We start from the raw sequence: 72,089 nt of genomic DNA, 5'->3' as shown, positions 1-72,089 counted from the left end.
TAATTTCCCTCTCAAGAAAACAGTGCCTCTTTTGTATATAAAATACATCTCTGGGAGATATAGATTCATGGATACTCTAAATCAGGCTGGGAAATACTATTTTCAAAGGTGGTTCTTCCTGGAATGGCATCAAATCATTATAAGTCACCATCTAGTGTGGATGAATCACTGGATGTGATTAAATAGATGTGGGAACTGGATAAAAAGTAACTGTCACAGCCCTTAAATGATGTATCCGTTTTTATCATATTCTCTGAAGTCAACCGCTGGCTCCTGTGAACTTTATCTCTCCGTTCCCCTTTGCTTAATTCGAGTAATTCATTTGTGAGTTTAAACTATAAATAAAGCATTTTTAAAAATGCCTTAATATAAATTAATATTTTCTTGATTCTTGCATGAAGCAATTGGTTAGTAATATGGATTCAGGCACATATTTAGTCCCCAACTTCCACTATAGAGGCAGAAGTAGCTATCATTCTGAAAATGTCTGTACTTTTTTATTTATTTTAAGTAACACCTGATTAGTAAAAATAGGAAAAGTCAGAAGCTATTATAAATCATGTCTGCACTCTCAGCCAATCATTGCTTTCAATTCCCCAGCACTCTGAAGTCATCTATGCTGCTCAAGAATGTTCATAAATTGATTGTTTGGGTTCTATTGTAGCATAAAAATATTTTGAAAAAACTACTAGCAGAAAAAAAGAAAACTGAGTATGAGTGTGAATATCACATGTCAGTTTTAGAGATGTTCACTGGCTAGATTAATATAACAATAAGGTTTAAGAAGATAAAAATCTCAAGAGCATATTTTAGATTAACCCCTTCAATCCTGAATTCTTTGCTACCACACTTACTATCTAGCATCCTTCTATATTGATTTTAGAGGTATAATGTAGCTCATCACAGGCATTTTGTATATCATATAAGAGAAATTTCCACCACATTTGAAGGCAATGAAACTAAAATGCTGGTGACATGCATAAGATACTGTCATGATGGAAGGCCAGAGTTACAAAGTTCAGTTCATACTCAGCCTTACATTCACAGAGGTATTGGGACTTGGCGTTTTGGTTCAGCTTTATACAGAAAGCTGTAAAGTTCAGAATTTGATGGTGTGTCCCAGGTTTTTATTTGAGGAAGTGAAATTTATTCAGATGTAAACATAACACATTTGTCTCTGGCTTGAGAACCTACTTGACAACAAAGGAAGCCTGTCAACATCCCGGCTGTTATACATGAATGTGGTAAAGACTTTCCCCAAAGATATCTTCCTAACCCAAGCTGAATTTCTATACGTCAGAAAGGGAGAAGTCAGAAATTCCATGAAGTCCACCGAGGGTCCTCATTTCTCCATAACTGCTATCAGGTAGATTGGACGGCAGAACAAAATCCTAAAATGGAATGTTAAATGTATTGTGGGTCTCCTGAAGAAGACAAATAGGGGCCTGGGTATCTCACCAATTCTTCCTCTCTATGACGATTCCTTGGGGCTTTGCATCTTTAAAGGTCAATCTGGATACAGCCTGCTAGTCTGTGGAGCATAGATATTGTGATTAGTCAGTGACCATCCATTTAGATGTGTATGCTTTCAAGATGGAGGATAGTGCAGCCTGTATTTCATAAACTGTTCAGAGGAATCCTACTGGACCACAATTTTGGGGGAAAATAGAGAACAATCAGCCAGATGCCAAAGAGCATATGAAGATTCGGGATTGGATTCTGAGCTGGTAAACTGGAAAAGCTACTTTCTAGTCAGTAGAGCTTGCTGTCTACACCTGCTGAGAATCTAGCCCTTAGTGTACAGCCTATGATCTTCCTGCCTTGCAAACAATTGAGTGACATGATAGAGCTGAATTATTCAGGGTTTAAATACACAGATCCAAAAGTGTCCGAGATTCAGACAGACACTAACACTGATGCTGAATGTTTGACACTTCTCAATTGAATAAAAGTGTATCTGCTGCAAACCACATGAGTAACTAGAAGGATATGTGAGTTAAGTATGATTATTATGACTGGGTGAACGTTCACATTAACATTTTGGATCAAATTGTCTGCTGGTATAAATCGATGAGGCTTCATTGAAGTCAATGGACTTGTGCCAATTTATACCAGCAGACATTTTAGCCCTTCACATAACAAAACCAAACACAAATTTTATAAGTGCATAATAAAATGTTGATTAACGTACATTTCAACTTCCTGTATATAGAGTCATCCACAGAAAATGTTTTTTAATTCTTTATATTTAAAACTAATTGAAAATTTTCCAGTGGAACAGTTTTTCATTGGAAACTGCTCATCAAACAAAATCAAATAGTTTTGTGGGAACATATCGATTTTTGTCAGAATTTTAATGGGGAGTTATCAAAATGTTTATCTAAAATGAATTAGAATAACCAACGTGATAAAGTAAAAAAGAAATATTTCATACTTATCAAAAAAATATTTTGACTTTATCAAAATGGGTTGATAAGGTTCAAGTGAATTTTTAGTACACTTCTGAGATTTCAAATTTGCATTCCAATACATAGAATCATAGAATATCAGGGTTGGAAGGGACCTCAGGAGGTCATCTAGTCCAACCCCCTGCTTAAAGCAGGACCAATCCCCAACTATCCCAGCCAGGGCTTTGTCAAGTCTGACCTTAAAAACCTACAAGGAAGGAGATTCCACCACCTCTCTAGATAACCCACTCCAGTGCTTCACCCTTCTAGTGAAATAGTTTTTCCTAATATCCAACCTAAACCTCCCCCACTGCAACTTGAGACCATTACTCTTTGTTATGTCATCTGCTACCACTGAGAACAGTCTAGATACATCCTCTTTGGAACCCCCTTTCAGGTAGTTGAAAGCAGCTATCAACCCCTCCCCCCACCCTCATTCTTCTCTTCTGCAGACTTCAGGATGAAAACAAATTTTGAAATACCAAAATTTTCCTGGGGATGGAAATTTCACTTTTCATCCAGCACTACCTAGAAGATACTATCATTGTTATGTATATTTCCTTGCTTAACTGAACACTACTAAACCATTATGATATGAAGCTGCTAAATGAAAAACAAGAAATTACCTTCAGCAGATGAAATCTACCAAAAACTTAGCAGGTTTCAATGGTTATATTATAAAGCTGACTTGTATCAATATAAATCTCTTTAAACACATCTCTAGAATTTACCCCTCATTTCCCTGACATTACCTCCCAGGGTGATACAGAGTAATAAAATGTTGATATAGGCTAAAGGCCCAATTCAAAGTCTGCTGAATTAAATGGGAGTCTTTCCTTTTGGACTGTTTCAATCTTTTATCTGCTAGTCTGTTCCTTTGTAGATTTATCCCAAAACCATGTTCTCATTATTTTAACATGGCATTTTCTTGACAATGAAAGACTGTCTCATAAAAAATAAAAATAAGAATAATATTCCAGGACAAATCTCCATTTAACGTTATGACACCCTAAAGAGCTCTTACAATGCCGGGGACACAATTGTCAGTGTCAGTTGTTCTCTTATAATGCTTCCACAGCTCCTTCAGACTAGATGCATTACCATTGCAACCTATTGTTTCCTACTTCACATGATATGAAACACTTCTATTGATGCAATATTAGGTCCACAGCATTTTGAATTCAACGTGATTTCAGTTAAACAGTTAAGTGATTTTATTGACACTGTAGGCATGCGGCAAATCTACAAAAAGACCATATTTTTGGAGTTTAATGTACTCACCCTACACATCCACATCATACATCATTTGAGGATATATTTATGTACATTTAAATGAAGCATGATGTGGAGCTGTCAAGTGGTACCAAAAGCCTGTAAGCGAGGTGAAACAATGGTATCCAAAACAAGTTGTCATTTTTTTTTTGCAGTTCCAAAAACACTCCAACATGACTATGACTACAGTTTTTATTGTTTACATTAATTCCAACACCTTAATGCAATGTTTATTGGTCAGTGCTTCCAAACAACAATGTATTAACAGATTTGTATTGATTTTGTGTGGGCAAGGTTTTTTTTTGAGAGATTATTGAGCTGCTTAGTGTTGGCAAAAATGGCAAATCTCAACATTTTGCAACATACTAACATGAAATGATTCCACGTTGCATATTCTTAATTGTCAAAGTATCTCATAGTGATGACTATAAATTTCTATATTTTCATTTGAAATGTGCTAACCAGATCAGCCTCTCACAGAAGGTTGTGCACCAGTAGCAGTAGGTTGTATGCCCATAGTTTGACCTGGACAGTGGGTAGATATAAATGTATGTGAATTCCCAATCTAATGCTTCTCCATTTTTAAGCTTTTGTGCATATGATGTAGCATCTAGTCTGCTTGGTAGATGGTTTTAATTTGTAACTGACTATGCATGCGGTACCAGCCTTTTGAAATATTCTAGAAATTAGCTTTTTAATTCATTGACACTTACGTACAGGTCAGTACTGGTGTAAGCAAAGACAATGCACAGCTTCATATTGGGCTCCAGTCAAAGTGCCCATTAAACAAAAATGGCAATTTTGATAACATATAGATCTAAGTTATATCTACATTAGAAGAAGTGTGTCTAATTGAACAAAATGAAAAGCGGTGGTGGTAATGCTAACACAATACTCTTGAAATTTTATCTCTACAGGGAAGTTACAGTATAAGGAGAATACAAACCCCTTAGAGCTTACATCAACGAGAAAAAGACTCTCCACAAACTTTGAAAAAAAGATGCTTAAGAAAATCAGAAGAATGAAGAACTGCCAAAAGCTACCAGTGCTGGACAGAATTCTCTGATGCTAGCAGCAGAAGCCAGGAGAGATGAATTGTATTGGCACCTACTGGATGAATTTTCTGTGGTAGGTGATTTGCCACCCAATACTCTGTCACAGGGATTGGTTTCAGAAATACATAAGCAAGTCTTAATTTGGCACACGTCAGAGTTGCATTGAAGCCAAGAAATAAAACAGACTCTGAATCTTATCAGAAAGCATCATGTTCACCTGCTTCTATGGACACCAGAGCAAGCATGTCCTCCAGTGACTGGGCTGGTTGCAGGTTTTCTTAAGGAAAACACACAAGACACGAAACAAAAGAGAAATATTTGAGAGCTCAACCTGTCCAAGGGAGTCAGTACTTCAAAGAGGAGATGACATTCAGGATATGTGTGGATTGCTATGGATGCAGTCAATCACTCAACATGCCTTTTTTCCTAGTGGAGTAAAACAACCTTAAAACAAAACCATCCAGTTACACTGCAACAATACAGTCACCCTAACATGTTGCATTTTATCAGCTGACTGAAGACTTAGACAGTTATCTTATGTACAGCATGAAGACTCTTCTCCTGGCCAAGCTGCTACAAAGCTATAAAGCCCTACTTCCTGCAGATGTATAAGCTGCAAGCTATTCCAGTAACAAATTACAGACAAGATTAATAAAACACTGTGGTTCTACAAATTCATTCCATGCACAGAATGGACAAAGTTAGTGGACAATTGTTCTATGAAGCACAATAGCATTAGCTGATGATGTTCAAGCTAATAGTAATTTTCAGAAGGAACTTAAATCATCCAAATGTTTTTTGGATGTTCTTCTGTCCAGTGAGACTGACGAACAGCTTCCAAATGAACAAGTGGTTTTGTGTAATATGGCTTCAATCCTTTGGTCTGAAATAGCCCAAATGAAAGCTGCAGGATATTATCCAAAGCCAAGTGACAGTAGTTTACAGAGGTCAGCTACTTTTGTGCCCCAATTGGTGCAGGAATTTGTCCTGTAGTTGATAGATAAAGAGGCATATAATTCAGGCAGCAATGATTGTCATCCTTCAGAAGACTTTCAAAGGAGGTCCCTCTGAATTGTGAAATGCATAGTATTTATGAATTCCAAAATTGTGTCATCACTGCACATAAGCCTTGTTGTACAGCTATATCATGAATTTGGGTCTTGCAATTTAATTGACATGCATGGATTTTGTATCCATTATGATGATCTGAGGCTGTTCATCACTAGTGCTTCAAAAACTGAAGTAGAAAGACTCCAGGGAGGTGTGTTGATTCCAAATGGAATTGTACTACTTCATGCTGGTAGAAATCTCATCTGTGAAGATGATGGTATAGACATCTATGATGGGGTCTCTGGAGTGCAACCTGGACTGTGAGACCACTGAGTCCTCTGTCTGACCAACCTGGGGTATCCCTCTCACATTGTGATGCTGTGCCAAACCACAAACCTCTGGCAGTTACTGCACTTATACAGGCATCCACAGGCAGGGACACACCCAACTGAGTTGCAAGAATGATCTCTCATGAACCATCAATAGGGAGGCTCCAGCCAATTTCCCCCAGCTGCCCAGACTTGCACCAGAATTATACCATCTTGCACTGGTCAGAAGCCTGGTCAGTGTAAGTTCATTACCCAGTCCACCACTCCCCCGATGCAGAGAGGACACACACTAGTCTTTGTAAACGGAGCTGGGGTTTCCCAAGCATGCCAACCAAAACACACTGTTTAGGTAAAATATAAACAGATTTATTAATTACAGAAAGATAGATTTTAAGTGATTATAAGTAACAAGCATAGAAATCAAAGTTGGTTACCTAAGAAAGAAAAATAAATTTGCAGTCTGACTTCTACAAGCTAAACAGGATTTGAATCAAGCAGATGGTACAAACAGGTCACAGCTCCTCAATACACAGGCTGGGACTCTTTCCCATCCTGAAACCACTCTTCTCCAGTTCAAAGTCTTTGTCCTCCTGACATTCCTCCAGGTGTTGATTTGGGGGGATGGAAGGAGAGAAGCCATGTGATGATGTCACTTTCCCCTCTTTTATAGTTTCTTCCAGCTTGCTGGAGAGATCTTTTTCTGTGATATGGGGATCAGGCAGTCCCAACTGGTCAAGCAGTCTCCATTGTCTACATGTTCTCTCTGAAAAGTCTCCATTGTATACATTTTCTAGGCTAGTGGATTCTTTCCTTGATGGGTGTTGATGAGCCATTAACAGCTGTCTGGCTACTCCATTGTTGTACCTGAAAGGCTGGTTGTATGAGTTCCCAACCTCACAACATATTTCAGTAACACACACAGTCATAGCAAAACTTCGTAACTTCACAAACAATGATAGCACACACAATCCACCAGGATATTAATGTTGAACAGATCAAGACTTTTAAAATGATACCTCACAAGGCATACTTTGTATAAAACATATAATTATATGACAGTGGTGAATATGGGGGTTCCAGTGTTCTTCTTTGATGTACAGAGTGTAACAACATCAAATTAGAGACCATTGATGGAAAGAATACCTTCCATTCAAAGGCTGAGGGGTATTTCAAGAACAGTCTGCAGATAGTCCAGCATCACAAGAAATATCACTGAAGCACAGGAAAGAAAAGTCATTCATTCTCCCCAGGTAATCAAAATCTCTTATGCCACATCTGTAGTCAGAAGTATCTTCCCTGCTCAGAACTGTGTATGTGGCAATGCAATGAAGACTGGTAACCCAGGCACTCTAAACAGAGATGATAATGTTGAACAAATTGGTGGTTGTGATTTTGACTAGAAATGTCATCAATGATACCAGTACAAGTGAATTATTAGATTTTGTTTTACCCTTTAGATCGTTTTTGTAATGCTTTGAAGTTACAAAAAAAATCCAATTTTATGTCTTGAAATAATAGAGTGTCATTAAACTAACAGCAACTAATCTTTCAAAGTGGTCGTTTTAATGTGTTGATGGTATCATTGTTTATCCTTGCTTCTATGGTAATGATGCCATATGACAGCACCCCCTCATACCTCATGTTAAAGTAGGCATAATAATACATCATTTGAAGGTTTATGTGCATGTGTGTTGAGAGGGTACATTAAGTTTACCAAATCGCTGGTGTCTGTTGCTTTGCTATTGTAACACCTTTGAAAACCATATATTCAATTACTCCATCTACCTAATTCTAGGTCCTTTATTTTCCAAAAAAAATCACTGTGGTTACACAGGTGGGTGTTTTTGGCATTGAAAGGGGTGGGAGAAACAACCATGCAAACGTTCAGTTTTTAGAATGTTGTGGTTGTTTTTAAAACAAGTGCTAAAAATACTGAAATCACCAAAGACACTTTAAGCATAAAAAAATGTTAAACCATTTCACTCGAAGAAGAGGAAAAACAAAACTATAGCCAGGTTGTTAATACAAGACATTTAAAAATAAAAGAATAATTTAAATGTATGTAATAAAGCCAAAAACTGTACCTTAACATTGCTATATCTATGCCCTACAGTATCACAGTGCTTTCCATGTAAAATAGATTGGGCACTAGTCATAACACTCCTGTGCTATGCAGGAAGAGAGACTAGATGATCAAACTAGTCCCTTCTGGCTTTATAATCTATCATTTTATCATTTTATGTCTCTAGTGAATTTAATAGAATCTCTGGCTTTTCTCCACATGTGGGGTATAGCAACTCTACCTGAGGTTGGGTTATTTGACATATTTGATTTAAGTAAAATCGAACTACTCTCGTAGTGTAGACATACCCTAATGATCCCAGGTTGCCTTTAATTAGACTCAGGTGTACATAATTGACCTGAGGTAACTGTGATGTTGAACTCCATATGATTTTATGAAAATATGCTAATGAGTGTGAATATAATGATTTGATTATGATTTATTGGTTGTGGGTCTTTTTTCTTTATTTTTTGTAATTTGTGTCTTTATATATATATAAAAGGGGACAGTCACGTAGAGAGGGCTATCGGTGTAGTGAATATCATTCTTGTTAAAGCAATGTTAAGCAATGTTACTGAAAGAGGATAGTTTTAAAGATTTTTCTAAAGGTGGTCAGACTAGATTTTTCTAACAACCTCTAAGTACATTCCATAGCCAGAACCCCCTTCTAAAAATGTTTTGTCTCCTGCTGTCATCTTGGTAGCTCATAGACTGATATGTGATTTTTAATGTAGCCAGGGTTTGATCCATGAATTGGCATATCTTTAGGGCACTGCAATGATAAAATTAAGCCAAAAATGCATATCCATGAAGAGTAAACAAATGTCACAGCTGTATTAAGTTTGACATAGCAAATCCACACAAATCAAAGAATTCAGCTTATTTCTGCTGCAACTTTAAATGTACGCCCTTATGCATGTGCATTTTAGTAGGGTCTTCCAACATGGGTCAAATCCTGTTCACATGACTCACACAAGTAGTCCCATTGAAATGTGGTCAGTGACTTCTGGGGTGGCTCCAATTTGATCACATAACTCTGGGCAGTGTGCTCGATATGTCATTTTGAACAAGTATCTCTGTCAATTGCCTAAATAAATAAATAAATAGAATGTATTCGGTTATAGCAACTTCGAAATAGCCATGTCAAGTTTTGTCCAGAATTGATCATTCTTGTCAACTTTACAACTGGCTGAAAATAGCCAGGAGTTTCTTCCCCTCTTTCATACAAGTACCAGGAAATTTTGTAGATTGTAAGCTCCTTGGAGCAAGGATCGTCTTTTCAGTGTTTGTACAGAACCTAGGACAATAGGACCTTGGTCCACAATACTAATAATAAAAGGTAACACTGCCTATGATCAAAGAAGCAAGGAGGCTGGTCCCTCTGAATGCCACCAACAGAATAACACAGCTTAGAGCAGACTGAGCTATGGCTTTTCCCTCACTCAATCCCCAGCCCAGTCAAGGTGGCCAAGCATGGGAAGGGTGAACATGCAACAGGCATCCTAAGGGTGCTGCAGCAAGCATGCTCTTTTTACACACTAAGGTCTGGTCTACACTATACAATTGATGCAAGGCAGCTTATATCAACCTAGTTGTGTGTGTCTACACTTAAATTTTTCTCCCATCAATGTAACTGCTCTACTATGCTGACTTAAAAACACCACGTCCCTTGAGCAGTGTAGAGTCACGGTTGATGTGGTTATATCAATGCAATCTCAGGGCAGACAGTGTGTTACTTATGTCGATTCTTACTGGATTCTGAGTGCTGTCCCACAATGCCCCACACTGATGTCTGCATAGATAGAAGTGTTCCTGGCGAAAATGCCCACTGCTGATACAAGGAGCATAGCATACACACACACACAAGCAATGTAATAACTGCAGCAGCTGTATGCTGATATAACATAGGTCAACATAATTTTTCAATGTAGACATGGCCTAAGCGGCTCACTTTCTGAGATCTTCCAGGGAAGATGTGATTTTTGGACAGCCCCTAACTCAAGGCTCTGTCATCCTGGAACAATTGAGCCCATAAACTTAGGAGAGAAAAAACAATATTAAAGTGAAATTTATCCATCTTCACAAATTCCAAGTAATTGGCCTTTGTTCAGGGCACTGAGAAGGAGTTAGAATTAACTTCCCCTCCCTCAACTTGTGAGCAGATTATGGGGCTGCAGTGCAGCCCCTCTGCAGTAACTACTGTCTGCTACAATTCTGCATCACTCATGCAGGGCATTAGGCTCACATGTAGTGATCACAGATGCCTTGGTCTCTCTCTTGGCTAGCCTCCAACTGCCCTCAAATATCCCTTGATGTCAGTATGGAGTCCCCTTCAGTGAGACACAGGGACAGTGGAGACCTCCCTCTACAGCCAGATCATTCCCCATGGTCCCCATCCATTGGCATCTACAATATTTTATGTATTTTTCCTTACAACATCCATTGAGTTAAGAGTAGTGCTATTATCCCCATTTTACAGTTGGAAAATTGGGGCACAGAGCGACTAAGTGATTTGTCTAAGGCAGGGATCGGCAACGTTTGGCACGCGGCTCGCCAGGGTAAGCCCCCTGGCCATCCGGGCCGGTTTGTTTACCTGCCGCATCCACATGTTCGGCTGATCGCGGCTCTCACTGGTCACGGTTCGCCGCTCCAGGGCAATGGGGGCTGCGGGAAGCGGTGCGGTCTGAGGGATGTGCTGGCTGCCTCTTCTGCAGCCCTCATTGGCCCGGAGTGGTGAACCACAGCCAGTGGGAGCCGCGATCGGCTGAACCTGCAGATGTGGCAAGTAAACAAACCGGCCTGGCCTGACAGGGGGCTTACCCTGGTGAGCCGCGTGCCAAACGTTGCCAATCCCTGGTCTGAGGTAACACAGGAAGTCTGAGGTAGAGAACAAAAATAAATCTGGCTCTCCCAGTTACAGGTTAATACCCATTGAACCATCCTTCGTCTTTGGGCTTCATCAGACAGGGCATAAGTAGTGTGGAAGACACTGGCCACTTGTGAATTTCACTCTTAACATTTAGAAGATGGATTACTTAACTATATCTAATCCCTTCTCCTGCCTGCCTAAGAGTACCCCTGCTGTGATCTCCTTCCCTTTGTATAGTAATTGTCTGTTTCTTCCACCCTTTTGTATAATACATAATCTATATCATATCTCTGTTTATCCTGCCATTTCATACACCACAAGCTTTTACAGCAGTGAAATGGCTGTTCAGGGTGTAAAAGGAACTGTAAAAAGGCTATAAACACTTGTGATGTATGAGAGCAGCGAGAGAGAAAGGCATACGGGCTTTATCCTTTTTCAGTGTGGCTGAAAGGATGGAAGCACAGTACATGACTCCTTTTGAAAAGGCTAATTAGAGGAGGGGTATTTGGAAGATAGCCCAGAAAACATCTGGTGTCTTTAAATAATACAGGGCCAAATTCTGCCTTCAGACAAAGCCATATAACACCATCAACATTAGTAAAGTTGTATAGGGGCAAATGAGGGCAGAATCTAATTATTCAACATTTCCAAGAAGATTCACAGTTGGAACAAAAGGCTTGATCTTAAACTAGGTGTCAGATTATTTAATATTACCAAGGTTGAATTCTGCTAATAATAAGAAGAGGGAGAGAAATTCTAATGAAATCCAGATACTCCTGATTTCAAATCATGCTATGACAGAACTAATTGCAGAGATTGCTAATATACCTTACATCTGAGCACCAAGATATATGCTCCTGACTCTCTTAATGGAAAGGACCATACTGTTTATTTGTTTACTGCCTACAGCTGTTCCCGACAGAAAGGAAGCTGTGTCAGGTTGCCACAGCATTAGACCTTCAAGAGCACCTGCATAGATCAGAGAGTATTCAGTGTGAGGCAGCAAGCAGTTCCCCCTCTTCCAAACAAAATTGGTAACATTATAGTTATTGAAACTCAAGTGCATTTTCTGTTGAGGCAGCCATCAATTAAAGTAGCATTTATATCCAGACACCTCACTGACCAAACACACAGATTCTTTAGTTCCCCATCTAACTCACTTTCACTTCCAACCTGCAATCATCCACAATGGTAGGATGTCTACGAAAAGCCCCCTACCCTCCTCAAAAAGGTGAGTGTTTAAGGTCAAATTTCAAAAGTGACTCATTTGTAGCAGCTTTCTGTTGAAAAGTTAGTAACTGACTTATCCAAATGATGCCACAGAAAATTCAATTGTCCTCTGAACTGAAATTGTGGAGAATTAATTTATTCATGTATCAGTGGAACCTGTGAAAATCTAAATTTAGCCTTAATTAACAACACATTCATAATGAATCATCTTGTAGCTTTATTGTGTGCTATATTTTTGACCTTTTCTATAGTGTGCTTTGATATTATAAACTATTATTTTAGTTAGTTTGTGCAGTACCTAATCTTATGTGAACATTTTATCAGTGTTATTGCAGAATTCTCCAGTTTTTTGTTTGTTTGTTAGAGAAGAGAATGTTTCTTAAAGGGAAGAATATGCAGACATGAGTTACCTTGGAAACTAGCTAGATGGCTCTATAACATAACAACAAGCTGGCTGATTGTACTGTCCATTTGACTGGGTAAAGCAACATGTGTGCTGGTGTGTGAGGCCTGACAATGGTTTGATATTTTGTAGAGCATCTCAGTTGCCAAGCACACTGTGGGCACTATACATATGAACATTAGCTATTAAGGTGTTGCTGGATGAGGGCTATAATGTCAGGGTCTCATCTCTATTCATTTTCTCATATTTTCCTGACACCCAAACCCCGACTCCACTCTCTACTGCATGTATCTATGACCTCTGCTCTGCTGTCCCTTTCAATCAGTGGCTGGGTAAACAAAAGCCACTCTTGTTATCCACTGTGGTGACTGCCATGAGCTGTATATTTCAATACTCTGCACTTGGGTCAACAGCCCTTTGCCCTTCTGTGGTCACTGTATGTTCTTCTGGACTCCTGGAACTTCCTGGACACAGACCAATTTGAGCACAGCTAATGCAGATATTACTAGATAAGTTGATCATGAATACTTTTTGTTCTATTGGGCATGACTATGTCCTAGCTGTGTTGTTCTTATTAAGACTCAGAGCCTATATTTAATAACTTAATTAATTTTAAGTACAGATTTTGTAGCACAGCAATGACAGCCTGCTGTAAGCTGAAGCCAGCTAGTCTTTTCTGTCCCCAGTTCCAGAACACCACTTTCCAAAACAGAGAACATTGGTCTCTGAAGACATACTCCATGTCCTTTCATAACAACTACAGCTACTCTATGCACAGTATTTCCAAATGAAAATGTTAAAAAATCACGAGTCAGAAAATTATATGATTGTCTTAAAAATTAGTTTGTTTTTTTTTTAAAGTTATTTGCTTTCTAGTTTGAGCTTTTAGAATACAACCGGTTCATATTTTCAAGTTTCTCTCTGCAAACATGAGAGAAAAAAACATATACATTTTTTTTAAAATGGAAGCTTAGATTATCATGTAATTTCCTGATCTTAGTACCTGTGGCTTTCAGGATAAAACACCAAATAATGGTAATAAACTCACAATAAAATTGTGAGAGATGGAAACACTGCATACACCAGAGGTAACACCTTGGCCCCTTTAAAGTCAATGGAAAAACTCTGACTGTAGAAAACATTAAACAGTATAGGTAAGTTCCCAAACTGTTCTGGTGAAAAGAAATGCATGGAAACAAACTGAAGTGAACTTCTTCTCTTTCTTACTATCCAAAAGCCCAAATGTGAAATTGTGTGGTACGCAGACATTTTCTGCCATAATGTCTAATAAGTCTCAGCCTCCCACAGCTCCCAGTTCCTTTCCTAATTTGCTTTGTTGTTACTGTAGGTGTAAACATACTTTTTTGTTAATTGTAATACAGTAGGACCTCACAGTTAAGAACACCTTGGGAATGGAGATTGTTCATAACTCTGAAATGTTTAACTCTGAACAAAATGTGGTTGTTCTTTCAAAAGTTTACTGAGCATTAGCTTTGAAACTTTATTATGCAGAAGAAAAATGCTGCTTCTAACCATCTTAATTTAAACAAAACAAGCACAGAAACCGTTTTCTTACCTTTTCAAATCTTTTTTTAAAGTTTCCCTTTATTTTTTGAGTCGTTTAACACAGAACTGTGCTATATTTGTTTGTTTGTTTTTGTTTCTTTTGTCTCTGCTGCTATCTAATTGCGTACTTCCAGTTCCAAATGAGGTGGTGTGGTTGACTGGTCATTTCATAATTCTGATGTTCATAACTCTGAAGTTCTACTGAACCAGTTACATCAGAAATGTCATGTTCTATTATATATCTGCAAAATCACTCTATTCTTAGAGAGGCCAGGAAGATCCAATTATTTTAAATTTTTCTCCTTTGCCAAATCTCTAACTCTGCTTGAAATGGTTGTTGCAGTGTTTTCTGAGTGTTGTCTAATTCATTCTATTTGGACTGGTTGTGGTTCTTAGTTATGATTTATGGGTCTAATTTCATTAGTTCTTTGGTCTATGTCAATTCCTTTTCTTTCCCCAGCTAATAAATTTAAAGCCCTTTCCTCTGCTGAGCTGTTAGACACTTTCAATATGGAGCATTCTATTAAAAATGCAGTGACAAATTGTACTGTTGCACACAAATTAAAAAAAATGGTTGGTTTATTTTTATAATTCTTTATGGAACATTCTAAAATGATACATGGAAAGAATGTGCACAAAAGCTATTATTTTATGTAATGTTTTGGTTTATCAGACTGGCTCTTTTATTAGCAAGTGTCTTTGTTTCATATGCACAGCCATATCTTCCCAATATTCTCTGTGATTTTGTTCCCTAGAATACAGTACATAACCTTACTGTACAAAGTTCCATGAAGTGACTGGTCCCCTAACTTAGCCTTCACTGTTGTAGACATATTCTTCATCTGCATTGAACATATCACCTGAAAAATATGACAGTCTGTGTGTTTTGCATAAACATTTTACAAGCTGTTGGGTGCTGTTTGCCTCATCTGTCTGTGGTTTGGCATTTTGGAAAACTTTAGTGCTAATATCCTATTCCATACACTACTGACCTGATCACAATTCAATCAGGACAACTTTAGGATTAAAGTAGATATATTTCTTAGTATTTTGGAAACTCTGGCAGAAACATAGTTCTTAAATATAACTGTGTGTGCTACAGAATGAATGAATGAAGATAATTTGGTTAATATTAAGCCATCCGTGACAAGAGGAAAACTTTCACTGACTGAAAAATAAGTTTAAGGTAGTGGACTTTATGAATTAGAGTTTTTCAATGAATTTCTTGTTTTAAGGTTATTCTAATATATTGACATAAAAAGTATATGTAACTGTAACTAAGACCTTTAAAATTATTAGCACAATGTAATGCAGTTGGTTAATAGTCTAGATAATGTGAATGCATGTAAGTTGGATATGAAATTAGTTTAAACAACTTTTACTTTCTGAAGGTTAAATTCATTCCCTTCCCCAGGACAAAGCTCAAGTAATTGGGTTTGTGCTGTGGCTGAGTAGTTGTAATTATTCCCCATCCTCTCTATGCATATACAGTCCATGCTTTCCCTCTGTGATAGTTACTCCAACATACAGGCTTGAATGATTGCTATTGTGTCTCATCACCATTATGCAAACACTCCCAGCAACTTGTTCTATGTATAGGTGCAATTGGCTCCTCCCTTGGTCCTCCAGATCATCATCTCTGCTGTTTGCTGTTGTTTTGTTTGTTTTGTGAAGACTTACTCCATGGAATGCAGGGTGTATGGAGGCCTACTTTTTCCACCTCACTACACTGTGGGGCTTACCTGGCTCTGAGAGCCTTATCTAAATTCTCCATCTCTTGATGAATTTCAGGCTGGGAAAACAGTAATTTGCATCAGTGAGGAAATTCCCCGTGCCCTTAGACATGTCACATCTGGCCATGAGCTTGCTTTCCACCATGGGCACAAATATCATTACCTGATCCCCATCCTGTATTTTCTGTATCCTGGCTTGTCAATTATAATAGGCTTGTTGGGCCTTTTGTGCTTTTTCCATGTGTTCCTGCACTATTGGGGTGACTTGAGATAGTCTGTCCCTCATCTACATGACATATTCCTTGCTTAGGTTGTTCCTCTCATTCCTCCTCTGCAATGTCCAGTAAGACAAGGTGTGGTGACTATATAACAACTCAAACAGGGAAAACCCCCTTGAAGCGTGGAGTACTTCTCTTATAGCAAACATCAGGTAGGGTAGCAAGGTTTCCCAATTTTTCCCATCTTGACTCACTACTTTCTGTAACATGCTCTTCAGTGGTCCGTTGAAGTGTTCGACCAGGCTATCAGTCTGCCGATGGTAAACCGAGGTGTGTAGGGCCTGAATTTAAAGCATCGCACACAAGTCCTTCATCAATTTTTACATGAAGAGAGTCCAGTGATCTGTTAAGAGTCTCCTTGGGTATTCCTACTTGAGAGAAAATCTGGAGTACTTGCTTCATTATTATCTTGGATGTAGTGTTTTGCACTCTAGTGTTTTGTGGTTCTGGACACCACACTCTGATGACCTCAGGCCAACTTCTCCAGCAGGTCTATCAAGTTCATTGCTATCCTCTCAAACAGGACCTCAATAATTGGTAGAGGTATTAAAGAAGGCCCTGGGCTGGGCAATTGGCATTCAGGGCATGAGGCGTAATAGCACCAAACCTCCATGTATATTCCCAGCCAAAAGAACCTTTGTAGGATGCTATCTATAATCTTATCCACCCCAAATGTCCTTCAAACAAATGACTGTGGGCCAAATCTAATACTGTCTTTCTGTTGCTCCAGTTTGCTGCTGCTGTAGTCAGATTATTCTGTATAATTGTTACATTTGTATAACAAAGTAAGGGCCTGGACCTTTGGGATTCCTCTCTCCTGGGACCTTATTTATCTTGATGACTATTTTTCTCATATGTTGGTATAGAGGATTATTGGTCTGGTCTTGCCAAAAATTCTTATATGAGAATCTGACATGCCCACACTTCTGGTGAGATATTTCAATTTCACACCTACGACTGGTCTCTGTGAAACTTGGCCCAGCCACAGGCTTGGCAACTATCTGAGTTGCCTCTGAGCCTGATGGATTAGATTGCTTACCCACGAGCACTGCCTTTTGATTCTGGACCTATATTTTGGTCCACAATCTTTTGTCTGCCTTCCTTTCTCATTTAGTCTCCAAGTATTTACTAGTTGTTGAAAACAAGTCCAGAGCTAATTCCAAGAAAATGAGAGAGGGGCTATTGGCTGGGGCCACAATGCTGACCTTGGGGTTACTGCTTTGCCCCTGTCCTTCTACTGGGAGTAGTTTCCCAGTCTCTGGAAAGTCTCAACCTATGAGCACAGTACAAAAGTTTTGCTTCCCTAGACCTCTATCTATATGGGAATATATGGGTACTAATCAATTGTTCCATGCATTTGGCTTGAGATAGTTGGTTTCATCCCACCAGTTTCACAGAGACCAGTGTGACCACACTTTCTGAGTCTACTAAAGCTCTATATGATGCATTCTAAGCAACTGTGTATACTTATGTTGGATCATCGCTGCTACTACTACAAGGTTGGTTAAGCCACATAGACTCTCACTATTACCCAGATTATAGTGCATGGGCTCCTCAATGTTAGGACACTGAGCTACTATATGCCCTAGTTCCCCAGAAGCATAACATCTATACAAAGCACTGGATATGTCTTTGGCCCTCTCTCCTCGGTTCCTTAAGTCAGTTCTTGGCCCCAAGTCACACTTCAACATCCCTCCTCCACAACATAATCCTACCCAAACTTTCAGAGATCTGGGCCTTTGGGATTGGGACTGGCCTCTTGGTCCAGCACATTTCTTCTCTGGTTGTCCAAGAAAGCTCTCTGACCATTAACTGCCTCTCGATGAGGGCAACTAAGTCATTGTAAGAGGTAGGGTTATTTTAGCAAACCCACTCTCATAGGCCTGGTGGTAGACTTCTCATGAATCTGTCCAGATTCAAGAGTTCTACAATCTTTTCCATTCTGCCAATTCTAACAGCCAGTCCAGTGTTAGATGGATCAGTAAGATTAGTTGTGATCTTGGTGCTTTGTTCACCCAGTTCCTCCACTCGTGGAATCTCTGGGCTGTTATGGATGTAATAATTCTGGATCTTGCCAGTATCACAGTTTTTAACTGAGAATAGTCTTTAGCTGTTTCCACTACCATATCATAATCAGGGCCGGCTCCAGGGTTTTGGCCGCCCCAAGCAGCCAAAAAAAAAAAAAGCCACGATCACGATCTGTGGCGGCAATTCGGCGGGAGGTCCTTCGCTCCAAGCGGGAGTGAGGGACCGTCCACCGAATTGCCGCTGAATAGCTGGACCTGCCGCCCCTCTCCGGAGCGGCCATCCCAAGCACCTGCTTGCCAAGCTGGTGCCTAGAGCTAGCCCTGATCATAATATGCCTTTGGGATCTCCCCACATAGGAAGGGGGTGAGAATACTGGCCGACTGATCTTGATGTCAGGCCACACATAGGGCTGTTATTTCAAACATGAGGAGATATGTGTCAATGCCATCCTGTGTCATCTTTTTAGATAACTGTTAGCCTTGAGGAATTGAGTTCCACCATGGCCACCTCCCACAGTAGTCAGGGCTTTTGATAGTCTCAATCCTGTGCTGCCTGGTTTATCAGCAGTTGGTTCATCTCCTGCTATATTCGTACACATGCTTGCTGCGCAGCCATCTGGACCCTGGTAGCCTGCTGTTGTGTTGCAGTGGCCTTCACCAGTGCCCTCGCCGCTTTATCTATTCTCTAGAATCATTCCCTCACCCCAGGATAGTCTGCTGTGCCAAGATTGCACTCTCGACACCATGTGTGACAATGCACCTCTTTCATCATGTCAAAGCTCAGCTTTTCTCCCTCCGGCATGGAGGGAGCCTGGGGTAAATTAGTTCCAGTACAGAGGTTTAATACTTTAAGTTGGTTCATTTGCAATATTTTACAGGGTAGGCCTTAGGATGGGCCCGAGGGCTTCTTTAAACAACAACAAGAAAGTAAATGTAATTTTTGAACTCCCACTGAGTACTGAGAATAGTCTTTAGCTGAGTACTGTTTCTTATGCCAGCTACCAATCACCAGCCACCCACTATAACCAACTTTGGGCCTGGTTCCACTGGGAACCAAGCCCCCTTCCCAAACAGAAATAAAAACAAAATCCCCTCCCTATAGGGAAAAACAACTCTTCACCTAGGAGAAGCCTTTTCCCCTCACTGCATACAATGCTGCTGCAGCTTGCCTCTCCTCTCTTCTCCTTCTCACTGCAATAGGTTTCTAAGGCCTGGTCTACACTAGGAGGTTATGTCAAATTTAGCAGCATTAAATCAAATTAACTCTGCACCCGTCCACACAACAAAGCTATTTAGTTCGACATAGAGGTCTCTTAAATTCGACTTCTATACTCCTCCCCAATGAGGGGAGTAGCGCTAAATTCGACGTGGCCATGTTGAATTTGGGTAGGTGTGGATGGAAATCAATGCTAATAGCTCCGGGAACTATCCCACAGTGCACCACTCTGTTGACGCTCTGGACAGCAGTCCGAGCTCGGATGCTCTGACCAGCCACACAGGAAAAGCCCCAGGAAAATTTGAATTCCTTTTCCTGTCTGGCCAGTTTGAATCTCATTTCCTGTTTGGACATCATGGCGAGCTCAGCAGCACTGGCAACGATGCAGAGCTCACCAGCAGAGATGGCCATGCAATCTCAGAATAGAAAGAGGGCCCCAGCATGGACTGATCGGGAAGTCTTGGATCTGATCGCTGTGTGGGGCGGTGAGTCCGTGCTTTCGGAGCTGCAATTGAAAAGACGGAATGCAAAGATCTACGAGAAGATCTCAAAAGCCATGTCAGAGAGAGGATACAGCCGGGATGCAACGCACTGCCGCGTGAAAATCAAGGAGCTGAGACAAGGGTACCAGAAGACCAAAGAGGCAAATGGACGGTCCGGATCCCAGCCCCAGACATGCCGTTTCTACGAGGCACTGCATTCCATCCTAGGTGCGGCCGCCACCACTACCCCACCACTGACCATGGACTCTGAGGATGGGATATTGTCGACGCCCGCTTCCTCGGAGATGTTAGAGGACAGGGAAGATGAGGAGAACGAGGCAGTTGACAGCGCTTACAATGCTGATTTCCCAGACAGCCAGGATCTCTTCATCACCCTCACCGAGATCCCCTACCAACCATCCCCAGGCGTTAACCCGGACCCAGAATCAGGGGAAGAATAAGTCGGTAAGTGTTATAAACATGTAAAGATTTATTTTGAACAGAACATTAATATTAACAGTGGGTTTTTCATGATTACTTTGCCTTAGGCACTTAAAGTTTTAGTCTTTGGTAGTGCAACTACTGCCAAAAAATCTAACAATGTCTGGTTTATCATGATTGGTTTTTCCTAGGCGCTCTACTGTTTAGTCCTTGCCAGTGCAGCTACAGTAAAATTCGGTCTATATGTCTGGGGATAGAGCTGAAATCCTCATGGGACATCTCCATGAAGCTCTCCTGGAGGTAATTGGAAAGCCTTTGCATGAGGTTCCTTGGCAGAGCAGCCTTGTTGTGTCCTCCATAGTAGGACACGTTCCCGCGCCAGGCTAGCAGCAAGTACTCTGGGATCATTGCCTTGCAGAGCATGGTGGCATACGGCCCTGGTCTTTGCAGGCTTTCACGAAGCATGCGTTCTCTGTCGCTATCTGAAATCCGCATCAGAGTGATGTCGCTCATGGTGACCTGCTTTGAATTAGGGGAATGTTAGTATTGGGACTGCTTTCCCGTTCCTTTACAGAACTGTAACCGGCGGTTTACAGCCATGTGGTGAAGGCGGGAGAGGGGCAGCATACAGGGATCTTTCCCGGGGACAGCCGCGAGGGGGTGGGACAGGGGCAGAGTTCATGCTTGCCAGATTGCTGGCAGCAGGAACTGGCCAACGCTAGGAGCATTGCTTTGAACGTGAAAGTAGGGCAGTGCTATTATTACAGTTTTAAGCTGCCACAAGTCTACGGCTTACCATGTCAGCCTGCTACCCAAATTCCGCAGTCCGTCTGCGCTTGTCTGATCTGCACTGCAAGACCCCAGGCACTGAATGCGAAGGCCGAAAATTCAACCTTGTCCTGAGTACGCATGTGATAGGTGCTGTGCATGGTCTTGTTCACAGAGAAAGACTATGTTCTTAGTTCACCAAAAAATTTATCTTTCTGAGGAATTCACTCCCTTTTTCCTATCCCACAGCTGTGACTGTCTCCCGACCTACCCTGGCATCACACTCCCAGAGGCTGGCGCAGGTTAGGCATAGAAAGAAAAGGACACGGGACGACATGTTCTCAGAACTTATGGACTGCTCCCGAGCCGAGGCAACCCAGCAGACCCAGTGGAGGGAGAACATGTCGCAATTTTCAAGAAAGGGAAAAAAAGTGACCCGGGTAACTACAGGCCTGTCAGTTTAACATCTGTAGTGTGCAAGGTCCTGGAGAAAATTCTGAAGGAGAAAGTAGTTAAGGACCTTGAGGTCAAGGGCAATTGCGACAAATTACAACATGGTTTTACCAAAGGCAGATCATACCAAACCAATCTGATCTCCTTCTTTGAGAAAGTAACAGACTTATTAGATAAGGGAAATGCGGTGGACCTAATATACCTCGATTTCAGTAAAGCGTTTGATACTGTACCGCACGAGCAATTATTGGTTAAATTGGAAAAGATGGGGATCAATATGAAAATCCAGAGGTGGATAAGGAACTGGTTAATGGGGAGACTGCAGAGGGTCGTATTGAAAGGTGAACTGTCAGGTTGGAGGAAGGTCACCAGTGGAGTTCCTCAAGGTTCGGTTTTGGGACCGATTTTATTTAATCTATTTATTACTGACCTCGGAACCAATTGTAGGAGTGGGCTGATAAAGTTTGCGGATGACACAAAGTTGGGAGGTGTTGCCAATTCAGAGGAGGATCGGTATATTCTGCAAGGAGACTTGAATCACCTTGTAAATTGGAGTAACAGAAATAGGATGAAATTTAATAGTGAAAAGTGTAAGGTGATGCATTTAGGGATGACTAACAACAATTTTAGTTACAAGCTGGGGACGCATCAGTTAGAAGTAACGGAGGAGGAGAAAGACCTCAGAGTCCTGGTAGACCGCAGGATGACTATGAGTCGACAATGTGACGTGGTGGTGAAAAAAGGCAATGCAGTCTTGGGATGCATTAGGCGAGGTATATCTAGTAGGGATAAGGAGGTGCTGCTTCCGTTGTACAAGGCGCTGGTGAGACCTCATTTGGAGTACTGTGTGCAGTTCTGGTCTCCCATGTTTAAAAAAGATGAACTCAAACTGGAACGGGTACAGAGAAGGGCCACTAGGATGATCAGAGGAATGGAAAACCTGTCGTATGAAAGGAGACTCAAGGAGCTCGGGTTGTTTAGCCTAACCAAACGAAGGCTGAGGGGGGATATGATTGCTCTCTTTAAATATATTAGAGGAATAAATACCAGGGAGGGAGAGGAATTATTTCAGCTCAGTACTAATGTGGACACGAGAACGAATGGATATAAACTGGCCATGGGGAAGTTTAGGCTTGAAATTAGATGAAGGTTTCTGACCGTCAGAGGGGTGAAATATTGGAACAGCCTTCCGAGGGAAACGGTGGGGGCGAAGGACCTGTCTGGTTTTAAGATTAAGCTAGATACGTTTATGGAGGGAATGGTTTAATGGGATAACATGATTTTAGTCAAATGAACAGCGTGCCATCGCTGGTAAATAGTATCAATGGCCAATGAGGGTCTGGCTGGAGAATCTTGCCTACATACTCGGGGTTCTACTGATCGCCATATTTGGGGTCGGGAAGGAATTTTCCTCCAGGGTAGATTGGCAGAGGCCCTGGAGGTTTTTCGCCTTCCTCCGCAGCATGGGGCAGGGGTCACTAGCAGGGGTCACTAGCTGGAGGATTCTCTGCTACTTGAAGTCTCTAAACCACAGGATTTGGGGACTTCAACAGCAGAGTCAAGGGAAAGGGGTTGGGATGGCTTTGTGGCCTGCATCATGCGGGAGGTCAGACTAGATGATCATAATGGTCCCTTCTGACCTTTAAAGTCTATGAGTCTAATACCAGCGAGCACACAGCGAACGGGAGGAGAGGTGGCAGCAGGAAGACCAGAAGGCGACTCAAACACTGCTTGAACTAATGAGGGAGCAAACGGACATGGTCTGGCGCCTTGTGGATGTTCTGCAGGACCGGAGGCAGGAGGACAGAGCCCCACTGCAGTCTATCTGTAACCACCCTTGCCCGCCACAAAGTCCCATACCCACCTCACCCAAAGTCCCAAGAAGGAGGGGTGGCAGAGTCCGTGAAAACTGTCACTCCACCCCTGCAGACTGCTCAAGTACCAGAAGGCTGTCATTCCCCAAAATTTGATAAGTCCTTTCCTTCCCGCCTCACCCAAGCCCCCATCCCAGTTTCATCCTCTAACTGTGTAGTTGCTAATAAGTACTGTTTCCATCATGTTTTTTAGAGGACAGTCTGTTTGAAGGGGGTGAAGGGAGTTGGTAACTGGACAGGACAGTCACCTTTACTAGGGTACAGACACGGGGGCGGGTTCAGCAGCAGGTCACACACACATTGCAGTCACTAGGCACCCTGGTCAGTCTGGGAGGTGGTTTTCATTTTCGGGGGGGGGGGGGGGCTATGTGACTTTGTGGCGGGGGAGGGCGGTTAGAGATCTTATGCAGTGGTCCTTATCCTGGATCACAGAGCCACGCAGCAGGGGATCTGTAACTGTCCTCCCCCTGCCAGAAAGTCACATAACCCCCACACACAGAGTCCCGAACAGGAGGGGTGGCAGGCTCCATTGAAACAACCAGTCCACCAGTGCGGACCACTCTAGAAGCAGGAGCATGTCATTCCTCGAGTTTAGAAGCGTCCTTTGCATCACTACACTACACCTGCTCCCCACCACAGTCTGCATCCCAGTTTCAACACTTTACCGCGAAAACAGTAATAAAGAAAACGGTGTTCATTAACAAAGTTCCAGTGATTTTATTTTTAAACATGTGGTGGATGGGGGGAAAGGGGGTGAACGGGGTATGAAACTGGAGAGGATAGTGAACATTCACTGGGTAAAGAAACGGGGGCAGGTTCAGCTTCTCTGTAAACAAACAGAGCAGGTTACCCTGCTCACTCAGGAACCTAGCTTTCAAAGCCTCCCGAATGCACAGCGCGTCCCGCTGGGCTCTTCTAATTGCACGGTTGTCTGGCTGGGCGTAATCAGCAGCCAGGCTATTTGCCTCAATCTCCCACCCCACCATAAAGGTCTCCCCCTTGCTATCACAGAGATTGTGGAGCACACAGCAAGCTGCAATAACAATGGGAATATTGGTTTCACTGAGATCAGAGCGAGTCAGTAAGCTTCTCCATCTCCCCTTGAGATGTTCAAAAGCACACTCCACCACCATTCTGCACTTGCTCAGACGGTAGTTGAAGAGTTCTTTTTCAGTGTCCAGGGTGCCTGTATAGGGCTTCATGAGCCAGGGCATTAGCGGGTAGGCTGGGTCCCCGAGGATCACTGTAGGCATCTCCACATCCCCAACAGTTATTTTGTGGTCCGGGAAGTAAATACCTGCCTGCAGCCGTCTAAACAGACCAGAGTTCCTGAAAACACGAGTGTCATGAACCTTGCTCAGCCATCCGACGTTGATGTTTGTAAAACGTCCCTTATGGTCCACCAGTGCTTGCAGTACCATTGAAAAGTAGCCCTTTCGGTTAATGTACTGGCTGGCCTGGTGGTACGGTCCCAGGATAGGGATGTGAGTTCCATCTATAGCCCCACTGCAGTTTGGGAATCCTATCGCAGCGAAGCCGTCTATGATGACCTCCACATTTCCCAGGGTCACTACCTTTGACAGCAGTACCTCAACGATTGCGTTGGCTACTTGAATCACAACAACCCCCACGGTAGATTTGCCCACGCCAAAGTGGTTCGCGACTGACCGGTAGCTCTCTGGCATTGCAAGCGTCCAGAGGGCTATGGCCACTCGCTTCTGGACAGTCAGGGTTGCTCGCATCCAGGTGCCCTTGCGCTTCAGGGCAGGGGACAGCAACTGACAAAGTTCCATGAAAGTTCCCTTCCGCATGCGAAAGTTTCGCAGCCACTGTGATTCATCCCAGACCTGCAGCACTATGCGGTCCCACCAGTCTGTGCTTGTTTCCCGTGCCCAGAATCGCCGTTCCACAGCATCCACATGACCCATTGCCACCATGATGTTCACGGGTCCCGTGCTTTGTGACAGGTCTGTGCCACTCTCAGACTTTATCTCCTCACCGCACTTCCGTAGCCTCCTCGCCCGATTTCTCAGCATCTGCCTCTGGAAAAGGTGGATGATAAGGTGCGAGGTGTTGACAACGGCCATAACTGCAGCGATGGTCGCAGCGGGCTTCATGCTTGCAGTGCTGTGGCGTCCGTGCTGTCACTCACCAGAAAAGTGTGCAAACTGATTGCCTGCTGGAGCTTTCAGGGAGGGAGGGCGGGAGTGACAGGTGGATGACGACAGTTACCCAAAACCACCCTCGACACATTTTTTTCCCCAGCAGGCATTGGGGCTCGACCCAGAATTCCAATGGGTAGAGGGGACTGCGGGAACTGTGGGATAGCTGCCCACAGTGCACTGCTTCCAATGTCGACGCTTGCCCCGTTAGTGTGGACTCACAAAGTCGAATTACTGTCCTTAGTGTGGATACACACATTTGACTTTGTAATATCGATTCCACATATTTGATTTAAGTAAAATCGAACTACTCTCGTAGTGTAGACATACCCTAATGATCCCAGGTTGCCTTTAATTAGACTCAGGTGTACATAATTGACCTGAGGTAACTGTGATGTTGAACTCCATATGATTTTATGAAAATATGCTAATGAGTGTGAATATAATGTAACTGGAATATGCTTCATACAAAAGGTCTTTTGTAAAGTATTACAAAGCTTATAATCTACTGACTGTGGTCATCCTATTTGTATGAATGTATCATTCTTGTATCTGAAACTAGAAATATGAAATATAACTCTGAGGTCCTATTGTAATTATGCAAAGTGTGGACCATTAATGATGGTTTGGAATCTTGATGGCTCCCATTAACCAGGACAATTGACTGTAGATGGCTCTGTTTACTTGCAAGCCTTCCTGTGAGTCAGGCTTGGAAGAATGAAGGCTTGGTGATCTCACAGGACATGTGACCATGTCACCTGGTACTGGAATCCATCTTAAACCTGGGGCTTTTCAATTTAGAAAGAGGGGTAGGGACCCAGAGAGACAAAAGATTCCCACTTTGTGCCAAAGCTATATAAGGGGGTGGAACAGAACAAAGGAGGCTGCAGTCATGAGAAATCCCCTAGCTACCACCTGAGCTGGAACAAGGACTGTACTGGGGCCCAGAATAAGAAGGAGTCTAGTCTGTGAAAGAAGCTTATTGGAACATCTCTGAGGATGAACTTTATCTGTAATCAGTTTCTTAATGTATTAGGCTTAGACTTGCGTGTTTTGTTTCATTTTGCTTGGTAACTTACTTTGTTCTGCCTGTTATTACTTGGAACCACTTAAATCCTACTTTTTATACTTAATAAAATCACCTTTTGCTTATAAATTAACCCAGAGTAAGTAATTAATTCCTGGGGGAGCAAACAGTTGTGCATATCTCTCTATCAGTGTTATAGAGGACGGGCAATTTATGAGTTTACCCTGTATAAGCTTTATACAGAGTAAAATGGATTTATTTGGGGTTTGGATCCCATTGGGAACTGGGTATCTGGGTGCTAGAGACTTCTTAAGCTGTTTTCAGTTAAGTCTGCAGCTTTGGGGCGTGTGGTTCAGACCCTGGGTCTGTGTTGGAGCAGACTGGCATATGTGGCTTGACAAGGCAGAGTTCTGAGGGCCCCAACTGGCAGAGAAAACAGGTTCAGAGGTAGTCTCAGCACATCAGGTGACAGTCCCCAGGGGGTCTCTGGACCAAACCCGTCACAGTAACCTCTTTCAGTTCATAGGAAAAATGGCTTTAAACCTTTTAAGACTGATATACCTCCCTTCAACCATGCTTTCAGAACTATCAGTTCTGACTTTGTCACAGTAGGTCAACTTAGTATGCGCATTATATCACCTGAGGGAAATCAAACATATAAAATCTAGAGGCTCCGCAAAGAGTCATTTGATATGGTTTCACACTTCCATGGCACAACATAACCTATACACTCCTCCGCCTCCCCTCCTCCCCCCCCCACTTCACTGAGTCTAAACTCCTAGGCCAATTTTTGAAGGATGTGAGGGGTGTTCAGACCCATGGTAAGGTGCACGGCTATACAGAGAAGAGGTAACAAGCCTGATTCTCCTCCTGCTTAAATGGATTTACAGCTGTAACTTCACTGACTTCAGAGGAGATACAGTTGTGTAAAATAGAAATTAATGAAAAGGGAATCTGACCCTATGCATTCAGAACTGGTGTGTATGTGAGAGGGAATGGGAGTTATGGGAGTAGTAGACAGATATTTCTTGTTTGAGCAAGAAGCGAGAGCCCACACTATGTTCAAGCTGGAACTGGAATAAGAGGAAGAGATATTGGTTCCTGAAGGAGTTTTCAGTTATTACCAACACGGAACAGTGCTTACCCCACACCACACAGCACTGATTCATGGGTAGTGAAACTAACATTAATATTTCAGCTTGTCGTTGATGGAGTGGCTTCCCCTGGAACTGGGGGCCCTTTGTAGTTTTTGGTTTGGACGAATAGTCTGAACCAGCCTGGCAATATAAACTTTTAATTTTAGGCTGCAGACATTGTGTCTTGTCTCCAAATGTTCTTGTTTCTTCCCCCAGTGTAAGTTCTTCATGGAAGAGACCAGACCATCTTTTTGTTATATGTCTGCACAGGGCCTAGCATAATGGAGGTTGGGGCTGCAATGCGAATAACAAATAATAAAATTTCACCCTTTGCAGTCATTTCTCTTTGGAGTATGGTCCTGAAGTTTTTTTGCTGTAAGATGGCTACCTTAACATCTGCTATTGTGTGGCCAGGGAGGTTGTGTAACTCAGGAACCAACCCATGCCACAAACCTCGATGCCAACTCTGCCCACATATCTACACCAGCAAAACCATCACTGGACCTAACCAGATCAGCTACAACATCACCGTCTCATTCACCTGCACATCCACCAATGTTATATATGCCATCATATGCCAGCAATGCCCCTCTGCTATGTACATTGGCCAAACTGGACAGTCACTACGCAAGAGGATAAGTGGACACAAGTCAGATATCAGGAATAGCAATATACAAAAACCTGTAGGAGAACACTTCAACCTCCCTGGCCACACAATAGCAGATGTTAAGGTAGCCATCTTACAGCAAAAAAACTTCAGGACCAGACTCCAAAGAGAAACTGCTGAGCTTCAGTTCATCTGCAAATTTGACACCATCAGATCAGGATTAAACAAAGACTGTGAATGGCTATCCAACTACAGAAACAGTTTCTCCTCCCTTGGTGTTCACACCTCAACTGCTAGCAGAGCACCTCACCCTCCCTGATTGAACTAACCTCGTTATCTCCACACTGATATATACCTGCCTCTGGAGATTTCCATTACTTGCATCTGAAGAAGTGAGGTTCTGACCCACGAAAGCTTATGCTCCCAGTACTTCTGTTAGTCTCAAAGGTGCCACAGGACCCTCTGTTGCTTATTCTAAGTGTAGGTTTTATAGCAGTCATGGGATGTAACTGCAGCTGACGTAGACGTATCTGAGCTAGCATTAATCTAGACAGCTTGGGTCCCGGAGTAGTGAAGCTGCTGCATCAGTGTGCACTTCACTGTGGGCTAGCCCCTTGAGTGATTACCCATGGTTCTGGGTGGGTTTGTACAGCCTGCATTGAAGCATGCACTACAACACCTTTAGTGCTCTGATACCTGAGCTAGCTGGATTAATGCTAGCTCAGATATGTCTACTCGAGCTGCAGTCACACCCCATGACTGCAGAGTTTGACATACCCTGAGCATTTTGCATTCCCTTTATATGGTTGTAAACGACTGTCCTGGGGTAAGCCAATGGAGAATCAGGTCCATATTATTATTATTTAAAAAAAATAGACTTTTCCAAATACCTCTTCCCTTTGAGTGAACTGCATATCTCTTTCTGTGTGATTTACATTTCATTCCACTAGGATCAAAGTGAACTTTAGAAATTTCGTTCCTCTTTAATTATCATTACACACTGCCTGCCTGCCTGCAAAATAGAAACATGTCCCAAATGTTTTACTTGAAGGAAAACAAAATCACTGAATAATTCAATTGTCTGAGCTGGCAAAAAATTTGAGCTGTTATATTTCAGCAAATAGATAGTCTCCAAGAATAAGTACTTTGTCATGCCTCACAAACCTTTACCAAACATGTACCTTTGTGTATGTTTAAGATAGATTCATACATTCATGCTTGGCCCACTCAGGGGAAAGAAATGTGGTAGAAATAGACATCTCTTAACTCTCTCCTTTTCCATTCTGTTGCTTTCACTACAGCCATTTTTAATACCAACCTTGAACTGCTGCATATGTCTAAAACAAAATCACAAACTCATGGTTAGGCTTCATATAACACTTCTAGCATTTCCTTCCTGTTCCTCCTTAATGCTTAATTATGCTGGCCTTAATGCCAGTGGGCTGATAGGTAACAATATTTTTCTGTACAACCTGGCATTAAAAGAAGAGAAATACACAACACTCTCCAAGGTTGTGGGTTTTTTTGTTTTTTGTTTTGTTTTACAGAGCTGCTACTTGGGTTATATTTAGTAGAGATACTTTAGGATGGATTCTTCATCCCTTTCTTTGAATAGTACATTATTCTTTCCTGTGAATAAGCACATAGAAGTTAATGGGACAAGCCACAGGAATTACTTACAAAGCATCAGTAATGGTTAAAGCACTGGATCCTTTGGTAGAGATTGGACAGATTTGGTGGCTATTTTACATATTTTACTTTACGGATTAACACCTGTAAATCTGTAGGCTAGTGACAGAGCCTGGACTAGAAGCTATGTCTTCTGAGTTCTAGTTTAGTTCTCTGTCCACTATGCCACACTATTCTGAAGAGAAACCAGAAAGACGTAGACTTCTAATATCTAGACTTCCTGGAACTTTGGAGTCTTCAGACTCTGTCATGAGTGCCTCAGCCCTTCTTTGTTCTATGTTGCTTATTGTGCATGAGATTTTTAAACTGTATTTTTTTTTTTTTTTTTTGCTCTTCATGGACAGTAAAGATCCTATAGCATAGCATTTTTTGTAAGGGCAAAAATTCCCTGCCTCTCCACCTGCATAAAATGTGCCATTTCATTGCTCCATGCATATGCATTGTTCTTCACTTTTGGACAAAGGTGTTAAAGTAAACTACACACTTTTATAAATGTAAATTGTTTATAATAAGGGTCTCCTAATTTGTGTTTCTGAGGCAGGAAATACGTACTCTCTGTACTTCCCTTCTCTCTTTTCCTCAGGCATATCAGAAAAGTCATCATGACTCTATTGCAGTAAGACTTTATAAGTGTGTATCCCTCTCCTATAATGCTAGATTATTCATCTGTACGCCAAATATCCTTCAGGAGCTGGTAAAAAGGCTGTTTTAATTTCTGTTGGTGAGCGCTGAACTTGAAATACAAAATGTGTTTTCACTGTCAGATTAAATATTTCAACCTCTACAGTTTCTCAGGTGCAGTTAAGTAATGGTTCACTTCTACTGCATGTAGTACTGAGAAAGGGATACTTTGGTAGCTGCTGACCCCGCTCCAGTGAAGCTCTTCAACACAAGAAAGAGCCTTACTTTTGGAACTGGAAGCCCCAAGATACTTGAGGCTTGGGTACAAACAGAGTGGGAAAATCCTGCTTAAGATGCCAGAAAATTCAGGGCTTCCCTATCTAAGCTGAAAGATCTTGGCATTCTAGGCTTGATCCTACAAGGATTTGAGCAGCTGCAAGCGCTGCTGAGCACCTTCCACTCCTACTGTTGATTTTATTTCTTGTTTAATAGAGAACTCCATTAGAATAACAGGACATAGAACTTAAGGCTGTCCTTGCACAACAAATGTTGTGATGATATTTCCCAGTAATCTACACAGAGGATCTAAAAAAAGTTAAAAGGAGTAACTTTTGAATACCGAGTCCTCAAGGAGGACATAGAGAGTGAATGAGTGAATGTTGGGGTGTTTTTTGAGTTTCCTTTAGCATAGGGACAGAGGACGGGCAAGCAGAGAGTCTGAACTATTGTCTGAGGTTCCCATTACTCTGCCAAGGAGAGAAAAAACAACAGTATTCATAATATGGAATGTAACAAAAGGCAGTTGAACTCTGTGTATGTGTTTTGAGTTTAGTGTAAATTCTGCAGACTCTAAAGTAGAGCATGACATTATGCACAACACACATTTTTCCATTGAATTTGACCCTTTTACACCTACTATTGAACCAAGTAACATTTTCCTGAAGTTGTTGGTTGTTCCTGATTGTTCAACAAAGATTGATAGAGCCTACAGAGGATTGCAAACTGCTCCCAGAGGTGTTCCTTTGTCTGTTTCTTGTTCAGAATTAAATATGTAGTTTGCCATTTACGTCACATGGTATAGTTTCTGTTTTCTACCTGGGTACCCTAAATTTTAGATGTAGGATGTGTTCTTGAACAAATCACTGGGGCTTTGAAAAATTCAGAAGAATGACCTTGCTATAGAGTGAGAGCTATAGAGTGTTCTCCTTTGTATGAGAAAATGCATTATATTTTCCTACATGGTGGAGCTCAAATGTAATGGTTGCTGGGTTTCTTTCTGAGAAAAGTGGGGGGAGGGGACGGGAGATTTCACACTGATTAATTGACTATAGAGCGGACTTTACATTCACTTTTCTCATGTAACTCTGAGATCAAGTAATTGTGAGAGCATATATATGTGAGGTTCTATTTCTGAAAGTTAAAGCTAGATCTTTGTGTGGCTCATTTAATTGTTTGAGTTCTAGAGATCTGCACTGGTAGAATTTCAGAGAAAATATCTGTGTATTTCTACATGCAATTTCCAACAACCCATCTGCCAAGTGCATGGACTGGAATTCATTGGCTTCCATTTCATATTATGCTGTCATTCAACCACCACTCCATCGCTACAGTCATTATTCAAATTTGTGTGTGATTCTATTTGCAAAGGGTGCATTCACAGCACCTTGTACATCAAACAGTATTAAACATGCTTAGTTTTAGCCAATTCGCTGACCTGTAGTTTTGAGAAGTACTGAAGTGATAGTGTCCTACCCCATAACTACCATATTTCACATATCTGCCAACTGAATCGATTTTAAAATTATTTGTATTTATTTCGCATCCTTCCTCTTCACAAAAAACTACTTTCTGCCTCCTAACCTACAGAGAGGTTTTTAAATGGCTATGGTGAATATTAGGGGGAATTATTCCCAGTAAAATTTTAAAGCATCCACCTCTGATGAACTTTAAAGCAGCTATCAGAAAAATCCGGCAGAAAAACAAATAGGATCCAATGAATGATAGCCAGAAGAACTTACTGGTTTTATTCAGTAGGATGTTTTCAAATTCTTTTTATAATTATCCACCAAGTTCTGCTAAATGGCAAGACCTTTAAGTTACTTATTTAGTATAAATTATGCATACATTAGTCTTAGAAATGTGCATAGTTTTCTATAAGAAAACAATTCTTTCTTCTCATTTCTTAAGATTCATTTAATGCATCAGAGATAATAGTGCACCTTCCACTTCTCCTAAACTTTAGCAAGGAACTTTATATATGCACCAAACTCCCTGAATTTTTTAAGCTATGGTTCAAATGATTTCAGCTCAAAAGGAAAAAAAAAATGACAGCCATGCAGAGGTTCTAATTCCACACACCAGCTTGTCCCACATTCTACACACCAGCCTGTCCTACTCACTCTGATGCCTGCTGCTTAGGAACAGACATGGAAGAGTAGTCAGTGTTAGCTTCTATATAGATGACAGCTTGTGTGTGTGCCCCTGCACCTCATCCCCAGTCTCTGACTTGCAAGTTCTGTATTTATTAGTTCTATTGCTGAATATTAGCTCCTACATAGGTGTGCCTCCACCCAGACAGTAATTAAGGTTTGCAGGTTTTGAACCCAATCCTTTTAGTAGCTGATCTGCTGACAATCTATATAATCAGAAAAAAGGTGGAAAAAAGTAAAAGTAAAAGCACTAATCTTCAAAGGAGTAGTTTAATTTGAAGATCCAGTAAGTTTTAGGATTTCCTCTAATACTAGCCTACATCAAAATTAGGCCTGGTCTACAATAAAAAGTCAGGCCGACCCAGCTATATCTCTGGGGTGTGAAAAATCCAATCTAATTCCAGGTGTAGACAGAGCTAGATTGACAGAATAATTCTTCCATCAATTCTCAGGGTGGTGGATTAGCTATGCTGATGGGAGGACTCCTCTCATTGGTGCAGGTATTGTCTACACTGAAGCCCTCTGGTGGCATGGATGCAGCACTGCAGCTTGCCACTGTAGTGTTTTAAGGGTAGACAAACCCGCAGTCTTACAAGGAAAGAAAAGGAACTAACTAGTTGTAGTAAAGTCAAGAATTGCCTTTCTCCTTGGAAGCTCTGATGATTATATGATGTGCTCTATATTGAGGGGAAAAGAAGCATGGAGAATAAAAGCAAGTTAGTTATCTTTTAAATTTTACTTTTTAAAAGTGTCAAGAGTTCCTTGGTTTTTAAATTTGTCTACACAGGCATGCACAGGAAAATTAATCTGAATTTTCTTTTAAAGTGGATTAGTCAAATTCCATTAACCCTCTGTGTAGATACCCTTATTCAGAATTAAAATAGCTATACTTCTATTTAGCTTAATTTACTCTGGAAGTGAATTAAACTAAATCAGATTAAGCCCAGTTCTGAAAAAGAGTATCCACACACACAGGTTTAGTGTGGTTTAATCCATTTTAAATTCAAACTCTTAAGGGATTTCCCTTCGCGCGCCCCCCCCCCCCCCGCCGGTTCTTGTCATGCAGACAGAAAGCAGAAGACCCGAAATGCAGGCAATGCAATGTTTATTGGAGTTAATCAAGCAAGCATATCCATAGCTCTGAATGCCAGTACAGCCTTTTTTCCCATGTCCCTCTTTCCCCTTCCTTAGAAGGCATAATTATACCCTTGTTCCCACCCCTTACAATTTATGGTCATGTTCCATTTTGGAGGGTCTTGGGTCTGGGGTCTTCAGTACCACCTCTTTTGTATCGCATGGGAGGGGTAAGGAGTGAGGTTGTGCTTCGGTCAGGGACAGGCATTTCTTTGGTTTTTAGTGTTTGTCATACCTTCCCCTCCATCCCCCTTACCCCTCCTGACTGGTTGTTTGACCTTATCTCGGGAGAGGAGTTGAGGCAGGACTTTCTGTCCTTCAAGTATACACTAGTAAATTAAATTCCTACTCTACCCATCAACATTTTAGCTCTATCTCTTAGGTCTTTTCATCCTATCTTCTTGTGGGCAAATGTAACACACAGTGTCTTTGTTCACACTTATTAATAAGCATTTAAAAATATCAAAAGTCAAACGGGAAAACAAGACCCAAAATTCTATCTCAGGCAAATATACAGGCCTGAATACTACATTGTCATCACTATCACTCCTAACACAAATCTTTTGTTATTTCGGGTTAACTTTTTTGGGTGTCTCTGTATAGACAAGTTTCAGAGTAACAGCCGTGTTAGTCTGTATCCGCAAAAAGAAGAACAGGAGTACTTGTGGCACCTTAGAGACTAACAAATTTATTAGAGCATAAGCTTTCGTGGACTACAGCCCACTTCTTCGGATGCATATAGAATGGAACATATAATGAGGAGATATATATACACACATACAGAGAGCATAAATAGGTGGGAGTTGTCTTACCAACTCTGAGAGGCCAATTAATTAAAAAAAAAAAAAAAAAAAAAAACTTTTGAAGTGATAATCAAGCTAGCCGAGTACAGACAGTGTGATAAGAAGTGTGAGAGTACTTACAAGGGGAGATAGTCAACGTTTGTAATGGCTCAGCCATTCCCAGTCCTTATTCAAACCGGAGTTGATTGTGTCTAGTTTGCATATCAATTCTAGCTCTGTAGTCTCTCTTTGGAGTCTGTTTTTGAAGTTTTTCTGTTGTAATATAGCCACCCGCAGGTCTGTCACTGAATGACCAGACAGGTTAAAGTGTTCTCCCACTGGTTTTTGAGTATTTTGATTCCTGATGTCAGATTTGTGTCCATTAATTCTTTTGCGTAGAGACTGTCCGGTTTGGCCAATGTACATGGCAGAGGGGCATTGCTGGCACATGATGGCATAGATCACATTGGTAGATGTGCAGGTGAACGAGCCCCTGATGGTATGGCTGATGTGATTAGGTCCTATGATGATGTCACTTGAATAGATATGTGGACAGAGTTGGCATCGGGGTTTGTTACAAGAAATGGTTTTCCTATCCCATGAGAATTTATGAGCTTTTTTGAAAACATTTCAAAACATTTTCAAGATGAAAAGCTGAAATCTCAACTGAATTGAACTGACAATCCAAAAAGAAAAAAAAATGTGTCAGGTCATTGAAATGTTTTTAATAATTTCAAAATGTTTTATTTCAACATTTTTATTTCTACTATTTTCCTACTATACATTAACATAATTTTTTGAACAAAAAGTAATTTTGACCACAACAATTTTTTTTATTTTTAAAATGGCACAATGTGACAATTTCAAATTTTCTTTTAATTGACATGGGAAAATCGTCAAAACTGTCTCCGTCCCATCAGTAGTTTCAGTTTTTGACAAACAGACATTTTTTCCAAAGAAAAAAAAAAGTTTAATCAAAAACTTCCTGGTCAGCTTTAATATAAATGCCCAAAGGTTTTGGCAGACAGGTTGTCTGATATATTTCTTGTTTTTATTAGCACCTTATCTTGCTTTATTTAAAAAAAATCAATTTTAGGTTTATAGACACATAAAAATAATTTAAAATGATTCAGCTGATTCTATTCATTATAAAACGTGAGAAACACTAGCTGTACAATCACCATTCACTATGTTTCATTAGCATTAACCAGTGTTTCCAACTCTCACAATTGTATCTTGAGTCTCAAGATTTGTAGTTTTTCTTCAAGCTCAGGCTCCTGAAATCATTGTGATTACATGAAAATCAAAACTTTAATGGGGGTGGAGGGGGGAAGAAAGTAAATTTCTAACCTTCACAGTTGCAGAGAAAAGCTTTAAAATGTGACCCCAGTACATCCTACTGACTCAGCAAACAAAAAGCAAATTAATAATAATAAAATGTTTTTATTATATTTTTAAATCTCATTATTATTAAACCAGTTTCATGATTTCTGAACAAGTGGTGTTGGGACTAATGAATAAGTGATGCAGGAATCAGGCAAAAATGTAAGAAAGAGAGAACATGATTGAATATGCTGAAAGATCAGTGTTACATGTCTGTTTGCAGCCAGCCCCAGTTTTACATCTGCTACCCTGTGGTTCCTCACCAATATTGATTCTTCCTAAAATATTATCCTCTTTCTTTAGTCCCGCTCATCACACAACACCCAAGACTTTTCATTTTATAACCATTTGGTGTTTGACCTTAACATTTATTTAAAAGTTTATGGTGCTGATCATTACAAATGACAAATGCAGAACTGCCTGATACATTTTGGTATATTTAATTAACATGAACAAAAATAAGGTTTCCAAAATAAATCTTTCTTCTTTTAAGAAAGTAGATTTTTAACCAAGAACCTGGGTGACTTTGCTGGAATTTCACCCATTGACACCAGCCGAGTACCTGGCCTATTGTGTTTGTCTTTTCCTTTATATTAAAACGCTGACATCCTGCAAAAATAGAATGTTAATCTTTAATCATGTGTATGGTAAGTGATATATGGCAAAGTAAGTGTGTAACAAATAAAAGCCTTCAACAAGTACTGCAAATAACTGAGCTTTTAAACTTGAATGTTTATTGAATTGTCTCATAAACAAGTGCACAAAGAAAAAGAAAAATCAGTGAGCCCTGGGGTAAGAACTACTTATTTTGTGATTAGCATTTAGTGATCTGAGATCCTGACTGAAAAACATAGATCTTCAATAAGATTACACTGGGGGATAAATTTGGCCCTTATCATTAAAGTGTGAAATCAAAAAGACTCTAGATACTTAGATATGCATCAACGGGGGGGAGGAGGGGAGAAGTGTAGTTTGCAGTCTTGTCACCCAATGCTGTGATTCTGTCAGATCTCACAAGCTAAGATTAACTGAACCAGGCAGCGCAGGATAAGCTGCACTGGTCAACACCTAGGATCTGCAGGAATGGTTTTGCTAGTAGCATTTGTTTCCTCCGATCCTGAGGTCAAGGCTACATTCAAGAAGCAAGGTAAAATCATTCTCATTTCAAAAGCCTTCCCTATGATAAGTGTCTGCTTTTTCCAGTGCTACATCCTTCAAAACAAAGAGCTCCTCTCCCCACATGTACTTATTATTCACTGAATGAAGAAGGGGCCTTTCAGGTTAGTTCCCCATTGGAGGAGAATTCAGTGATATGAAGTTGGGAATTTTCATAGTGTAACTTTTACCTGTCCTTGAACCCAAATGGTCACAAACAATACACAAACAACCCCACTTTTAGGGATCTCAACCAAAATACCACTCCTTGCATCACAAGGAGCAACTCTGACTCAAGAATTGATTCTAAAAAAGAAAGGTTAATGAAGAGAGCAAAATGTCCTGCTGCTTGTAACATCTCCCCCAAAGAGATTTCTACGTTTCAAAACTAGCAGCAGTATTGGTCTTCTTTAAAAACTGTTCACTGCTCACATGCTAAGAAAAATAACTTGTAAGCAGGGCCGGCTCCAGGCACCAGCCCACCAAGCTTGTGCTTGGGGCGGCACCTGGAGTGGGGCGGTGTGGTGCTCCGGCTCCGGCCGCCGGGGAGAGCGGAGCCGCAGTGGGCTCGCCGCCCTCCCCCCGGCGCTGTGGCCGCCAGGGAGAGTGGAGCCCCAGCCGGGCTCGCCACCCTCCCCCCAGCGCTCCGGCTGGTCGGGGAGAGCAGCCCACGGCCGGGCTCAGCGCCCTCCCCTGCCACGCTGGGGGCGTGGCGCGGCGGGAGGCTTTTTTGCCTTGGGCAGCAAAAAAGCCTTGGGCAGCAAAAAAGCCAGAGCCGGTCCTGCTTGTAAGACATTGTGTATACTTACACCATCTGGTGACTCCTGCCAGAACAAAACCTAAATAGATAAGAGTAACATGTTACTGGATTTGCCTTTGGAATGCAGCACAAGACAGATTAACTGGTTCACTGACCATTATAACACTTTTTGCATGAGTAGGATTCTTGGCTTTGGTAGGTCCGCTAACTTGGTTCATTATTTTCTAACTATATAAAATCCTTCCTACAGAATCTATTGGATATTATTATTGCTTATTATGCAATTCCTGTCTTAAAATATTGTGCACTATTGCAGAGTTGTCTTATTTTACAAATGTGAATTTATTTCCCTGGTGGAGAACCCTCTTTAAAGTTCATGTATTGTTTTTCTAATATGTGAAGAGTTTTCTGAAAAGCTTACTTTTTTTCTTTAAAAAAAAAAAAAGATATGGGTGGGCCCACAATTTTGTTTGAAACAGAGAATTTCTCATCAGTCCTCATCCTGAAGATGTGAAAGATTCCAAATTGTATTCTTATATAATGCAATATCATGAAAGGTGCTCCTCTGACATCCTGCAGTCTAGGAATGGGAGAACCTGGAGATGTTTTGTGTTGACTACAATCTGTAGAGCATTTATTAAGTTTGGATTTCACTAATCTGTTTAGAGTTGAGCAAAATATTTTCATCTAATGTTTTTAAGGAATTATTATTTTTCTTTCTTTGTGGTTTAGGCATCATAGCCAGTAATGCATATTCTGTAACTGAAATTCAAGTAGCAATTCTGATGATACACAAAACGGAATAGAACAAGCTAACACTCCCTTTGGTCTTTTAGCTCTGCAGTGCTAAAAGAAGTAAAAAGCAGTAGAAATCTATTTTACATTGAAGTGAGCAGATAAAATCCAAGCAGTAGATCTGTTGACTTAGAAAGTGCCATTTTTACATGGTCACTTCTCTGATTATTATGGTTAAGACACAGATAAAAGGAGTTATTGAACACAAGAGGATACATTGAACTCCATGAAACTTGTATGGAGTTTTCTTTGATACACTGTAATCCCCAGTTAGCCTCTGGAAATCAAAATGTGATATATTTAAAACCCTGCCATTGCAATAACCTGCATTTTAACTGAAATGTTTGGTTCATAGTGGTTTTTACTTTACCCTGAAAACAGCTTGTGTTGGTGTTAATTAAGTCCTCAGTTCATTTGCTAATGAAAGGGTGTCAGAAATGTATGTAGTTTGTTTACAATTTAATTAAAGTAAACCTTTATTAATTTATTCAGACAATTTACTACAGTTAAAACACAATCAGCATGGGATAATACGAAACAAACAGACAGATTTAAGAGAGAGAAATAAAATACCAAAGGAAAAAAATATAAAGACATAATGAGCAATTAAATTAATACAGTAAGCTAAATTCTACTCTCACTCACTGGAATCAGGGCCGGCTCCATGGTTTTTGCCGCCCCAAGCGGCGGAAAAAAGAAAAAAAAAAGCCGCGATCGCGATCGGCAGCAGCTCCACCACCTTCTTTGGTGGCAATTTTGAGGCAGGTCCTTCCCTCCGAGAGGGACAGGGACCCTCCGCCGAATTGCCGCCGAAGAGCCCGACGTGCCGCCCCTTCCCCTTGGCCACCCCAAGCACCTGCTTGCTCAGTTGGTGCCTGGAGCCGGCCCTGACTGGAATTATCCTGGATTTACCCTGGTGTGGCTGAGGTCACAGTTTGGCCACATTTCAAGTTCTGACCTCACTTCTCCCCTAGAAGAGAAGTCATCTCTTCATCACTCCTCCTCCCAAGTACCCTCCTTGGTGTCAGCTCTCAAGTTTAATAAAAGGGTGTTAGAGTCTTTACTGATGGTTTCAGTTTAGTGATGTCCTTTTTTTTTTTTTTTTTCTGGGCAGTTACAAACAGCCATAGAGTTCCTCTTAGTTCATGAAAAGCTCCCTAGTTCCGGGCCTGATGTAAGTCCCATTGAAGTAAATGGGAAGAGTTTCACTGACTTCACTGGGCTTTGGATGAAACCCTGTTAGCTTAGGTCCAGATTCAGCATTGTTGTGATAAATAAACGGGGGGATAGCTCCCTTTGATGGACACCCAGCCAGCCAGTTACCTGTAAAATCCCCTTGGTAGATGTTCTTTACTTGCTTTACCTGTAAAGCAGGGATCGGCAAGCTTTGGCACACAGCCTGCCAGGATAAGTACCCTGGTGGGCCGGGCCGGTTTGTTTACCTGCCGTGTCTGCGGGTTCAGCCAATCACAACTCCCACTGGCCACGGTTCGCCACTCTAGGCCAATAGGGGCGGGGGGCGGGGGGAAGCGGCAGCCAGCACATCCCTCAGCCCGCGTCACTTCCCACCGCCCTCATTGGCCACATGCCAAAGGTTGCCGATCCCAGCTGTAATGGGTTAAAAAGTCCCCCAGGTAAAGAAAAAAAAAAGTGGTCACCTGACCAAAAGAGCTAATGGGAAGGTAGAACTTTTTAAAATTGGGAAAGAAACTTTCCCTTTGTCTGTTGTTCTCTGGGCTGGAGGGACAGAGCAGCCATGCTATAAGCAGCTTAAGCCAGGTATGATCATAATTTATCAGATCATGCCTAGAACTACTTATCCAAGTTCCAAATGTGTAAGTAGATCAGAATGTTTAGCGATTAGGGTTTTTTCTTTTATTTCTTATTTGCTTGTGGACTCCTCTGTGCTAACCCCAGATGCTTTTGTTTGCTTGTAACCTTTAAGCTCAACCCCCAAGAAAGCTATTTTGGGTGCTTGATTTTTGGAATTGCTCTTTTAAAATCGAACAAAATCCTAAGTTCCGGATATATTTTCTTTCTTTTGGTTTTTAATAAATTTTACCCTTTTTTAAGAATAGGATTGGATTTTTGGTGTCCTAACACAGTGTTTCCCAAACTTGGGACGCTGCTTGTGTAGGGAAAGCCCTTAGTGGGCTGGGCCGGTTTGTTTACCTGCCGCGTCTGCAGGTCCAGCCAATCGTGACTCCCACTGGCTGAGGTTCGCTGCTCCAGGCCAATGGGGGCTGTGGGAAGCCGCGGCCAGCACATCCCTTGGTGGGTGCCGCGATCGGCTGGACCTGCAGACGCGGTAGGTAAACAAACTGGCCCGGCCCGCAAGGGGCTTTCCCTACGCAAGCGGCGTCCCAAGTTTGGGAAACACTGTCCTAAGAGGTTTGTGCATGTCGTTTGGTGAGCTGGTAGCCATAGCTAATTTCCTTTGTTTTCTGCCTCAGCTCTTCCCCGGAGGGGGGTGAAAGGGCTTGAAGGTACTCCACAGGGAGGAATTCCCAAGTGCTTCTTCCTGGGCTCAAAGGGTTGTTGGGTTTTTTTGTGTGTTTGTTTGGGTTTTTTTTTTTTTTTTGCATCTGGCAGCGTTTACCAAGTCAAGGTCAGAGAAAAGTTATAACCTTGGGAATTTAATACAAGACTGGAGTGGCAAGTATTAATTTTTAAATCCTTGCGGGCCCCACTTCTGCACTTGGAGTTGGGATTCAGCCTTGACAATGGTACTTAAGCATGTGAAAATCAGAGTCAATGCTGATGACATCCAAGGTTAAATTTAAGCATGTGCTTTAATTACCTTGCTGAATTACTTTCGCAGCCTTTCAGTTTTAGGACCTGAGTCTACACCCATTCAAGTCAATGGCAAAAACTACCAGTGGCGTTTTCAGAGGCATAGGATCAAGTGCAGTAGAGCTATATCTAGGTAGAAATTGCTTCACTCAGCTCTCAGGACATGTTTTGAGATGGGTGCTTTAAATGTTCTTGTTGACATCATTGTAATTCCCCTGTTCTAAACAAAGACTTTTAGAAAATAATGCTTTGTAGACACACGAAAGTTTAAAGAAAAAATTTGGCCCATCTATTCCATCCCTTTTCCAATTGGTATAATAACCCTGCTCTTCTGTGCTTATGAAAATTAGTAATATAATTTATTTAAAACAGGAATATTGTGGGCAGATACTGTGCAGACTTCTTTAATGTTCTGCCAGTATACTTCAATCCTTACCTTCTAGTCTTCTGCTGTTCTGAGCTTGGCCCTTTCTGGATCAGAAAGGATGAGTAATGTTAACCTGTTTGGTTATTTTGAGATGTGCTTTTGAGATGGAGCATTAAAATAAGACCATCAGAGCCATTTCCACAAATCCAATGAAAATTTGACTCCACGCCATTATCATCATTAGAGCCAGTCAAACAATCAAAACAAATATTGAATGAATTATTTGATTAATGAGGAAAATAGCTGAATTACATAGTCATCAAATAATATTAAACCAGCTTTAGTCATTATCCTCATAATGTCATTATCCTTATTTATTGAGTTCTGTCAATGTGCATAGACCTGTATAAAATAGAGAAAGAGAGAGTCTCCCATCCCCAGAGCCAGATTTACACCTTACATGCCCCTAGGCACAACATCTTCAGCCTTCCCCCGCGCCCCCCCCCCCCCCAGCTGACCTTCATGTTTTCTGTAAAAAAAAATGAAATATAAATGATAATTTAAATACAGTAGAACCTCAAAGATATGAACACCAGAGTTGCGGACTTACCAATCAACTAGACACCCTGTGGAACTGGAAATCTTCAATTAGGCAACAGTGCAGACAAAAAAAAAGGGAAATACCTTACTGCCTCAGAGCTTTAGCCATGGTGGGTTGGGGTTGCAGCCGCAGCGATGGGGGGAGGTCAGGGCTCCAGTTTTCTGACCCTCAAGAACACCGGGACTCAGGGCTTTAGATGTGCAGGGGAGCTTCAGCCCGGTTACTCTGTTCCCGCCTTCAGCCCCTCAGAAGGCTCTGGGCTTGGGGCTTTAGCTATGAGCGGGGTGCCGGTTTCAGCTCCAGTGCTCCCCCTGTAGCTAAACCCCTGAGCCCTGGTGCAACCCCTCCCCCACTGAAGTAGGGCGCAGAGCCTGTGGGGAGCCCCGAGTCCGTTACCCCCATGGGGCTGAAGCCAGGAGTGGAGCTGTGGGGCTGAAGCCCTGAGCCCTGGGGTCCCCTGCGAGGGTGAAACTGGGAGCGGATGCCCCAATCGCAGCACTCCCCCCAGGTCTAAAGTGCTGTGCCCCAGTACTCCCATGGTGCAGAAGCCCTGAGCCTCCTGCCTGGAGCCTTAGCACCCTGAGAGTCAGAAGCCCCGACTTCCTGTCCCCCACCCAAAGTTGTGACCCCCCCATCCCCTCCTGCAGCTCCAACCCCCCATGTGGCTGAAGTCCATAACCTCTTCAGAGTTACGGAACATTTCAGAGTTATGGACAATCTCTATTCCTGAGGTGTCCATAACTCTGAGGTTCAACTATATTAACATTTAACTTTTAGGTGCCCCTAGAATGCCAGCATCCCTAGGCACATGCCTACTGTGCCAAATTAGAAATCCAGCCCTGCCCATCTCACAGAGTTTACTTTCTAAAACAGACATTTTCAAATAGGAAAAAGCTAGTCCTCTAACTCAATACATAGTTCTAGTGCTGGATGTGAAAATTGAAAGAGGCAGGTAATCTGAGCTATCATTGTCCAATCACACAGGATTGCTGGAAATTTCCCCAAAATCCTTGGAAATCATCGAGCAGCAGCATTCAGGTTTGACTATAAGAAACAGAAGAAATTAACATGCTTGAAATTGTTTAGGAATCTACTCTAGAACAAGAGAGGTCTTTCTTGTATTAATTCTTTCTTTCTTGATGAGCAGAATCACTTCAGAGAGAGAGAGAAAAATGATTCTCAGCCACACTGCTCTTGATTTTGTTAATCTGAATGACTCTATATTTAGAAAAATGCACATAAAACTGTTCGGACTGTAGTGAGCATGAAACCCTGTAGGATGAATTTATAGAAGTTTTTCAAGCACTCTTCATGTTCTGTAGTAGTTATGTCAAGATAGATTTTAAGACAAAGTGCAGTTGCTTTAAAATACGTTCCTTGAATCAGCACTCCCTATGCAAATTGTGTGTGTGTGTTTGTGAAACTATAATGGCAATTTGACAAATAGATTCTTCTGTCACATTCACATATTCCCTGACATTCTTCTGTACAAATAGAAAGAAAAAAGTGAGTAAATGTCATCATTTCTCTCTTGGTCTTTATAGTGAGAATTTGAAGAGAAATCCAGACTAGCAATGGATATCAATAGATTGATTAGAAGGGGGGTGGAAATGTCATATTAATGTTAGTGATATAGGCTTTAAACAGTTGAAGGCTAGGTCTTGATCTCAGATACATAGCATGTATGGTTGTGAATTAAAATGAGGAAAATGCACCTTTAGGATGAGAAATGTATACTTGCTACTAGACTGTTCAGATTTCTTCCTTACTAACATCATACACACCCATATTGAATCTCCTTTCCAGTGCTATAAGATAGAGCATAAGTACTTTAGAACACAATTAAAAGAAAAGACCACATTATGTACTGTGTACTTTTCAAAGGATATAAATGCCCTGTCATTGCTATTAATTTCTGATACTTTCCTCTACGTTACAGTTTAAGGCCTATAAGTGCCTCACAAAAAATATGTTTTCCCAGGTCAGTTTGGGAGAGTGGGGGTGTTTCCTTCTTGCTTTCCTTTTGTATGTTGTCCATATTGCCTTAACTTAGTATTACCTTTATAGGAGAGAATTAGAGCCAGTCACTAAAGGCAACAGTAAATGTGTAATTTATTATTAAAATAGGAATTAAAACAAACAGGTCTAAAGATGGAGGTTAAACTAATTCAACCATACACCTTAAAGGTGCCACAGGACTCTCTGTTGCTTTTTACAGATCCAGATTAACACGGCTATCCCTCTGATACTTGACATACATAGGTAGTGTACTGTTGTGTGTAGCTTCATTGTGCTCTTGTATTACAGAACAAATAAGACATTTGTATGCTCAGGGTCACAACTATTGTTGCATTAACACAGTACATGTAAAAAGCAATGCCCTCAAATTCATCATTTTCAATCCAATAAGCATAATAGCCTTTGTATTATTATGATGTTCAATCTAGAATAAAAGTATCTATGAAAATTCCATATTCTATGAATGCTGCTTTCAATGTGTGTTTATAAATATCCAATGACAACTGCCTCTCCTTTGCAAAGCTTAAGATATAATATAGTTCTCTCACTCTTCTCTGAGAGAATAGAAGCATGTATAAAATAGTCTTAGCAATATAAAGTAGCTTGATGCAGATGAGAATCAATATCTGAGATCATTTTTCCCCTCTATCTTTTTGTCAAAGTAAGATATCTAATTAGAGTATATGTCATCCATATTAAGGACAGAAAGAGGGAAAAAAATAATGTTATTAATTTAATTATTTAATGCCAGTGAGTATCTTTAAAGCAGAAATTTAATTCCCTTCACTTGAGATTGTTTGCTTTAATGGGATAGTAGTCATCTGCCTAGAGCTTTGCTAAGGTATTCTGCATTTGTTCCTTTTTTTGTCTATTGTACTCACCCTGTAAGTTGATTTTTATATATATTCTGTGTCAGTGAAGTGGAAGGTAGAATTGTGTGAAAAGTTTAGGTAGGTGAACAGACCTTCCCGCTTGGCTTCCCATCCCAAAATGTTACTATGGAAACCATTAAATTCTGGCTTTCCACCACGTACATTAAAAACATCCACTCTTTGCTGGTTTATTTTCAGGGCTCTGCTAGAAGTAAGGAAGTTTCCAGTACACAAAATCCTTTCATTTGGCACAAATTAAACTCAATCAGCAGTGCACAGTGAAGGATGAATGGGAAGAATGGTCAATGGGTAAATTACACTTGCTATAACCCATTGTCCTGAGCTCAGTCTTATACATTTGGGTCAAAAGGTTGCTAAATCACAGTAGAACAACTTTGAAAACAAGGGATTTCTTTTTGTGCTGCTATTCAAAAATTTCTGAGCCCAGGAAAGTAGAAGTGCCCAAACCCCTTTAAACTTTTCTATATATCCCAAAACCCCTTTTTATCCCCAGGACTAAAGCCCTCCACTCCCTTCCCCGTCCCCCACAAATGGAAGCAAAGATATTTTTAGGAGAATCTTTGGACCAGAAGTATCATATCTATCCTCCTTCCCCAGAAGACTCTCTCCTGATATTACATTCTTGAATACTTTGATGTTGTGCTTTCTTTAGAAAGTTCGCCTTTGTTAGGAAAGAAAGGTGGTAGTGGTATAGAGTGACTTGATGATTTTTCATCTAAATTAGTGGTGGATGAAGTCAGATAATTAGGCAAAAGTTCAGATCCTTAAGAACAGATCCTTATAAAGCCTCTTAAAAAAAATCTTCCTGAAACAGTTTTGATAGTTTTTGTTTCTGGTTAGTCCAGAGATAGCTGAAGAATATGCTGTCTTGGTATTAAGTACTTCTAACTCCAAACAGAATGAGAAATGCAGGAACACAAGTGAAATATAACAGTCCTACTTGTGTATGCTTATTTTTTCCAAACTAATTTACCTACTGCTGATCTGAATCCATCTTTTTACAATTGCTTGAGACCTAGTCTTCTGAAATGAAGAGCGGTGAAGGAGACTAGTTCTATGGATACATTCAGTTAAAAAAGAAATTTGTGGAAGTGGGAAAACTAACAGCAATCCACCTCCAAATTAAAAGTTTTATTTTTTTCCCCTTTCACATACACTAGTGAGCTCAAGAGGCAGCAGAAGGAAAGACGCATAAAGTCACTGGTAATACCCCAAAACCACAGGATCAGGTATAGCTATAGCATTTCCCTCAAGTTCTACATTTACTGGAATAATTCTAGTAATCCAGGAACACAGGATCAGACTCATATGAAGTAAAAGTGGCTGGAAATGGAAGGAAAAGAGGTACCAGTGACTAATGATCAAGGGTGAAATTCTGTTCCCATTGAAGTGAGTGGCAAACCTCCTAACCCAAATCATCTGTCCGTCCATGAACCCAAACCCAAACCCCGAATGCAAACAGCCCTGAAGTTTACATATGTATCTGGACTTTGTAACCCAGGCCTTAAGCTATTTCTAAAAAGCAGTGATCATTGATGATTCCAGTGAGATAGCCAGGGTTGTATGCCTTTTATTTTTATTTTATTTTTTAAAAGATTTCCTATAACTGGTTAGAACTGTGTGGAACCCAGCAGCTTCTGCTTAGAGCTTGGTGCTAAACTTTTTGTACAGTTCAGTACCCAGTGAGTTTTGTTTGAGTTCCAGTTTCTGGATTTTGTATGGAAAAAAAAAAAAAGATGATTTTCAACCCCTTTACACAAACTTGGCCTGTGATTTAGGTTAGCAGTGTACGTTTTGCAGTTGTATTGCTGGATCAGTTCTTCAATGAACTATGGTGACTCTGTATCTGATCTTCTGGGCATAGCAGACTATCCAGCTCTTTCTGGTAGTACACTAGAGCAAACTGATAAGGCTAAACCAACTGAATCAGGAGAAAAAATGAATCCACCTTATTATTTATCACACAGAAGAAAACATCAGACAATACAGGTATGCAACTCTGATTTTGTCAGGGCCATCACCACTGTTGATGTGGATGATCATTAGTAGAATGGCACTCAATTAACTTGAGAGGAATATTTCTCAATTTCCAGAAATAAACTAGTTTCCCACCTTGTAGTTCTGCCCCTCCTTGAAGTCAGAAGGTTAAGACTTTGTGGTAAGATTTTCAAAGGCACAAAGTGTAGTTAGATGCCCAACTCCCACTGACTTTTAGTTATAAGTATGGCACCTAGTTGTCTTTTGTGCATTTGAAGGTATCCCCCCAAAAGCCTATGCTGAACTATTTTAAGTGTAATGCTTAGACCATGGTGCTAACAAGTAGTCCAAGGGTCGGCAACCTACGTCACGTGTGCCAAAGTTGGCACGTGAGCCGATTTTTGATGGCACGCGAGGCAGCCTGAGCCGCTCAGCCCACCGCCGCTCTGGGGTTCCCACTGCTGGCCCCTTGCCAGCTGGGGTTCCCCCTGCTGCTGGCCTGGGTGAAGGGACGCCAGGCTGGCAGTGGGCTGAGACCCCAGCTGGCAGGATCCAGCGGTGGAAACCCCAGAGCGGCAGCGGGCTGAGCCGCTCAGCCCCCCGCTGCTCTGGGGTTCCCGCTGCTGGCCCCTTGCCAGCTGGGGTCCCCCCACTGCAACCCCACTCAGCACCTGCTGCTGGCCTGGGTGAAGGAACCTCTGGCTGGCAGCGGGCTGAGACCCTGGCTGGCAGGAGCCAGTGGCCAAAACCCCAGATGGGCAGCGGACTGAGCCGCTCAGTCGCTGCTCTGGGGTTCCGGCTGCTGGCCCCTTGCCAGCCGGGGTCCTCCCCAGCCGCAGCCCCACTCACCTTGCTTCCGGTTGGAGTTCCAGGGCAGGCCTCCTGCCAGACAAGCTCCAGGCCTCCGGCCCTGCTCAGCCCTACCAGCCGCCAGCTCCATTCACGCCAGCTGCCGATCTGGGGTTCCAGCTGGTTAACAACTGATCACTCAGAAGCCTCTGTGCAGCTTAAAGTATCCAAATATCTGCCAGACATTGGAAAACTCAGCAAGGAAAAGCAAGGGCAAGGATCACACTAAACTGATAAGATCTGCATTTTAATTTGATTTTAAATAAAGGTTCTGAAACATTTTGAAAACCTTGTTTACTTTACATATAACAGTAGTTTGGTTATATATTAAAGACTTATAGAGAGACCTTCTAAAAAACGTTAAAATGTATTACCGGCACATGAAGTCTTAAATTAGAGAGTATAAATGAAGAATAGGCAGACCACTGCTGAAAGGTTGCTGACCCCTGAAGTAGTCTTTACTTAGGCCTTGATTCAGCAAATCATAGAAGCTCATATTTAACTTTAATCTTCCCAAATAAATTGCCTAAATTCTGTTTACGTGGACTCAAGTATGTGCTTAAGTGCTATTCTGACCCAAACACCAAGAGATTTCACACTTGTATTATGGTGATGGTAGCAATGGCTAAAGTTAAGGTTGCCCAACATTTTCCATTTTAAACCCCTGTTTTCAGTAGCTTATAACTTTTGCCAAACAGTTCAGGCAGAAGTGTTTTGGAAAATTTCAGCAAAAATGGTTCAGAACAATGCTAGGGAAAAATATGTTGCATTGCTCATGTTACAAAAGAAAAAGGAATCTTACAACTTTTTAATTGAGGATCTCTAGCTTCCTCAGGCTTTGAACCAGAAACTTGAAATTTGGCAGTCAGGTCACTGTGATGTTAGGGATGGACCTTTTATTGTTCCCCTGAATATCCTACATTTTGGCCAGGTTATGAGCATCCAGAAATTTCCTTTTGCACATGCTCAGTACAGACTTATTTGCGTTTGGCAGCTAAATTCTCTGAAGATTTCATCGGCACTGTGGATGCTCTATCCCAGGGCTGCAGAGGATGAGAGGGAATTTCCTTGCAGTTGCTCCTCCCAGCAGCCATGGGCAGTTGTCACGTAGGGCAGAGGAACTGAGAGCAGGGAGACTGTCTCAATTTTGTTTTCAGTGCTTCCCTTTTGGGGTCAAGCAGCAAGAAGGAGAAAACAGCCTTGCTGTAATTCAGATGAGCGAGGAGCAAGTTTTGGAGAGCTAGTGAGGGGAAGAATGGGACACAAGGCTGAGGAGATGGGGGAATAAAAGGGAAGATGGGGACAAGGAATGGGGAGGGGTGAAAGTTGGGGTGGGAGGGACTGGGATTGGTACAAGTCAAGGGAGTAGTAAAAGCTGATGGGACTGGAATAAGGACCACCTGGAAGGCCTAGTGGGACAAGAGGATATGGGCAGAAGGGTCTGTAACTACTAAAGCACCCTCCCCTCAGAACCTGGAATAGAACCCAAAATGCCTGAGTCTCAACATCCCTCTACTATCAGCAAATAGTGTGAAATCCACAGGCAAAATGTGTGCCTTATGTGCCTCTATTGGTTGATCCAACTAGAGAATTACTAGAATAACAACTCTATTACTGCTGTGAGTTACCCTGTTAGTTCAGTGGCATAGGTCTGTGCTGTGGATTTGAAAGTTCCAAAACTACTAATGAACCATGTGGAAGTCGATATAATCCACATGATGGAATTTCTGGGTTTTTTTCCCAGTTTGCTTTTTTAGAAGCCTAGGAAATTACACATACAAAACTACATTAATCGAATATTAAGGTTACAAAGGTGAGCACTCAAAAGCTAGGACGTGTTAGAATTTAGGTTGCATATGCACCCTGAATTCAGCCCAACTATGCAGACATATTATTATACATTAATTATATGTTCACAAACTATTTTTTCCACGGGAGCCTAGCTTCATTCACTATCCCCACAGGATGGTTGGTGCTCAAAGCTGTGTAGTTAATGTGGCTGTTCCCTGCTTCATCTATTGGAGAAGCTGGAAGGTGTGTAGTGAATGAGTCAGGGAACTGCTTGAAGAGAAAGGATGGTCGCATGTTTAAAGTAGTTGAATGTCACTCGAGTACTGAATTCTATCCCTGACTTTGCAGCAGAGATTCTGTATGATTCTGGGAAAGTCACTTAAATCAAATATTTCAAAGGTGGTGCCTTATTTTCTGGGTACCTGACTTGATACCTTGGTTTCTGATTTGTAGAAGTGCTGAACAATCATAACGGAAACTGAGGTTAGTGGTGGCTATGCTCTGAACAAATAAAGTTCTATAAAATGATACATTCCCTAAAAAATAAAATAAAAGGACATTGAGATCTCAAATTGGGTCCCCAAAACTAGTGGGCACTTCAACATTAATATCTCTGTTCCTCATTTTCCCATCTGTAAAATGGAAATAATAATACTATCTTACAGGAGTGTTGGGACCATAAATTCATTAATATTTGTGAAGCACTGAGCTATTACAGTGATGAGTGCTATAGAAAAGCCCATGAACAAATTAATAATTCTGTATTCAGGGCAAGACTTGAGTGGTGAAAAATAAATAAAACATGGACCATGAATTGAATGATAAGTCTAAAATGAAATGTTGAAGAGCTGCTCATTAAGTGAGCACTGTCCATTGTATGCATGGAATGAGGTAAGGGTCTTGTGGAAAAATTGGGATGTGATTAACTAATTAAAGATTGTATGACAGTTTAACTTTTGAGTGCTGAACCTTGCAAACTTAATGTTCTTTTAATGTAGTTGCTTGTATGTAATATGTATGAAGGCTGAGCTCATTGTCATGCAAGTACTTTAAGAACTATGGGCCAAATTTTGACTTCAGGGAACACTCCAAGGAAGTTCAATGAAAGCCAAGTTTGTGCATCTGAGATCAGAATTTGGTCCTAGAGTTGTACAATGCTGTGCTGAGGTGTGCAAAATAAAAATAAATACACAAGCTCAGTCCTCCCAAACAAGTTCCCTGACCATAAATACATAAATTAAATAAAAATAAAAATAGAATTAACAATATGTATGCCGGTAACCAACCTGAGTCTGTTAATTTTACTGTATGATGCAGTGCATTTGACCAGCTTTCATCTGCTTGAAGTGCAAGCCTCAAAAAGATTTGGAGTTAGGTTTCAGTTTGAAGAAGCATACAAAAATATATTTGCTTATCTAAATTGTTGGAGCCCCTTGGTACTGAAAGATTGGGCTGCAAATCTTAGAATAGTAGTGGAAAAGCTTGTATTTCAGTACTTTATGTCCTAGTCCTTGTCAGAAAATCAAGAAATAGTTTTAACTGACCTAGGACAAACTCATTTTGGAGTCCAGGGATGACCTTAATGCCTGGGGGGAGAGATTTTTTAATTTATAAGAAACATTTAAAAATGTGGTGGGATGTTCTATTTGTTGTGCATCGGGCATCTATAAATATACCTGCTACGTTAAAGCACAGAACTACCTACTGCAGTACACAAGGAAAGAGAGAAGAGAGGTTAACATAAAGGGGCTCCTCCCCCAAAAGCAACAGGCTCTCTTAGGATAGTGATAGGAGACGAGCCTAGGTTCCATTTTGGCCCACACTCAACAGCTTCATGGCTAGGCACCCACCTGTTTAGCATGAACGCAGCACAGGCTTTGGAAATGTACATACTTCTAGGAAGGATGGTCAGTGGTTAGGATGCTGGCTGGGACTTTAGAGACTTGTGTTTAAGCCTCTGCTCTGCAACAGACTTCCTGTGTGACCCTGGGCAAATCACCGTGTCCCTCTGCCTCAGCTCCCATCTATAAAATGGGATAATAGTACTACCCTACCAGAGATGGGTGCAGGGACATTAAAGATTGTAAGGCATTCAGATAGTATGGTAATAGGGGCATATAAACATTTAGATAGTTACATTAATCCTGTCAATATACTCGCTCCTCTCCCACTGGAATATTCCGAGTTGTATGGTGACATTTGTACTGAATACATAGCTCTGCTCTGGCTATGTGGAGAAGAGTTATACACATCTGATGAAGTGGGTTTTAGCCCACGAAAGCTTATGCCCAAATACATTTGTTAATCTATAAAGTACCACAAGTACTCCTTGTTGTTTTTAACACATTAAACAGTACATGGAATCTTCAAATCCCTACCAATAATCCTGTTTAAAGAGGGCCCAGCTGACAAAGTTGGAAATTTTGCCATTGACTTCAACAAAAGAAGGATTATACCCTAAAGTACCAATCCTGCAACTACTTAAACACATGTATAACATTATATACATGAGTAATCCCACCAATTTTAATTAGACTACTCATAGACTAAAACTATGCATGTACAGAAGAGTTTTCATGATCAGTCTTTTATTGTAGCTAAAATACTGGTCCCAATCTGACTGTCATGTTGAAATCTATGCAAGCACCATAATCTGAGACCAACCAAAAAGGGGAACACGCCAGTTTTTAGTTGATGCTGATTTCTATAACACTTCTAGTCTTTCTTAGTACAAGATATATATTTTTAAGTACAATATGTAAAATTTTTAATCTTGGTTTTATTGAAAGACCCTTTCCTTCTCCCACCCACAAAATTGCCAGTTTGTGTCTACCATATGTGTAATCATAACTGTCTTTTTACAATAACCTTCTGTTTCCTCCCCGCCCCCCGGTGCATGCTGATTTTTGTTGTATTCATAATAGTAGCCTGGGATTAAATCTTCTATTATTTTGAGTTTTTTTGTTTCTTCTCAGTAAATGTACTGGCAGGAATGGAACCATTAAAAGTTTCTAGTGACAAGGAGTTAGTATAATTTGAATTCCATTTCAAAATTCTAATGATTTGATACTTTGAGGGGTGGGTAGTACAAAGCAGATGTTTCCCACTTATTACTTAATAGCTTCATTGTCTTCAGTAATTCATTGGTGTCTTTTGTTGGTATTAGTTCAGGTGTTCACTTTGTTTTAGCTCTGTTTTGTTAGTAGTAATATTGCAAATTACACTTTGGAGGAGTGCTTTCTCTGAGCTAACAAATAATACAGGAGGAGTATAAAAATAAGATACCTACCAAGTGTATCAAGTATTTTAATGGACGTAGCATGTTTCACAACTAGTATCGAAAGGTAAAGCTGGTGAAAATGAAAAACAAAAATCCCAAGCCCCAGTCATAATGAAACAATTCAAAATAATTAGAGCATGAGAGAATGTGGGTATCTTGTGAAGATGGACACACCTCCATTCTAAGCTGCACACTTAAACAGGGGAAGACAGCTTTTCTATGAGGAACTTGACTTCTGTATCGATAGCCAATTCATTTAAAAAATGAGAAAGGAGTCAGATTCTAAGTCCCTGATTCAGCAAGATGTAAGCCAGGGGTTGGCAACCTTTGGCATGCGGCTCGCCAGGGTAAGCACCCTGGCGGGCCGGGCCAGTTTGTTTACCTGCCAGGTCTGCAGGTTCGGCTGATTGCGGCTCCCACTGGCCGCGGTTCGCCACTCCAGGCCAATGGGTGCGGTGGGAAGCAGTGGCCAGCACATCCCTCGGCCCGCACTGCTTCCCGGCCAGTGGGAGCCGCGATTGGCTGAACCTGCGGACGCAGCAGGTAAACAAACCGCCCCGGCCCGCCAGGGTGCTTACCCTGGTGAGCCGCGTGCCAAAGGTTGCCGACCCCTGATATAAGCACATGCCTAACTTGAAGCACATGATTAGTCCCATAGTAGTCAATGGGACATCTCATTTGTTTAAAATGTATATATGCTTAAGTATCTTGCTAAATCAGGACCCAAAATACTAAATTTATCTCATTTCCCTTCACAGTTATTACCATGTGAAGAGTGAGGGGTTTTTTTTCCTTTAAAAAAAAAAAAAAAAAAACCAATATATTGACAGCTTTTTGATCTGTGGGAAAATTTAGTCATTTTCATCAGTGAAAATGAATTCTAAGCTATCATAGCAAAATGGCATTTTTTGCCTAAAATAAATGTCTTTTTTAATTAATTCAAAGGAAAAAATGTATTTCATTTTCTCATGAATCCACAAAAATATTATGTGATACCAGTGTTCCCTGCATGTGTTAGGTCATTCAATTCTAATTGGGCTTAAAACTTTCTTGGCACATTTTATATTAGACTGTTATGATTTTTTTATAATTAAAATTCTTAAGGAAGTAGACCGTGCAAATTATCAAATAATCCTGCAGGGATGGTTCAGAACTCACTTTTATACACAGAAACACACTTTGAGTATTTTCTTCACAAGTTGTTCAAAATAGGTAACCACAGGAAATACAGTCACTAGGGATTTTTTTCCTGGAAAATATCTTGCCTGAAGATAAGAACAATGTATCTATTTACCTACTTTATATAATTTGCTTCACCTTATCTGTTGTTTCATGTACACTACCTATTAACCTGGCTCATTACTGTTTGTTTTACTGCATTTACATTTTATATAAAGTAGAAGCATATAGATATGTAGATAGAGTTAATAGGGAGTAGTAGACAGGTCCTCAGACTTAGCTGCCCACATCTTCCAGGCAATGAAGCTAGTATTGGAAAGGAGTAAGACAAAACATAATAGAAAGGATAATTTTCCTTAGAAGGAATCCATCTTCCAAAAGTTGGAAGCCCTCAGTTACAGAACTACAAATAGTACTTTATTCATTTCTTACATTTGTCTTTTTATTGACACTGTCCTCATTTGCACCCTCAGTTCTGTGCAGCTGGATGGAACTGGATAATTCTGGTAACAAGTAATAAAATAGTGAGCCTTTTATCTCTGGAGAACAGGCATCATATGTGCCCTTCCATCATACATGAACCTGATTTTAACAGTTGACCTAAGATAAAAGTCTTTATTATCTGAGCCATCAAGTTCCTGTATAGTCTGTCTGTGTTACACAAATCTAGTTCTAAGGATTTTTTTATCACTATAGCCTATAAGCAGGTCCACTTTCTCTCTCAGACTGTATGTCTACACTGCAACTAGATACCCTTGGCTGGCCTGTGCCAGCTGACTCAGATTTGCAGGGCTTGGGCTAAGGAGCTATGTAGACAATCGTGGGCTGCAGCCTGAGCTCTGGGACCCTCCCACCTCACAGATTCCTAGAGACTGGGCTCTGGCCCAAGCCTGAATGTCTACATCGTAATTAAACAACCCTCAAGTCCAAGCCACATGAGCCCACGTCAGCTGGCATGACCCAGCCACTGTTTTTTAACTGCAGTATAGAAATACTTTCTGGCAGAAAAAGTGGGCCTGCTTATAGACTATAGTGATGAAAAAAGCTTTAGAATTAGATTTGTGTTACACACACAAGCTGTGCAGGAAACTGATGGCTCAGATAATTAAGTATTTTACCTCCAAGCTTGGGAATAGACAGTATCTACTGTCATTCATTCCTCCTGAGTTTTATTTCATCACAACACTCTCTTCCTCAACAGGAAGTTCAAGACAGCCTGTCCAGAGATGGGTCTTTTCTACCATGTCCTATATACCTAGAGTAAAATCTTCAATAGCACTTAAGTCCCATTGAGTCAATGAGATTTAGGTGCTTTAAAAATGTTACCCAATGTCTAAAAACATTTTGCCTCTCATTCATCTACATTCTACAAAAAGATGTCTGTTAAAATGGAGGTCTCCTTCAGCCGCCCCACAGGACTTTAGCCCCAAATCCATAAGATTCTTGAGTCATTTGCATGAGGTCTAGGATCACTTCTCACATTGCACTCACATAATTCTTGAATAGTTCATTAGCTGTCAAATCCTTCCTGGGCTAAAAGTTTCAAGTAAGTTCCCTTCATTCATATCTTCTCTTTTCAGCTCCAAAAATGTATTTCCCATGAATACAGTACATCAGGGGTCGGCAACCTTTGGCACGTGGCTCTCCAGGATAAGCACCCTGGTGGACCGGACCGGGTTGTTTACCTGCTGCATCCGCAGGTTCAGCCAATGGTGGCTCCCACTGGCTGTGGTTCGCCCTCACAGGCCAATGGGGGCTGCAGGAAGTGGTGCGGGCCGAGGGATGTGCTGGCTTCCCGCTGCCCCCATTGGCCTGGAACTGCAAACCGCGGCCAGCGGGAGCCACAATCGGCAGAACCTGCGGATGCGGCAGGTAAACAAACTGGTCCGGCCTGCCAGGGTGCTTACCCTGGTGAGCTGCATACCAAAGGTTGCATCTGAAGAAGTGAGGTTCTTACCCACGAAAGCTTATGCTCCCAGTACTTCTGTTAGTCTCAAAGGTGCCACAGGACCCTCTGTTGCTTTTTACAGATTCAGACTAACACGGCTACCCCTCTGATGTTGGGTGAAGTGCAGTTTGGCAGTAGTGCAGTCCTGTAAGGGTCTTTGCCCTTCCCCTCCCCTCTCTCTCTCTCCCTCTTTTGGGAAAGTAAAGTGGAATTGAGACATCGAAATATCCTCAGGCTTTTCGAGAACTCTTTCTAGGTTTACTACCTGTGCCCTCTGTAATATTCCCTCTCCAATCCATTTTTAACTTACTAAGTAAACAAATCCAGTAAGAAACTGTGTTCAGCTAAATCTCTAAATGAAAACATCCATTATAGGAAAATTCATCCTTGGGTATTTTATCTTGTCTATCAACTTTGAAAACTAATTGGCTCTTAATGATTTCTGTGGGTAAATATACTTTGTTAAGTGGTCTCTGTTCACTGGCATATAGACCTGGGTGAATGCTACAAGAAATGTGTGAACATGCTCTACATTTTCAAACAAATTTTCTTTGACTGCATTTATAGCCTTTTTGTGCTGACTTGCCATGAATATTTTAGCAAATGGGCTTACAGTCAGAAAATACACTGAAATCATGAATTTTAAGTAGGGCTGTCAATTAATCACAGTTAATCGCAATTTAAAAAATAATCGTGATTAATCAGAGTTTAATTGCACTGTTAAATAACAGAATGCCAATTGAAATTGATTAAATTTGTTTGGATATTTTTTTTCTTCATTTTCAAATATATTGATCTCAATTACAACATAGAATACAAAGTGTACAGTACTCATTTTATATTATTTTTATTACAAATATTTGTACAAGTAAAAAATGATGATAAACAAAAGAAATAGTATTTTTTAATTCACCTCATTCAAATATTGTAGGGAAATCTCTTTATTGTGAAAGTGCAACTTACAAATGTAGATTTTATTTATTTATTTATTTTGCAACATAACTGCACTCAAAAACTAAACAATATAAAATTTAGAGCTTACAAGTCCACTCAGGCCTACTTCTTGTTCAGCCAACTGCTACGACAAACAAGTTTGTTTACATTTATGGGAGATAATGCTGCCTGCTTCTTATTTACAAGGTCACCTGACCTGAAAGTGAGAACAGGTGTTCGCAAGGCACTTTTGTAGCCAGCATTGCAAGGTATTTACGTGCCAGATATGCTAAACATTCGTATGGCCCTTCATGTTTCAGCCACTGTTCCAGAGGATGTGCTTCCATGCTTATGACAATCATTTAAAAAAAATGTGTTAATTAAATTTGTGACTGAACTACTTGGGGGGAGAATTGTATGTCTCCTGCTCTGTGTTTTACTTGCATTCTGCCATGTATTTCATGTTATAGCCGTCTCGGATGATGACCCAACACATGTTTGTTTTAAGAACACTTTCACGGCAGATTTAACAAAATGCAGAGAAGGTAACAAAGTGAGAGTTCTAAAGGTAGCTACAGCACCTGAACTACCAAAAAAGAAAAATCAACCTTCTGCTGGTGGCATCTGACTCAGATGATGAAAATGAACAGTCCCCATTGCTTTGGATCATTATCAAGCAGAACCCATCATCAGCATGGACACATGCTGAAGAATGGTGGTTGAAGAATGAAAGAACATATAAATCTTTAGTTCATCTGTCACGTAAATATCTTGCGATGCCAGCAACAACAGTGCCATGCAACTGTCTGTTCTCACTTTCAGGTGACTTTGTAAATAAGAAGTGAGCGACATTATCTCCCGTAAATGTAAACAAACTTGCTTGTCTGAGTGATTGGCTGAACAAGAAGTAGGACTCAGTAGACTTGTAGGCTCCAAAGCTTGACATTTGTTTTATTTTTGAGTGCAGTTATTTTTTGTACATAATTCTAAATTTGTAAATTCAACTTCCAGGATAAAGAGATTGCTCTACAGTACTTGTATTACGTAAACTGAAAAATACTATTTCTTTGCTTTTTCCAGTGCAAATATTTGTAATCAAAAATAAATATAAAGTGAGCATTTTACACCTTGTATTCTGTGTTTTAATTGAAATCAATATATTTGAAAAGGTGGAAAACATCCAAAAATATTTCAAAAAATGGTATTTGATTATTAACAGTGCAATTAAGCATGATTAATTTTTAATTGCTTGACAGCTGTAATTTAAAGCAAATATTGCATAAAGATTCATTAAAAGTAAGGCCTCAGACCTGCAAACCTCTCTGTAAATGCATCCCCCTGATGTTAATGAAGCTCCCAGACAGATTTTCTTGCAAGATCAGGGTCTATATTTTGAATTTGTAATGTATATTTCAAAGACCACTGTGAACATTTAGTCTGACCTCCTGCATAACACAAGCTGTAGGACTTCCCTGAATTAATTCCTATTTGAACTAGAGTGTAACTTCTAGAAATACATCCAATTTGATTTAAAATTCAACTTGATGGAGAATCCACTAAAATGGTTGGTTATTTGTTCCAATAATTAATTACCCTCTCTGCTCAAGATTTGAATCTTATTTCTAGTCTGAATTTATCTAGCTTTAAAATCACAGCCATTGGAATCTAGTTTTGTCTACTAGATTGAAGATCCAATTGGTCACATTTTTATTCCCCTGGTAGGTACTAGACTGAGATCCTTGAATCTATCATTATAAAATAACATTTCTAATCCTTTAATCATTGTTGAGTTTCCTCTCTGAACCCTCTTGAATTTAACTGTCTTCTTGAATTATGGACAAGAATAGACACAGTATTCCAACAGTGACTTGGTACATCAATACCAAATACAGGGGTAAAATAACCTCTTTACTCCTACTCAAGATTCCCCCAATTGTGAATCCACATTATTGCTTTTGGCCACAGCATTACACTGAGAGTTCATGTTCAGCTGATTATACACCATGACCATGAAACCTTTTTCAAAGTATCTTCTTCTCAGGATAGAGTCCCCCATTCTGTAAGTATGGCCTACATCCTTTGTTCCCAGATGTATACATTTACATTTAGCCATATAAAAACACATATTGTTTGCTTGTGCCAACCTTATTAAGTGAGCCAGTCTGCTCTGTATCAGCGACTTGTCCTCTTCATTATTTGCCACTCCCCAAATATTTGTGAAATCTGCAAACTTTATCAATATTTTATTCCAGGTCATTGATAAAAATGTTGAATAGAATAGGGCTAAAACCCAATTCCTGTGGGACCTCAGTAGAAAGACATCCACTCAGTGATGATTTCCAGTTTGCAATTACTTTTTCAGACCTGTCAGTTAGCCAGTTTTTAATCCATCTAATGTATGCCATGTTAATATTGTATTGTTTTTTCAAAATTTTGTGTTGTATGAAGTCAAATGCCTTTCAGAAGACTAAGTATATTAAATCAGCATTGTTACTTTTATCAACAAAACTTGTAATCTCATTTTTTAAAAAATCAAGTTAGTTTGGTAGGATATATTTTCCATAAGTTCATATTTACTGGCATTAAGCATACAAGCCTCCTTGAATTCTTTACTAATTGAGTCATATAGCAGTCATTTCATTATTTTTCCTGGGATCAATGCCAGGCTGATAGGCCTATAATATTCTGGGTTGTCCCACTTAGCCAATATTTTAAAAGGGTTTCTTCCAGCCTTCTGTAACTTCCTCTGTGTTACAAGAATTATTGAAAATCAATATAAACAGTCCAGCAAGCTCCTCAGCCATCTCTTTTAAAACTCTTGTAGACACATTATCCAGAACTGCTGATTTAAAAATATCTAACTTTAGTGTCTATTCTTTAACATCTTCCTGAGGTACTAGTAGAATGAAAAGAGCATTATCATGATATGATATTACTATGTCACCTTTTTGCCCCCAGATACAGAACAGAAATATGAATGGACTTCTGCCTATTCTGCATTGTTGCTGAAATTTCTGCCATATCCATCTAGTAATGGACCAATAACATTGTTAGGATTCTTTTAGCTCCTAATATACTTAAAAATCTCCTCCTTATTCTTGTTAACTGCTGGATATAGATGTCTCCTTTATGTCCTTTTACTTCCCTTATCAATTTTCAACAATTCCTAGCTTCTGATTTATATCCATTATTATCAACTTTCCCTTCTTCCTATTTGTTGTGTATTGGTTTTGATTTTAAATACCTGCCTTTGCTTCCTATCTAAACCAGTTTGTTTTTGTTTTTTGTTTGTTTGTTTTTTAAACCAATGTCGCCCTCTGTCTCAATTTTCAGATTGTGGCTTTTAGGGCATCCAGTAAATTATTATTAAACAACTACCAATTACCATTTAAATGTTTCTGTTTACATTTCTTTCCCCTAACCAATTTGTCTCATAACTGTTTTCAGCTTTGTGAATCATGAATAATTGTACTAAACCCCTGATGTTAAGACTTTTATTTTACTCAAGCGGAATATGTCATTTGAACTATGTGTCCATCTATTTTTTTTAATATTTAAGGCAATAGGGGAGAATTATTTTAAATTACTATATCAATGGTACCATGCTGCAAGGAAATGTAAAAAACAGATTGTGACATACCAAGGGCATAATCTAGATTGATGATCAGCTGTGTCGCCTCAGCTCTCTAACCTGGGGTACATTTTTATACTGCTTCACTGTGAGAACTACTACTTTTGGTCTTCTCTCACACAGCCTCCAGCATGTAAGTTACTCCAATGTATAGTGTATGAGTGCTGCAGCCAGCCATTCCTGAATTACACTATGGAGCAACGCTAAACTCCCAGTCCCAAATCTTCCCCAGAAATATACAGCTTGTACTGCCCAGTGGTCTCCTGGATAAGACAAGCTCATATAAATACATTATTTGATTAATAGAAAATAATATGCACAAATCCTGTTATCCCAAGTGAAGTTTCCCAGACATTTCAATCTAAACACACTGGTGGAGATAAAACAATAAAATAAGTTTATTAACTATAAATAGAGAGATTTGAAGTGAATACAAGGCATAAAAGTCAGAACTGGTTACAAAAAAAAATAAAAGTAAAACAACTAATGTTTAACTTAACAAACTAGAGTGAATTCAAAGCAAGGGCTTTCTCACCACATGTTTCAGCAGCTTTATTCGTTCAACTTCTTTCAGTCAGGATTCCTCTCCCAGTCTAATGCTGCTTCCTTTGTTCTTCAGGTGTTGTTTATGCCGTAGCCAGAGAGAAAAGGAGGAATGATTTGCATCTGCCTTACTTTCTTATTGTTCTTTCCCTTCTTTGAGATGCACTGCCAGCTGAAGTCCAGGATACAAAAAAGTCTGTGTGGATGGGAACCCCAAGCTGTTTCTTGTTAAGATGTAGCTTTTTCGCCTCTGTCCATTTCATTTTAATGAATAGCCAGTTAAGCAGGTGATGGACCATTTGGCCTGTTTACACCTGGCTGAGGCATCAGCTTGTCTTTTGTCTCTGAGGAACTGGTTTGGCTGCTCCACAGACTTGGAATATGTCTTAGTAACACCATACAGTGGAATCATGTGTGACAACATAGTACATAAAGTTATATTTTATCAGAACAGTATTGACCAGTGAATTATGAGTTTTCAAATGATACCTCACAAGGCATACTTGTATAAAGATTACCATAGCACTGTGCAAGGGGTAAATACAGGGGTACAGACCATCACATGGATGGCATAGGAAGTCACATGTATTGGAGGAAGTGGTGTATTTCTGTATGTTCCATATTTATATTCAGAAATATTGGGACAAGCATTAGAACACCAATTCTATAATGATTAAATGAAAACTGCTTGGTGCATCCTTGGGTTTCCAATTGACAATACAGACTTTGAAATGCATAGACTACGTTGTGTATAGACTTATTTAGTGCCACAACAATTCCAGTAACTGGACGTTCAATTGTAAGTGTGATGCTGGCAGACCAGTGCTTTAGACCTCAGCCGAGTACTGACAAATTCAGTGCTGGAAACCAGTCCAGTGCACCTATGTGTTAGTATGGTTAAGCTGGGTATTGGACTTACACAATGTTTTTAGATTTTTTTGAAATCCTTGTAAATTGCTGCATACATTGATCTCACTTATAATTTCTTCATCACGTGCAGCAAAGTAATATTTAAGTTTTTGTTTTGTATCTGTAAAAACTGTTTATGCTGAAACTGTGAACCCAGTCAGAAGGGATCATCTCCTGCCATTAAATAGGCCTATCAAAATTAATTGGGCCATTGTAAAACATCACAATACAGAACACCATGAAGAGGCTGCGTGTTAAAGGGCTCATCCCATCAACTTGAATTCTGGAAGAAACATAAAAGTCACTGACAAGAAAATATTTAGTCTCTTTTGAGGTTCAGACTCTCACAGGACCGGAGCTATGAAACAGAAGCAGAGATCCATATGGTCAGCCTGGGTTAGTTGAAAAAGATGTTCAAAACTGACAAATTACTACAACTCTGTCACATTTTAAAACCATAAACTGTAACTCATGTGTGTATATATGTTTGCTTGCTTTAACCTTGTAATAACTCTATCAGTTATCATAATAACTCTCTCATTTCTTTTCTTAGTTAATAAATCCTTAGAAAGTTTGCATCTTTGTCTGGATTTTTCTACAAACATATTTAGTGTGAGATCTAAGGTACAAATTGACCTGGGGTAAGTAACTTGTCCTTTGGGACTAGAAGTAACCTGAATATTTTGTGATATCTGACAACCATCTACCACTATGTCTAGCTTGCCTGGGTGGCAAGATAGACGAGAATGCCTCAGGGATACTGTTGGTGACTCAATGGTAAGACTATACAATGCTTTAGGTGTTCACATTTATGACTGGCTTGGTGAAATCTAATTATAGAACATACAGCCAGTTTGGAGTTTCTGACTTGCTTTTTTGACAATCTGGCCTGAAGCTGGCACTCATGATCATGAGCCACTCCAGAGAGTATTACAGTAAGCATTTTGGGGCAATGCATGCTATTTATTATATGTTTTTACAGTGTCCACAACAATGGGGCCAAACCTTATTGTGGCCTTTAGGTGCTGCCACAATACACATTTTATTATAATAATTAGAAAAGGGAAATATTCCTCACTATAGCCACTTGGTATAATAAAATATGGGAAACTATAGTAATGGAGAAATTGGCTCACTAAATAAGGACACTGTAAATATCTGGATTCATCATTGTTTTGTAATCTTATACTTTAGATTTGTAAAAAATTGGGTTAGCAACTGGAGACTTACTGTTTCCATTGAATTCAATAGGAGTTTTGCCATTGACTGAAAAGGGACCAGGATTTTACCCCATGTTGATACAGGTGTTGGTATAGTATAAAAGTCCTCGATCATGATGGGGAGCATCTGGCTGCTCTCAAAATATGAATATTAATAGTTGCAAAGTGTCTGTCATGTACTGGGTTTTCAGAAACAGACCAGTCACCTGTGATAAAACTGTAGAACTCACAATATTTTTTGAATATTAAACTTTTAAATGTAGACATGGTCCTCCTTGCATATTTGTAACATAAATAATGAAGGACTAGAAAAAAAATAAGAAATTTCACTAAAGGGTGGAAAAGAAGTGCAAAAGATGAGACACTGAAATGCAAAGAAGTAATCTAGATTTATGTAATGGTAATCCTTATATTCGTATATTGGATGATACCCTTAGATGTGAATTTGTGTATAATAGATACAATATGTGCCTGGTTCTAAGCTCTTAGGGAGATTGAGATTTTCAAAAGAGCCTGTGTCAGTTACGTGCCTAGCTCCCATTAAAATCCCAATAAAAGTTAGGGACCTAACTCTCATAAGTGCCTTTTGAAAATCCAGGACTTGAGACCTCTATGATAAAATTGGAAATCCTCTCTCCTCCTTACCACAGTTGTGGTCAGTGGAGACACCAGAACTGAATATCCATTAGTATAAAAGAAAGGGGTCATTCTCTGTTAGAGCCCCACCTCTTTGGAGCTCACTTTCTCTCAGTCTGTAGCACCCACGTTTTTTAACTTTCAGATCACACTGCATATCTGATGTTCTGTCCTTGGCCTATAAGGAGTTGTGAGATGGGTGAGGCAAGGGAGTAATAGGAGGAGGACTTACGGTGATTTTATTGGTGTAGTTTATTTAATTTTTTATATTTATGTTGCTGCTGGTATATTGTGATCTCTGGGTAATGGGGGGATTCTGTTTGTCATTAAGTGTACTCTAAGAGAATGTCAAGTGTTCCCAGAGCTTAGGATGGAAACTTTTGTTTAATGTATTAGAAATCTGAATAAATATGTATAGCTGAGGCCTGGCCTGATATGAATAATTAACACATGGAGTGAGGCCTCATTTCTTGGAGGATAGGAACAGGGAGGTAAACAGATCATTAGGCTGAAGTAAATGGGTCAGTAGGCTAAACAGACAGAATGTCTGAGCCAGCTAAGATAAGAGGGAGAACACCCAGGGAACCATTTACTAACAATGGACACAATAAGTTAGGAATGTAAAGAGGAGGTCAAGCATGGACAGAACATGCTGCACAGGGATTGATTCCTTCAAAGCCAAGCCAAAAATGTGTTATGTGATGTATAGTAAATGCATTGAGATGTGTAAATATATAAGAAGAGAGAGGGTTTCTGTGTAACTTTGGAAGTGTGGTACACCTGATACCCATCCCCTACACTTGAGTCTGATCAGCTCAGCATAGTGTTGCTGTATGCCAGATCAAGGAACCTGAGTGCTGAAATCTGAGTCTGAGCATTTTGGATCCCAGAGAACTGGATGAAGTGTTCTCCCAGTGTTCTGGATAAGCTGAGTGGAAAAGCTCTTGGAGGGAATCCCAACAATAAGTGAATGAGAAATAAAAAATGATAATTCATTATTCTACATAAATGGCCCCAAACATTACAGTATCACTTGTGTATAACTTTATTATTACTGCAGAATATTTGTTTAGTAATGCCATTTTCCCCTTCTTATTCAGCAGAATGAAATGTAAAATGCCAGAGCTCCTTTAAAGCTCCTAATCACTTTATCCATGAGGTATTGGCATGCAACAAAATCTGATACTTGGAAAATTAACTTCCTCTGGAACTGAGCTCCAAAACATCAACACAATGTACTAGGTACAGTATATTGCAGTCTTTGCACAAAATGTTCTGGTAGTTACATGGGATAGAGTGATGGCCCACTTCACTTTCATAATCTCTCTATCTGTGCCTTCCACTAGGTTTGTGATGGGATGCTAGTTAAACTAAAACATTTTGAGCAAGATTGAAAGCAAAACAATATCTCTATTTGAGCTCTTTTCAGCTCCCAGGATTAGTTGAGATTTAGTTTTATTACCTTTTCAATCAATCTCTCTTTTTATTTCTCTTTCTAGTGTACATTTACATTCCTGTCCCAGTTTTCTCTGTTTTCATTGACCCCTAGCCACTCTTAATTTGCCCTCTGTCTACATTCCTTTTTGACTCATCATCACCTATTCAGTTCTAATATCTTACTTAATGGACTTATCCATCCTCTCCTTCCCTCCATTAGATGTTTCACTTTCTTCATTGTTCAGCATTTGCGTCCTGTCACTGCTTTACTGATGCTTATACTTAGTCTCTTTCTCCCTTTAAATAGTTCTATATTCTCCTGTCTCACAATTGTTTGCTCCAGGCTTTTCTTCTTTAAATATTGTTCTGGAAGGCATGATTGAAGCTGTCATCTCCATGTGGCTTGAGATACCCATTAGTAGAAGCGGAAAAGTTATGTCTGAGTATTCAAAGAGGCAAGATAATTAAACAGAAAAGAAATAGAATGGTGGAAATAATGAAGTTAACTTAGAAGCTCTGTCATTAATCAGCTTTGTGTAATAAACAAATGCTATGAGACTAGACCTCAACATCTAGATGGCTAATTTTGACTAAGATAATATAAATCAGCTGGCAGAAAAATACTATTTTTTTCCATAGGATTTTTTAAATTGGATGTTTTTTTTCCATTGCTCTAGTTAATCCACCCCCTCAAGAGGCAGTAGCTAGATCAATAGAAGAATTTTTCTGTTGATGTAGCTATGTCTACAGTGGAGAGTGGGGGGTTAATTCAGCCAATGTGACACAAGGCATGAAATTTTTCAAAGCCATGTAGCTAGCTTAACTTTTAGTTTTAGTGTAGACCAGGCCTCTGACACATAAATTATTCTATTTTTAAGTGCTATGCATGTGTAGGTGTGAGATCAGATTAAAATTCTAGTGTCTATCATTCCTTTATTTATGGTACAGTAATGTTTTCTTCTAGCTAGATTTCACTATAGTTTCATTGCATGCTTATTGAATAACCTTCTCTAAATTACTGGCTGGTTGTTGGCTTATTTAATTACTATTCTGAAAAACATTTTAGTGCTTGTCATTAACAATGTAAATAGCAGAAACACTGAATTGTGTGATATTGTATATCACTTGCATCCCAGAATTGTAATTATGATATAATGTGGAGGATTTGCAACTCAGGTGGTCAGGTAATAAAAAGCACATTTGTTCACAACACAAAAGCTTAATTCTCTGGCTCACTTTGTTCTGTATTTAAAAGAAATAATTGAGAAGCTTCATACTCTTGCTGATCTCTTTGAATAAATATTAGGCATACATTTGTTAATTTGGACAATGGATTGCCTTCCTGATGGCAGGATGGGGGAAGGCTGTCTGGTCAACAATAACAAACAAACAAAAAACAACAAAACACCATGTTTGGATTTCTTTCAAACATTCTCTTACTAGTGAATGAGATTTTTAACAGACAGATATCAAGAAAAAGAAGGAGCATTCAGTCTCTGCAAGCAAGTTATCATAGTAGTAGTGATTACTTTGAACTGTATATAACACCTTTCACCCACAGATCTCAGATCACTATACTAACTTTTCCAGTATCATCTACATTAGACTCGGAACAAACACATTGAGATTATACTGTGTCATCCATTATCTAACACTGCAGGGTAGGTTAGTTTTGAGCACAAGAAAACACGGAGAAAAAAAGCCTTCCCCATCTTAAAAAACCAAAAAAAACCAAAACAAAAAGAAAGCAGGAGCAGCTAGCTAGCTAGCTAGCTCTTGGCACAGAGAGAGTATTTTAATGTTTCTGACTAACAGTAAAATCTAACTAGAGTCAAACCAGGTTAGGCAGAACCATATTTAAAAATAGTTTATGCTACAAAGTTGCTGAAAAACTTATTTCAAACCCAGTCCTCAAAAAAGCAGCCTTATCGCTGTCTTCAGGGGCATGCACAAGGGGATGGGGGGGGGGGAGAGAAGGGGCACAGACCCTGCCAAAAAGTGGGGGGGGGGCACAAAGCTCCTCTGGCCCCAGGGCCGAGGTGGGGAAAGAGAGAGAGCTCCTGGGGCTGGAGCAGTTTTATGCCCCAGCCATAGCCAAGTTCTTGTGGATACATTTATTCAGATGGCTCCAAGGCACATGAATTTTCGTTGAAATGGTGAGTATACTTCTGTTTGTTTCTATACATATTATGTGCATGTGTTGATACAGTTTAATGTGTATTTAATGTGTCCCTCCAAAAGCAGTCAAATTTAAATTCCTGTGCACATCCCTGGTGGTCTTCCACAGTACCTGTGTGTGGCGGGTTCGGTCACAGAGACCCCCTTGGGACGGTCACCTGATGTGCTGAAACTACCTCTGAGCCCTTTTTCTTTGATGGCTTGCTGTGACAATGCAGTTCTGGCGGGACCCAACTGAGAGTGCCAATTCAGGACAAATTGCTAAAACAGGGCAGTTACAGCCCAAGGCTGGGGTTTCTCCACCTCTAAGGCAAACCAAACCAGCCAGACAAAGAGGACTTTGGTTTCACCCCACTGGCTAACCACAAGTCGCACAAACAATTCCCTTAGACACTCCAGTTTTCCAGTATCACCACCAGTGCCACTCGTTATGGGGACAAATGGTTATGAAAACCAATATCCCAATATACACAAAAAAGGTTCTTTCGATCCCAAAGGATCAAGCCCCAGACCCAGGTCAATATACAACTCAGATCTTTCCCACAAATCACGCTGTTGCCAATCCCTTAGAATCTAAAATCTAAAGGTTTATTCATAAAAGGAAAAAGATAGAGATGAGAGTTAGAATTGGTTAAATGGAATCAATTACATACAGTAATGGCAAAGTTCTTGATTCAGGCTTGCAGCAGCGATAGAATAAACTGCAGGTTCGAATAAAGTCTCTGGAATACATCCCCAGCTGGGATGGGTCCTCAGTCCTTTGTTCAGAGCTTCAGTTTGGAGCAAAGTCCCTCCAGAGGTAAGAAGCAGGATTGAAGACAAAATGGAGATGAGGCATCAGCCTTATATAGTCTTTTCCAGGTGTAAGAACACCTCTTTATTCTTACTGTGGAAAATTACAGCAAAATGGAGTCTGGAGTTACATGGGCCAGTTCCTACATACTTTGCTGTGTCTGAAGGCATATTTGCCTTCTCTTAATGGGTCCATTGTATAGCTGATGGCCCTTAATGGGCCATCAAGCAGGCTAGGCAGAGCTAATCCCAGCTTGTCTGGGATGTCACCCAGAAGCACAGCATAAGTTTGCCATACAGACAGTATAGAGCCAATATTCATAACTTCAACTACAACACTGATATACACACATAGACAGCATAATCATAAAAGTAAACCATAACCTTGTCTTAGACACCCTATTTGACCCCCTTTATACAAGATTTGGGTGCCACTACAGGACCTTGGTTGCAACAATGATCTATATGGTCCCAGTTTATGTCAATAACGTCACACTTGGGACTCCAGAACCCTGTCTTGTTGAGCCAGAAATGCTAGCCTGCTGCAACAGACACCCAGGGTCTGAACCATGTCCCCAAAGCTGCAGACTTAACTGAAAACAGCTCAGCAAGTACTCCTTTCTCCAGAACCCAGACACCCAGCTCCTAATAGGATCCAAACACCAAATAAATCCATTTTACTCTGTATAAAGTGTATACAGCATAAACTCATGAATTCTCCACCCTCTATAGCATTGATAGAGAGATATGCACAGCTGTTTGCTCCCCCAGGTAGTAATCACTTACTCTGGGTTAATTAATACACAAAAGTGATTTTATTAAGTATAAAAAGTAGGATTTAAGTGGTTTCAAGTAATAACAGACAGAACAAAATCAGTTACCAAGCAAAATAAAACAAAACATGCAAGTCTAAGTCTAATAAATTAAGAAACTGAATACAGGTAAATTTCACCCTCAGAGATGTTCCAATAAGCTTCTTTCAAAGACTGGACTCCTTCCCAATCCTTTCCTCTGGTACAGTCCTTGTCAGTTCCAGCTCAGGTGGTAAATAGGGGATTTCTCATGACTGGCAGCCCCTCTGGTTTGGTTCCACCCCCTTTTATAGCTTTGGCCCAAGGTGGGGATCTTTTGTCTCTGTGGGTCCCAACCCCTCCTCCTAAATAGAAAAGATCCAGGTTTAAGATGGATTCCATGGTCACATGTCACTGTAAGACTTCATTCTTCATTGCCCATGTCCATGCCATGTACATAGGAAGGCTTGCAGGTAAATAAACCCATTCACAACCAATTGTCCTAATCAATGGGAGCCATCAAGATCCTTTGCCACCATTAATGGCCCACACTTTGCATAATGATAATAGAACCTCAGAGTAATACTTCATATTTCTAGTTTCAGATACAAGAATGATAGATTCATACAAATAGGATGAATAAATTCAGTAGGTTATAACCTTTGTAATGATACCTTACAAGAGACCTTTTGCATAAAGCATATTCCAGTTACATCATATTGACATTCATAAAGCATATGCAGTGCAACGTCACACTGTGAAAAGGTAATCTTCCTCACTTTATACTGTTTTGGCTGTCTTCCATGACATTCAAAACAAAAAAACCTGAAGAATGGATGAGGAGCTCACCTTGGTTTATTGTGGACAAAGAAGCTGGAAGATAGAAACTGGTTGAAATGTGGATTACAAAGTACAGACCTCTACTACAAAAGTAAAACAAGTAACACTAATAGTTTTTAGCAGTAGTAGATTTTTATCTTCTGCGTGGACTGTCTATGGGAGGGGCAGGGCTGGCTCCAGGGTTTTGGCCGCCCCAAGCAGCCACAAAAAAAAAAAAGGAAGAAGCCGCGATCGCGATCTGCGGCGGCAATTCGGCGGAAGGTCCTTCGCTCCCAGCGGGAGTGAGGGACTGTCCGCCGAATTGCTGCTGAATAGCTGGACCTGCCGCCCCTGTCCGGAGTGGCCGCCCCAAACACCAGCTTGCCAAGCTGGTGCCTGGAGCTGGGCCTGGGGAGGGGAACACCACACTCACACAACCAGCATGTAAAATGTTAATAAAAACTTAACTCCGTATGTTTCCATTTCCTTTTCTGTTCAGCTGTTGATAGAAATGAGTGTAGGTTTGTACTTGGCTGTAGCTTAGACACAATGTATGATTATTAATTACTATTTTATGCCCACCTTTTTGGTAATGGATGCTTAGTAGGTTTTTTAGACAGACTTTTTTCTCCATCTGTCTTTTTCTAGTTAGCCAAAAAATCTAAGTAGTGTGTAATAAAGCCTTTTGTTTTAAAAGAGGAATTTCCAATGAGCCTAACTTGGACATGGCACATTTGTGGGTTGTTGTTGTTGTTTTTTGTTTTTGTTTTTTTAATTGAAGGTCCAGAAAGCAGAGCTGAGCAAATAACACAAAAACAGTTAAGTTAAAAATTTCCATCTTGATTCTGCTGCGTTTGTGTGCCCTTATGTTTACTGTCTGGTAAAATATTTTGGTTTTCATTAATCTTCTGGTGAATATCTGTCTAGCAAAAAAATTTCATAGAAAACACAAACTTTTTAAGTAATATTAGAGGAAGGCAAATTTCATCCTGAAATGTACATATTTGCATGAGATACTAGATTCTTAGTGTTTTACTCAACTGCTTGAGTAACAGAAACAATACTGTGTCCAGTCAAAACTAATGATCAATATCATTTGAATTTAAAATATTCACAGTTAAAAAAGCATAAACCAACAATTATTCACTAGAAAAATCAAAAATTCACTCAAATTGCAGTCTGTAAGCAGACAATTCACAAAATGTGGGAAGGGGCAACTAAATTAATTGAATTATTTGCCTTGAAGAAACAGAAATGATTGCGTAAGG

The sequence above is a fragment of the Malaclemys terrapin genome, chromosome 2 (genome assembly GCF_027887155.1).
Source record: "Malaclemys terrapin pileata isolate rMalTer1 chromosome 2, rMalTer1.hap1, whole genome shotgun sequence".
Taxonomy (NCBI): Eukaryota; Metazoa; Chordata; order Testudines; family Emydidae; genus Malaclemys; species Malaclemys terrapin.
Note: the sequence above shows the minus strand (reverse complement) of the source record.